The 71,305-nt window shown below is 47.5% G+C and overlaps 2 protein-coding genes across 3 annotated transcripts; both read left to right on the top strand.

Annotated features, from left to right (window-relative positions):
* Positions 1-19,402: 19,402 nt before the first annotated feature.
* nmba (neuromedin Ba) lies at positions 19,403-22,314 on the top strand. The gene is made up of 3 exons (XM_085972019.1): positions 19,403-19,681; positions 20,425-20,612; positions 21,958-22,314. The coding sequence occupies exons 1-3, from the start codon at positions 19,405-19,407 to the stop codon at positions 22,012-22,014; spliced, it is 522 nt and encodes a 173-aa protein (XP_085828145.1). The 5' UTR covers positions 19,403-19,404; the 3' UTR covers positions 22,015-22,314.
* Positions 22,315-35,024: 12,710 nt separating this feature from the next.
* On the top strand, positions 35,025-69,378 carry kti12 (KTI12 chromatin associated homolog). Of its 2 annotated transcripts, XM_085972187.1 has the most exons (10): positions 35,168-35,296; positions 43,704-43,769; positions 48,884-48,935; positions 53,630-53,682; positions 56,772-56,827; positions 61,951-62,030; positions 64,381-64,540; positions 65,956-66,018; positions 67,877-67,947; positions 69,172-69,378. In XM_085972187.1, the coding sequence occupies exons 2-10, from the start codon at positions 43,742-43,744 to the stop codon at positions 69,311-69,313; spliced, it is 705 nt and encodes a 234-aa protein (XP_085828313.1). In that variant the 5' UTR covers positions 35,168-35,296; positions 43,704-43,741; the 3' UTR covers positions 69,314-69,378. The 2 variants fall into 2 exon arrangements, with proteins under 2 accessions (XP_085828312.1, XP_085828313.1); XM_085972186.1 differs by lacking the exon at positions 43,704-43,769 and having other exon boundaries at positions 35,025-35,296.
* Positions 69,379-71,305: the final 1,927 nt, after the last annotated feature.

The raw sequence follows: 71,305 nt of genomic DNA, 5'->3' as shown, positions 1-71,305 counted from the left end.
TTACATTCTCATCCAAATCATTTATGTAGATCACAAACAACAAGGGACCCAGCACCGATCCCTGAGGTACCCCACTGGACACAGGCTTCCAGTCACAAAAGCAACCTTCGACCATCACCCTCTGCCTCCTGCCACTCAGCCAGTTTAGGATCCAACGCGCCAAGGCACCCTGGATCCCATGGGCTCTTACCTTCTTGACCAGTCTCCTATGCAGGACTTTGTCAAAAGCTTTACTGAAGTCCATGTAAACCACATCCACAGCATTTCCCTCATCCACCCCCCTAGTCACCCCCTCGAAAAATTCAATCAGATTTGTCAGACATGATTTACCCTTGACAAAGCCATGCTGACTATCCCCGATTAATCCTTGCCTCTCCAAGTGGAGACTAATTTTGTCCCTCAGAATTTTTTCCAATAATTTCCCTACCACAGATGTTAGGCTCACTGGCCTGTAATTCCCTGGTTTATCCCTGCTACCCTTCTTGAATAATGGTACTACGTTAGCTGTTCTCCAGTCCTCTGGTACATCCCCTGTGGCCAGAGAGGTTCTGAAAATTTGTGTCAGAGCCCCTGCAATCTCCTCCTTTGCCTCCCACAGCAGCCTGGGATACATCTCGTCTGGGCCTGGGGATTTATCCACTTTTTGGCCTGCTAAAACCGCTAGCACCTCCTCCCTCTCAATGCTAATATGTTCAAGTATGTCACAGCCCCCTTGCCCGATTTCTATGTCTGCATCGTCTTTCTCCATAGTGAACACAGATGCAAAAAATTCATTTAAAACCCCGCCTACATCATCTGGCTCTACACACAGATTGCCACTTTGGTCCCTAATGGGCCCTACCCTTTCCCTGGTTGAATGGCAGGACAAGCTCGAGTGGCTGAATGGCTTAGTCCTGTGTGCACAGCATGTTTTTTTTGCAGTGTTAAGCTTTCACTGAGCAAATTCTACATGATGCCTGTACCTAGGCTTTCTCCCACCATTGCATTTTAAGTGAAAAATCATAAAAACCAGAGCTGTTTCAATCATCAGTACGTTGATGCATACTGCTTTTAAAATGTGTGTGTGGTGTTTGAAGTAAGGTTCCTTTTTTTTAAACTGCTAAAATCCATCAGCCAGCCTTTTGGTCTGTCTGAGTCAGACTACTGCATTAATGGACAGGTTTGTTGTTGACTTGCTTGAGAATGGCAACCTGATTCAAGTCCCTGCAGTATCACACGGCCTTTCCCCCCCATTGTTCTGAACCAGGTGTCACCAGCAAAATGTGTAGTGTAATCCTGATGGATTATCATTTTAATGCAAAAATAAATCGGTTTGCATAACGAGATTAAATTGTATGCCCTCTCTCCATAGCACCTATATAAAGAATATTTTAGAAACCTAGAAGGTAGGAGCAGGAGTAGGCCATTCGGCCCCTCGAGCCTGCTCCGCCATTCAATGAGATCATGGCTGATCATCCAAATTCAGTACCCTGTCCCTGCCTTCTCCCCATATCCCTTGATCCCTTTAGCCCTAAGAAATATATCTAACTCCTTCTTGAATATATTTAACGAATTGGCCTCTACTGCCTTCTGTGGTAGAGAATTCCACAGGTTCACCACTCTCTGGGTGAAGAAATTCCTCCTCATTTCAGTCCCAAATGGCTTACCCCTTATCCTTAGACTGTGACCCCTGGTTCTGGACTCCCTGGCCATCGGGAACATCCTTCCTGCATCTAGTTTGTCTAGTCCTGTTAGAATTTTATAAGTTTCAATGAGATCCCCTCTCATTCTTCTAAACTCCAGCGAGTATAAGCCCAATCGACCCAATCTCTCCTCATACGTTATTCCTGCCATCCCAGGTATCAGCCTGGTGAATCTTCGCTGTACTCCCTCCATGGCAAGAACATCCTTCCTCAGATAAGGCGACCAAAACTGCACACAATACTCGAGGTGTGGTCTCACCAAGGCCCTGTTTTATGACATATTTCTATGGCATGCTGTAAAACATTGAACTATACATGGTTGGAAGTAGGCATGTAGTCCAAATTGAATAGGAAAACTGTCTTGGTGGGGCTGAAATATCTGTTGTCCCCCACTATCAAGAATATGACTGCTATCACAATGGGCGCACGCACCACTTATGAAGTGAATTGGTTTAGGTACTTAAATCTTAAAGATTTCATAGGAATGAATTCAAAGCTTCTATCTAACTTGGGAATTAGAATTTGTATCTGTCAAAGGTACAACAATAGTAATCCAATGGGCTGCGGTACTTGTGCTTCAGCTGAAAATAGACAATTGTGCTGTTAAAATGCACAATAAGAATATAGATTTTATTCTTAGTAAATTTAAACTACTTCAAATTTTAATTGATTTGTCAAAGCCTGGCTTTACAAGCAGGTTGGAGTATAAAAGCAGGGAAGTCCTGCTACAACTGTACAGGGTATTGGTGAGACCACACCTGGAGTACTGGGTACAGTTTTGGTCTCCTTATTTAAGGCAGGATAATAATTGCATTGGAGGCAGTTCAGAGACAATTCACACAGTTGATTCCTGAGATGAGGGGTTTGACTTATGAGGAAAGGTTGGGCCTATATTCATTGGAATTTAGAAGAATGAGAGGTGATCTTATTGAAACATATAAAATACTGAGGGGGGTGCTCGACAAGGTAGATGCAGAGAGGATTTTCCCCTCGTGGGGAAATCTAGAACTAGGAGGGGCATAGTTTCAGAATAAAGGGTCGTCCTTTTAGAACTGAGATGAGGAAGAATTTCTTCTCTGAGGGTCATAAATCTGTGGAATTCTCTGCCCCAGAGAACTGTGGAGGCTGGGTCATTAAATACATTTAAGGTGGAGATAGACAGATTTTTGCAAGATAAGGGAGTGAAGGGTTATGGGGAGCGGACAGGGAAGTGGCTTTGAGCCCAAGATCAGCCATGATCTTATTGAATGGCGGAGCAGGCTCGAGGAGCCAAGTGGCCTATTCCTGCTCCTATTATGTTGACTTCAGTTGCCAATAAATAATTCCTCCCTTGAGAATTCTGATAAACTGGAACTTTTCCGAATGCAGTGATGGTTTTCGATGGAGTACTTATGCAACTTGATCCTCCCGAGCACAGGTTGTACTCCTCCCAGACTAGCGCCCGGTGGGTTTAAGCAGAGGCTAATTAACCCACTCTTGAAAAATAATATGATGTCCTATCCTTGTATAGAAATCTAGTATTACCAGCACAGAAATAAAAAATGTTAAAATAGAAAATTTGAACATTATTCTATAAATGCATTCAATGAATCGAAAACCAGAGTCTACTTCCCTTTGTTGCTCCCTTTTTTTTTTAGATGATCTTTAAATACTGCAGTCTTGTCGAAGCTTCCTCTGTTACATTTTTGCCACCGTTTAAATCTAAATGGGCCGATGAGCATGTAATGCGAACCTTTTTGAAACCACCCCATTTCACAAAACTGAAGCAGAGGAGTAATGTGGCTCTCTAAAATGTCAATCCTATTGAAGTACTTTTAGTTCCAGGGTGGCCTTCTCGAGCTGTTCTCGGGTGTTAACAATTGTCAGTTGGAGTTGAAAGGCGTCCGTTTTGAAATGGAGCTAAAAAGTGCTCTGTTGGATTTTCTATTTTTAAATCCAGTGTAAAGGCTCAAAATGGTCTTAACTTTGGGTGTTGAAAATTTACCCTTTTGACAGCAAGCTTCTCTCGATTGGATATACAGGAAACTTTGGTTTATCCGGAGGTTGTATGTCTGGAAACCTCGATCTACCGGCAGAAATTAGGAGCCATTTTGTTAGGTTTTTTTTCTTCTCGTGGCTTTTTTTTCAACAGTCAGGCTCTGCAAAGTCTCTCTGAAGCTGTTGCTAAGCTACAGAGACGCTTCTAAGGTACGGCCGACTGTTTAGAAGCTGTTGCTAAGCAACAGTGTTTGTTGCCAGATACGGAGATGAAAACCTCCGTATGCTTCAACATTAAGGCTGGTTTGTCCGGCAGTTTTGATAGATTGGCAACAGCTCGGTCCCGTCGGTGCCGGATATCACAAAGTTTCCTGTAATTGAGTTAATAATAGACGCATTTATGGGGAAGCTAGATAAGTATACGAGGGAGAAATGAATTGAAGGATATGCAGATAGGGTTAAGAATGTAAGAAATAGGAGCAGGAGTCGGCCATTCGGCCCTTCGAGCCTGCCCCGCCATTCAATGAAGTAGGGTGGGAGGAAGCTCGTGTGGATCATAAACACCGGCATAGACCTGTTGGGCCGAATGGCCTGTTTCTGTGCTGTAAATACTATGTAATAAATCTTTCTGCCTTTGCCAATCAACATCCTTATGTCCTGTACAGTGTTTCATGTTGTCTAGCTTTCTTCTAAGTTAAATTCCATCTGGTATTTTTTCAGTTTATCCACTTAATACGTCCAAATCCCATTGAATGATGTTAACCTCCCTGCCAGTAATGACCTGGCTGCAAAATTTAGTGTCAGTGATAAAGTTGCTAACTTTACTGGAGGTTTTCTCCATAATATATAATTTGTAGGGTATGCATTTCCTGTCCACAAACCTTGCATCCTGTTGAGATTTTCAGTTATACATTGTAAATTGCTATGTCAACATTCCCCATTTAATTCAACTGTCACTATGTAGTTTGACAGCAAAATTAAATGGTAAATGTAGGCTGGGTGCCTGTGCAGTGAATTTCTGAAGTCTGTCATTCCCATATGGATGGATGGACTGACTATGGACAATGCCGTGGACAGTTTACTGATCAATTATGAATGGAACTTATAACAAGACCCCATGGAAGATCAGCGGTCACTCTGGTGGTCAGAGCCTTATTCCCTTCTGATCACCACCTGCTTTCTATACATTTTCTATTGGTCCTAACCCCATGATAGCCACCTCATGCGATCACATTTTTCTCAAGGGTTCACGTGTAAGACGCTGTCGACTGGATATTTGTCAGCTTATCCTATCCATTGCACCTGGGCACTACTCATTTGGATTTCATAGTCCTCCAAAGATGGCATTCTATTGTAGGTTGCAGACAGATCTCCAGCTATAACAGTTGACACTATTAGCTAGCTGCTGTCTCTATTCTAAACAGCTGCTAGTTGAGTTAGTGAGCTTCACATTATGTGATGTAGTGCTGTTCAATGTGCCCAAGCTACCCCATTATTTACAAACCGAGTATCGCTGTCTTGATGGCGATATGGCCTCTGATTGATGGGCCGCTCAATAGGGTTAAATGCACTTGCTCCAACACCTTCCTTATCCCTTGCTAGTCCCTCAGTATTTGTCTGTAGATCATCCTTTTTAATTTTGTAACTTTAATGTAAATCCAATCTCTCCTGTATGGCATTATGACCTCATTGGAAGGTAGTAAGCCTATTTTGGCACTTCCCTCCACTCTATCCACTGTAGTGGTTCCCTGTTAACTATTTGCTGGGAAGCCTCAGTCTGGTTTATTGGATTATCTGCCTCCTCTTCAGTTTTCCTGTTAACCGTGGACTTGGTTTAAATCTCGGCTTGGCGTAGTTGGTCATGCTGCTGGGATAGTTTCCAGAGAAGCAATCTCATGTTGTTTTAACTCCAGCTTGCTGGATTCACTTTAGACTTGGGCAAGGTACTACACGGTCATTTGCACAGTGATAAAGGCAATGTGCAGGATGTGGTGCAGTTGGGCATAAAAGACTCACTTGGTATATTTACGTTGTGCTCTTACAACTCAGTCATAACGGCACGGAAGGAGGCCATTCAGCCCATCGAGTCCATGCCAGCTCTCTGCAGAGCAATCCAGTCAGTCCCATTCCCCCACTCTATCCCCGTAGCCCTGCAAGTTTATTTCCCTCAAGTGCCTATCCAGTCTCCCCTTGAAAACATTGAGTGTCTCCGCTTCCACCACTTCCGTCGGCAGCGAGTTCCAGGTCCTCACCACTCGCTGCGTAAAAAAGTTTTTCCTCTCATTCCCCCTGTATCTCTTGCCCAAAACCTTAAATCTGTGTCCCCTAGTCTTTGTACCATCAACTAGTGGGAACAGCCTTTCTCTGTCTAGCCTATCCAAACCCGTCATAATCTTGTACACCTCTATCAAATCACCCTGCAACCTCCTTTGCTCTAATGAAAACAAATCCAGCTTCTCCAACCTGTCCTTGTAGCTAAGATTCCTCCATCCCCAGAACCATTCTGGTAAATCTCCTCTGCACCCTCTCAAGGGCCTTCACATCCTTCCTAAAGTGTGGTGACCAGAACTGGACGCAATACTCCAGTTGTGGCCTAATCAGCGCTTTATAAAGGTTCAGCATAACTTCTCTGCTTTTGTACTCAATACCTCTATTTATGAAGCCCAAGTTCCCATATGCTTTGCTAACCACTCTCTCAATATGTCCTGCCACCTTCAGGGACCTACGCACATTAACTCTCAGGTCCCTCTGTCCCTGCACACTCTTTAAAACTGTGCCATTAAGTGTATATTGCCTCTCCCTGTTCCTTCTGCCAAAATGCATCACCTCACACTTCTCCGTATTAAATTCTATCTGCCACTTGTCTGTCCATTCTGCTAGCCATTCTATGTTCAGTTGCAGTCGATTGTTATCATCTTCACTGTTTGCCACACCCCCAAGTTTGGTGTCATCAGCAAATTTAGAAATTCTACACTATTCCAATATCCAAGTCATTTTTTTATATATAGATATATCAAAAAAAGCAGTGGCCCCAGCACTGGCCCCTGGGGAACACCACTGTCTACCATCCTCCAGTCTGAAAAACAGCCATTTACCACAACTCGCTGTTTTCTGTCCTTAAGCCAATTCCTTATCCAAGCTGCCACTAACCCACCTATTCCATAAGCCTTAATTTTGTTAACCAGCCTTCTATGTGGTACTTTGTCAAATGCTTTCCTAAAATCCATGTAGACAACATCCATTGCATTCCCTTCATCAATCCTCCCTGTTACTTCATCAGAAAATTCAATTAGATTAGTCAAACACGATCTGCCTTTTATAAATCCATGTTGGCTCTCCTTAAGTAGCTTAAACCTCTCCAAGTACCTCTTAATTTTTTCCTTGATTATTGTTTCTAAAACGTTACCCACCACTGATGTCAAACTGGCTGGCCTGTAGTTACTAGGATTGTCCTTACACCCTTTCTTGAACAACGGTGTCACATTTGCCACTTTCCAATCCTCAGGCACCTCCCCCGCATCTAGGGAAGATTGGAAAATTATGGCAAGCCCTTCCACTATCTCCTTCCCCACTTCCCTTGGGCAAGATACTCTAGATGAATACATCCATTGTAGACTGCAGTAATTCCACACACAGAGAAGATTGTAAGGCAATCTGTGGGCTAGTCTCAGCCAGCTCGCGAACCACCTGAGGCCTCGGCTAATTGCAGTACAGGCAAACTTGGGATACCTTTTTGAAAAGGACGAGGACTTTGTGAGTGCGGTGCCTGTGGCAATGTTGAGCAACACATCTGGCACAGTTGCAGAAGCTGTGGGAAGAGGTATTAGCCACTCGTCTATCAGGCTCACTTCACAATCTCTGTTTGATTAGGGAAGTGCCTCTCGCCCTGTGGTACCACTGGAAACACAAGGAGCATAAACCGAAGCGACTGCAGAGAACAGAATAAGCTCATAAGACCGTAACAGTAAATGCACCAAAAAGGGAATAAAACACAGTGATTTGCAAATAATCAAAACTGCTCTATTGCGCTTTCATTACATATCTATTTCATACAATTTCTCAATTTTATTTAAGGAAACAGTTCGAACATGCCATCTTGCTTATGTAAACAAAACGAAAGATCTTGGGGCAGTTTGTCCAAAATCACCTTGGTTGCATTACATACTATACATCTGTGCTGCTTTGGGTGGTTAACATAATATATTTGCTGCTTGGGAATGTTGCTCATCAGGGACGGTAACTGCTACCTTGCTGCTTGTGTTGGCCTTGTTCTTGCATATGTTTGGTCAATTTTTTTTGCCTTCATGTTTTTAAGCAATATCCCCATAGATAATATCCACCCACTCCTCCCAAACGACTTCCGCGACCACCCCATCTCATACTTAAGTAGGCCGCTCGAGAGCTGCTTCCTCCCCAGAGAGTGCTCACACCTTCTAATGAGACACATTAAGATTGATACCTCTTGGGATTGCAGTGGTGTGTAACAGGCATCACACCACAAAGATCTTGCATATCTCTGTGGTCCAGACTGTAGAACACCTTGTCTCTCCACGCAATAGAATTTCTAATCATAGAAACATAGAAGATAGGAGCAGGAGTAGGCCATTCGGCCCCTCGAGCCTGCTCCGCCATTCAATGCGATCATGGCTGATCATCCAAATTCAGTACCCGGTCCCTGCTTTCTCCCCATATCCCTTGATCCCTTTAGCCTTAAGAAATATATCCACCTCCTTCTTGAATATATTTAATGTATTGGCCTCTACTGCCTTCTGTGGTAGAGAATTCCACAGGTTCACCAGTCTCTGGGTGAAGAAATTCCTCCTCATTTCTGTCCTAAATGGCTTACCCCTTATCCTTAGACTGTGACCCCTGGTTCTGGACTCCCCGACCATCGGGAACATCCTTCCTGCATCTAGTCTGCCCAGTCCTGTCAGAATTTTATAAGTTTCAATGAGATCACCTCTCATTCTTCTAAACTCCAGCGAGTACAAGCCCAATCGACCCAATCTCTCCTCATACGTCATTCCTGCCATCCCAGGTATCAGCCTGGTGAATCTTCGCTGAACTCCTTCCATGGCAAGAACATCCTTCCTCCGATAAGGCGACCAAAACTGCACACAATACTCAAGATGTGGTCTCACCAAGGCCCTGTACAATTGCAACAAGACATCCTTGCTCCTGTACTCAAACCCTCTCGCTACAAAGGCCAACATGCCATTTGCCTTCTTAAACACCTGGTGCATCTGCATGCTTACCTTCAGCGACTGGTGCACAAGGACGCCCAGGTCTCGTTGCACTTCCCCTTCTCCCAATCTATTGCCATTCAGTCTGTTGTGCCCCCCCCCCCCCCCGCCGCTCGTTATTTCTGTGATTGGTTTGCTAAACACTGGTCAGTAAAACAATATTTAAAAAATAGCATTTTCTAGATGCTATGTACCCATATATTTTTCAAGTATAAATGTAATGTGGGTACTTGCACTGGACTTGGGACCATTGATTGACCTGTTTGCCCTTGAAGCTTCTCTATTGTTTGGGTGCCCTCCACTCTGGGCACTCTCCCTTCCTCACCCTCGAATCCATATGAGAAACAAGTGAGACTGATCCAAGGATGAGAGCCTAAAATCTGGCTGAGCTGTGCAATAAGCATTTGTAAAAATGTGTCCACGATTCTCTGTCCATTGACATTGCATGTAGCCATGGATGTGTTGGCAGGTGGATAGTTAACGGGCAGGCTTGGTAACCGAGTTAACTGGTACACCCGGGGAATATTCTCCCTCTCTGTTGAAGGGCTGTGGTGTATCTCCAGAAGATCAGTCGGCCCCAAGGGCTATGCTTTGTCTCCACCAAGAGGCTATGCCTGCTGTTTGCAAGTGATGCCAGTGGTCTGGGCAATGGGGAAATAGATATGAGCTGTGGACTCATTGCCATGAAGAATTTTCAGTTCAGAGCAGCAAGCACTTGTTCTGAAGGGGATTGACAGGGTGGATGCTGGGAGGTTGTTTCCCCTGACTGGAGTGTCTAGAGCTAGGGGGCATAGTCTCAGGATAAGGGGTCGGCCATTTAAGACTGAGATGAGGAGAAATTTCTTCACTCAGAGGGTTGTGAATCTTTGGAATTCTCTGCCCCAGAGGGCTGTGGATGCTGAGTCTTTGAGTATATTCAAGGCTGAGATCGATAGATTTTTGGACTCTAGGGGAATCAAGGATATGGAGATCGGGCGGGAAAGTGGAGTTGAGGTCGATGATCAGCCATGATCTTATTGAATGGCAGAGCAGGCTCGAGGGGCCGTATGGCCTACTCCTGCTCCTAATTCTTATGTTCATGTTAGTACATATTTTCCCTTGTAGTGTACAGGAGTTTGGAACAGTTCCCATCACCACATGGGACTGAAGTGGTTATGTTCGATGTCTACCTTCTCTTTCACTTGAGTTCATTATATTTTGTAGATATATGATGTTTGCTGGAAGTAGTAAGAGATGACAAATCCCAGATAGACTTACGGTTTGTTGTACCTAGTTCTGTCTCCAATGGCTCTTATTGTTTGTTTTTGAAATCTAGCCTTGGCTCTTTTTGACACACCTGCATTGTACTGGTTTACATACTTGTGTTGCTGAAACTCAAAAGTGGAACTGTTCTGAAGATGCGTCAAAGGTATCCAACAGTGTTGTCTCATTTATTTCACAAAGTGGTCTCACCACCCTTCTATATGTTTCGAATAAAAAGCTGTCTCAAACTAGTTTTTAATTCATTCTTGGGATATGCGCATTGCTATCAAAGCTGGCATTTATAGCCCATCTCTAGATGCCGTTGAGAAGGTGGTGGTGGGCCGCCTTCTTCTTGAACCGCTGCAGCCGGTGTGGTGAAGGTCTTCTCCACAATGCTGTTAGGGAGGGAGTTCCAGAATTTTGACCCAGTGACCCAGTGACGATGAAGGAACGGCGATTATATGTCCAAGTCAGGCTATTGAGTGTCTTGGGCAACTTGGAGGTGATGGGGTTCCCAGGCACCTGCTGCCCTTGTCCTAGGTGGTGGAGCTGGTGGGTATTGGAGGTGCTGCCAAAGAAGTCTTGGTGAGGTGCGGTATCCTATAGATAGTGCACACTGTAGCTACGGTACGCCGGTGATGGAGGGGGTGCATGAGCTGCCAACCAAGAGGACTGCTTTATCCTGGATGGTGTCCAGCTTAAGTGTTGTTGCAGCTGCACCCACCAAGTGGAGAGTATTCCGTCATACTCCTGACCTGTGCCTTGTAGGTGGTGGAGAGGCTTAATTATTAAATCATTTTGGAAGATATAAGTACTGAATGTTTTTATTGAAGTTGAAATTAATCAGCATCTAGAACCGTGGAGTGTCAGGAATTATGGGGGTGATTTTGCCAATGGGGGCGCGTTGGGGGCGAGACTGCTGCTCGTCGGGTTTTAGTCCCGCCTCCATCGACGTCTGGCCAACCCACGCTATTTTCCCTTGATTGACCTTAGCGGGCTTATTAGGCCAATTAAGGAGAAGCCAGTGACAGAGAACGTCAGCGTATGACTTTTCATCTGTCAAAAACTTTTGACAGATGAATTGTCATCGTTTGACAGCTCTGTGAAGCCGTCAAACACTGACATTCTCTGTTGTTTGGTGAGTTCTTGTACTCAAAGCTCACCAAACCTCTTTCCTGAGCAGAGAGCAGATGACTGTTGCCTCGGACAATGCTGCAGCCATTCTGTCATCTCGGCCGTGGAGATGTCGGAGCCTCCGGATCCCCAACGATTGAAGCCTGCAGGAAGCAACAAAGGTAAGGAAACTTTTTCTAAAACTTTTCACTCACCTCACATACTCACCTCTCCACACTTGCACCCATCACTCACCTCCACAGTGCACTTTTCGACCCCTCTCACCCCCGCAAACCCAATGCTCGCCTCACTGACCCTGGCAGGGTTTCCCGATGTCGGGAAGCCCGCACCTCTGTTGGAAAAATGGGGATAATCCTCTTAACTGCCTGTTAGCCACCTGTTAGCAGGCAGTTAAGGGGCTGTAATCCCCTTCCCACCTCCAGGAGACGGGTCCCTGCGCGAGTCGGGTACCTGCCTCCTGGGAAGATGGCATGGATGCGGGTAGGGAGCGGGATGGGTACCCGTCCCCAGATTTTGCCATTGTCCCGGCAGACCCGCCTCCCCAGGGCTGGCAAAATCGCCCCCTATGTTTATATCCATCCTGTCCCCAGCAAGTGACTTCCTGCCCTTGTTTATTCCATTGGGAGGTGGGGGGAGAAAGAACTTACACTTATAAGCATGTTATAAATCTCATCATCAAAAAACTACCTATGAAATAATGCTGGATGGCCAGCTGGTGGCGCCGTCCAAGGAGTATAAATACTCGGGCGTGGGCCCAGCTTTACAGGGACATTTTGTAAGACAAGGAACTAGTGAAATACAACTAGACCTCCATGTTCTGAAACAAGTTGATTAAAGCCTTGCTTTATACTCAAACCAAGTGTGTAGTGAGTTTTATTACATCAGAGCACATTTCACATCTTGTTCCAAAGGGCTTCATGTTCAAAGATCTAGATTTTGAAGTGTAGCCATTATTTATATAGAGAGAAAAGGAGGGAAAGATAGTAGGGGTGCATTACAAAAAGGGTGGGGTGGGGGAGGACACCTCTATATCTGAGTGGGTAAAAGTGGCGGGAGGTGTGGCACTGAGCTATGTAACTCTGGAAAGTCAGGCGCTCGGTTCCTGGTCTGGGCCGAGTCAGCCAATCGCAGTGGAGGCCATAGTGGACCTCACCAGCCCCAGGCCAGAGAGTGAAAATAAACTCATCTTCTGTTTGGTAACAGAATCATCCTGGAATTCCTGCCGGCCGTGCACATAACTTAAAATGGGCTGAATGGCCCTCCTCACCCGCAGTGATTTGGTGACAACTCCAATGGTCCTGTGAGGCTGGTTCGCATATGAAGCATGGGTGAGGGAGCAGATGGTTCCACCATGAAACGCTGCCTCCACAAGAGGAGATGTCATTCGAGAAAGTTAAAGATGTATTTTAAGTGGGAGAAAGAGGAGCCATGTAAAATATCAGAGGCTGAAAATTAATTTGGGGCTTATACTTATTTGTCACCAAATAGAGTTTATCGCAAATGCACGAGCATTAGTTGCATTTGATAAACATCTGACAAATAACCTATTAAACATTTTTTTTTGCAAAATGCCAAGTACTGAATATACATTGGCTGCATTGAAATCTTGCAAGGATTATTTTTCAGAAAACAAAGTCGTTCAGAAGCACAGCTACCTGAGGGATCAGGCCTGGACTGGAAGGGAAGTGTTATCATCCTTTGCAATGTACAGCAATGGTGCAGATTGGGTAAAGAACCCTGTGCAGACTCTATCTTAAACAGGAAAGGGATGGACATCAGAGGCCACGCACTCAGCCAGTACATATTTACTATTATTTCTACATTTCATCTGTCATGTGCCTGTCCATTTCACCAGTCTCTCTATGTCCTCCTGAAGTCTGTTCCTATCCTCCTCATTGTTTACTACATTTCCAGGTCATTAATATACATCAAAAAGAGCACTGGTCCAAATACCGTCCCCTGGGGAACACCACTGTATACTTCCCTCCAGTCCCCGAAGCCTTTCCACCATCTACAAGGCACGAGTCAGGAGTGTGATGGAATATGCTCCACTTGCCTGGATGAGTGCAGCTCCAACAACACTCAAGAAGCTCGATACCATCCAGGACAAAGCAGCCCACTTGATTGGCACCCCATCCACCAGCTTAAACATTCGCTCCCTCCACCACCGGTGTACCGTGGCTGCAGTGTGTACCATCTACAAGATGCACTGCAGCAACTCGCCAAGGCTTCTTCAGCAGCACCTCCCAAACCCGCGACCTCTTCCACCTAGAAGGACAAGGGCAGCAGGCGCATGGGAACACCACCACCTCCAAGTTCCCCTCCAAGTCACACACCATCCTGACTTGGAAATATATCAACCGTTCTTTCATCGTCGCTGGGTCAAAATCCTGGAACTCCCTCCCTAACAGCACTGTGGGAGTACCTTCACCACACGGACTGCAGCGGTTCAAGAAGGCAGCTCACCGCCACCTTCTCAAGGGCAACTAGGGATGGGCAATAAATGCTGGCCTTGCCAGCGACGCCCAGATCCCATGAACGAATTTTTAAAAAGTCTGACAAACAACCATTCACCACTACTCTCTGCTTCCCATCTCTTAGCCAATTTCGTATCCACACCGCCACTGTCCCCTTCGTTAAAAAGTCACTCCCGCCTCCAAAGTTGACACGGGGGACACTAGCGACACAATACGGATGTTGGGTGCAGTGCTCAACCCTTTCATAAAGAAATACATAGCTATTGCAGGAAATATGTAAGACACAAATATAAAAGTAAGATTAAAAAGGAGGAAAGAGAATGAGGTGAAGGAGGCAGGGTGAGCATGTTTGATTTGTCATGATTAATTATCTGCCCTGTTCAGTTGCATAAAGTTGATATTACAACTCCCAATACCTGATAAGTTAGGAATAAACACAGAAAACGCTGGAAATACTCAGCAGGTCAGGCAGCATCTGTCAGACGAAAGGTCATCGAGCTGAAACGTTAACTCTGTTTCTCTCTCCACTGATGCTGCCTGACCTGCTGAGTATTTCCAGCGTTTTCTGTTTTTATTTCAGATTCCCAGCAGTATTTTGCTTTTGTCCTGTTAAGTTCGGGATTGATTCAGGATCAACGCGTGAGAGCTGAAAACGGTGGTAAAAACAGCTGGCCCAGGGAGCAGGGGGAATATCTCTGGACCTGTCGGCAGGCTAAGGGTTAACACCAGAGAGTCTTACGCGTTGCTTTAACTGATACTTAAGATGCAACGAAGACTGCACCGTTTACACAAATCCTACAAATCAGGAAGAACCCTTAACATCTTCAAATAAGCCTTGGTTCCGTAAAGCTACATCTAGTCCAGTTAAATCATCCAACAGGAAAAAATCTGCAATCGTTAAAATGACTTACGGCCGTTCATTTGATGAGTTTCCATCTCTCAGTCACCTCTGGTACTTTTTAATTTCCAATATATCTATCTGCCCACTTCCTAACATCGAATACTTACAAATAAAAAAGATTCCGCTTGTTCTTTAGCCGTAATCGGAGATGGTACCAAGTGTCTGATGGACCAGCACCTGATTGAAAGCCAAAGCTAGAATGAACAAATTTAGACAGGGGGAATGAATGATCCGCCTTTTTTTGTGTTCAGGCTGCAATCAGTTTCTCGGGTCAAGGTGTGGCGAGGAAGGAGCACCCATTCTCAAGAGGCTAAAACCCACCCTAATGGGGCATGTGTTATAGTCAACCATCCACCCCAAGTGTAAGAGAGGTCCCATCACTAAAAGCCCAGAGAGCAGATGGAAGACTGGGTTGAAAGGGCGCCTCTTGAAGGGGTCTCTCTGACAATGATTGACAACCAATGTATGTAACAGAACTCGAAAGCAAAGGGAGGTGAGGGGGGAATAGCTCCTCGAAAGAGTGAGAAAGAAAGGTGGATTGGGGCAAAGGCTGGAGATTGATTTTAAGAAGTCTTACTAGAAGGTGGCCACAATTACTGCACAAATCTTCATTTCTCAAGCCAGATGCCAAGCGCGAGAAGCCAGAACCAGCCAGCGCCTGGGCAGCAGACAACATCTGGCATAGTCTCTGAGAATGTGTACAACAGCCGTTCGCCCTTCACCGACCCTCGCAACTCGAAAAGAAACTGCTCTGCATCCAGTAGAATTCGGGGGAAATAATACATTATTCCTGTGACCGCCTCTAAAGTCAGGCTTCGCGCTTTATTGACAAGGATTGATTGGGTCCCACACGTGGAGCTGTGCCGAGTCTATCTGTAACTCGTTACTTTATTTATGCCTTTGTTTTCTGCACGGTGCAAACATATTCTGAATATGGGTCACGAATATTTTAACAGTTTGAAATAAGCCCTAGGCGCGGTGTCTGGGTAACATCTCCGCCAACAAACCCAATGTGCTTCAACGGATATTAAAGTATAATTGCATTGAACTCACAACTTCACACCAGCCCGTGCTGAGCGGAGGGACCTGGATTCGATCTTATATCCGTGACACAGAAAGTCTTACATTTTAAAAAGTCTAACGTGTCAGCCTTGACTCAGTGGGCAGCACCCTCCGAGTCAGAAGGTTGTGGGTCCAAGTCCCACTCCAGAGACTTGAGCACATAAATCTAGGCTGACACTCCCAGTGCAGTGCTGAGGGAGGGCTGCACTGTCGGAGGCGCCGTCTTTCAGATGACAGGTTAATAAAGGCCCCTTTCTACTCTCTCAGATGTAGCTAAAGGATCCCATGGCATTTTCCATTCGCAATTCCCCAGATAATGAAGCAGCCCGTGCCCGCATACAATGAGACCGGGACAACATTCAGGCTTGGGCTGATAAGTGGCAAGTAGCATTTGTGCTAAACAAGTGCCAGGCAATGACTATCTCCAACAAGCGACAGTCCAACCACCTCCTCTTGACATTCAATGGCATTACCATTGGTGAATCCCCCAACATCAACATCCTGTGGTTCACCATTGACCAGAAACTTAACTGGACCAGCCACATAAATACTGTGGCAACAAGAGCAGGACAGAGGCTGGGTATTCTGCGGCGAGTGTTTCACCTCCTGACTCCCCAAAGCCTTTCCACCATCTACAAGTAAGGAATGTGATGGAATACTCTCCACCTGCCTGGATGAGTGCAGCTCCAACAACACTCAAGAAGCTCGACACCATCCAGGCCAAAGCAGTCCGTTTGATTGGCACCCCATCCACCACCTTAAACATTCACTCCCTCCACCACCGGCGCACCGTGGCTGCAGTGTGTACCATCTACAAGATGCACTGCAGCAACTCGCCAAGGCTTCTTCGGCAGCACCTCCCAAACCCGCGACCTCTACCACCTAGAAGGACAAGGACAGCAGCCGCATGGGAACACCACCACCTCCAAGTTCTCTTCCAAATCACACACCACCCTGATTCTGATTTGGAAGTATATCACTGATCCTTCATCGTCGCTGGGTCAAAATCCTGGAACTCCCTCCCTAACAGCATTGTGGGAGTACCTTCACCACACGGACTGCAGCGGTTCAAGAAGGCGGCTCACCACCACCTTCTCAAGGGGCAATTAGGGATGGGCAATAAATGCCGGCCTTGCCAGCGACGCCCACATCCCGTGAATAAATTTTAAAAATTACAACAGCGACTACACTTCAAAAGTACTTCATTGGCTGTAAAACGGTCTGGGATGTCCTGAGATCTGAAAGGCGCTATATAAATGCAATTCTATCTTTCTTAAAAAGTCAAAGAGCTAATTTCAGAATGATAAGAATTACCAAAAAGGGAGAGAGTGAAGTGAGATTACAAAATGAAATCAGCAAATGTCTAAAAGCAGAAACTGTTACAGATTAAACTGTCCAATTAAAAGAGACATAAATTAATGGCGCTGTAGACTTTTAACATACTTTTACGTGTTACTTTTAACTTATATTTAACAATATTATTTATACCAGAAATGCGAGGCTATACATATCAGGAAAGGATGAACAGGCTGGGTCTCTTCTCTCTTGAGAAAGGAAGGCTGAGGGGTGACCTAATAGAGGCCTTTAAAATTATGAAAGGTTTTGATCGAGTGGATACAGAGAGAATGTTTCCACTTGTGGGGAAGAGCAAAACTAGAGGCCATCAATATAAGATAGTCACCAAGAAATCCAATAGGGAATTCAGAAGAAACTTCTTTACCCAGAGAGTGGTGAGAATGTGGAACTCGCTACCACAGGGAGTGGTTGAAGTGAATAGTATAGATGCATTAAGGGGAGGCTGGACAAGCAAATGAGGGAGAAGGGAATAGAGGGTTACACTGATAGAGTGAGACGAGGAAAGACGGGAGGAGGCTCGAGTGGAGCATAAACACTGGCATAGAATATTCTTATAGGGAGGTTATGATGGAGCTGTACAAAATGCTAGTTAGGCCACAGCTGGAATACTGTGTGCAGTTCTGGTCGCCACACTATAGGAAGGATGAGATTGCATTGGAGAGGGTGCAGAGGAGATTCACCAGGATGTTACCTGGGCTGGAGCGCTTCAGCTATGAAGAGAGACTGGACAGGTTGGGGTTGTTTTCCTTGGAGCAGAGAAGGCTGAGGGGGGGACCTGATTGAGGTGTACAAAATTATGAGGGGCATAGATAGGGTAGATAGAAAGGAACTTTTCCCCTTATTAGAGGGGTCAATAACCAGGGGGCATAGTTTCAGGGTAAGGGGCAGGAGGTTTAGAGGGGATTTGAGGAAAAACTTTTTCACCCAGAGGGTGGTTGGAATCTGGAACTCACTGCCTGAAAGGGTGGTAGAGGCAGGAACCCTCACAACATTCAAGAAGCATTTGGATGAGCACTTGAAACGCCATAGCACACAAGGCTACGACCAAATGCTGGAAAATGGGATTAGAATAGACAGGGCTTGATGGCCGGCGCGGACGCGATGGGCCGAAGGGCCTCTTTCTGTGCTGTATAACTCTATGACTCTATGGACTGGTTGGGCCGATTGGCCTATTCTGTGCCGTATATCCTATGTAATATTTAGATAGTAAATTGACTTACCTCAGATTCTCACGGTCAGTTTCCTATTACGGGAACGAATGGAAATGTAAGATTTTGACTTTCACTGGAATCATCAGGTTTCCTTTGTTGGAGTCGAGTTAATGTGAGTCTTTTCTCGCTCTCTGACCTCTGGGTTGAGTTGAATGGGACCTGGGCACTCTCACAAGAGATATCATACGGAGGGATTAGGAAGGTGGAAAACACGGCGGGATCTGCTGGCGGGAGACTTGATTTGGGGCAATTTGATGAGCAGACACTCGGCTCAAAGCTACAGACAAGATAAAAATGAAATACTGTGGGTCCTTTTAAAACAACACCGAGGGTTTCATTCATAGCTGCGTTTGAGGGGAAGCTAGATAAGCAAGTGGCTGTGGGATAGGATGAGATGAAGAGGGGCGAGAGGAGGCTGAAGTGGAGCAGAGGCAGCAGCATGGACCAGTGGGGCCGAATGGCCTGTTTCGGTGCTGCCCATTCTATGTAATCCATGCATTTTCTGATCCAATGTCACTCTGTATATAAATATTATTATTCAGAAAGAAAACAATCTCACGCGAGATGATTATGGAATATTGCTTTCGCTCCCCTTGGATGGTGGCGAGGTTGGAAGAGCTTCGCTGAGCTGGTTCTAGTGGTGGGCTGGAGGATCCCGGCTCTCCACCTGCTGGTCTATCCCCCAGACCCTGCCAGCACCAGACATGCACGCCCGCCGGATTAAGAGTCCAAAGTTTGGGATTTGGAGCTAAATTTAGTCGAACGGCGTGGAATTGTGTGGAAGAGCCCGGGGATGGGGTTTAACGAGAGGCTGCAATCCAGTGCTGCCTTTATTCAGGTTGAGGACCAACCCTCTGGGCCATTCATTACCATCCAGAGAGAAACATGCGCCTTCATTCTCACGCTACTCTTTCCATTTATTTTCTCTCTCTCTCTCTCTCTCTCACACACACACATTCACTTTCTCTTCCCCTCCCTCTCCAGTGCCCCCTGATGTGTCGAGACCCGGGCCACACCGTCTGATTCCATTATCCATCTAAGGTGGCTGAGCCGAGCATGGATCCAGCACCGCCCACAGGAGCCGTCAGCTGCCTGGATATATAAAGGGCGGTGGAATGAATGCGGCGAGACAGAGCTGGAGTAAACCGGGAGAGGCTTTGGCACCGACCTCGGTCACATAGACAAACAGAGAGAGAGAGAGAGAGAGATATTCAGGGCAGACCGCTCGGCACCGGAGCACATTCCGCCCAAAGGATGGGCCACCTCAGCCTGCTCGCCTACCTGGTTGTGTTTTCCTACCTGTCTGTCGCCGCCTCGGTCAGCCTGGATCTCACCGAACTGAGGAACAAAGTTTCCAAGATCAAAGTCAACCCGAGAGGCAAACTGTGGGCAACAGGTGAGAGGCCAGCAACTCCAGAGAAGGGAACTTTGGGGGTCTTGTGCTTGGGGGGGTCTCAGAGTCCTTTAGAAGGGAAGGTTCTCTCGGGCTCATGGTGGGGTGGGTCGTGGCTGTAAGTGGCGAGGTGATGTCCAGGACAGCTTCTGTCTAGGATTGAGACTCAGGGTATCAGACATTGAGATTGGGGGGGGAAATGCATGTAATTCAAGGTTGGGATTAGCAAAAATCCGCATTTGGGGGGGTTAGGATTGTCTGAACGATTTTGTAAATGTTTATTTCAATTAATGTTGGAACTAGTTTGAAAACAAATTCTCATTTTAATACAACTGGTGACTTTGCTTCTTCCCACGACCCATGGAGTGACTTACCTTACCGCCTCATTCCTCTCTCGGTTGTTGCTATCTCCTCTCTTTCATTTCCCCTTTCCTGTTACTGGTCTCATGAAAGTCTCCCCGTTCCATCTCCTGCCTATCTTTCTCTGGGTATAAGCAGACCGTGGATGAATGTTGGTGCTCAGTGTAGGCGGGCGGTAAGGGTGGTGAATGGGGAACGTACCCGGTGGAACCTCCAAAAACTAGAGTGGGGTTTGAAAGCCTACCACGACAGGACAATGCTAAGAAGGCACGGGATGGTCAGTTTGACAACACGCCAAATGCGCCTTGTGTGTTCCGGGGAAACTATTCACCTTGTGTCCAATCAGCAACACGATGGATTGTAGATGTTTGTGTTGTTGCTCTTAGGGCACTTTATGGGGAAGAAGAGCCTGCTTGATTATCCAGATGCATATGATGCTGTCTCGGCGAGACTTCCTCTGAACCCCCCTGAAGGTCCCAATGATATTCAGAATCTGTTAACCCGGAAAATGCTGGAAGTCGCCCTGGCTCAGGAAGCAGAGGGAAGGCGAGTGAGATACGACTCTGCCACACAGGTAAACCAGCAATTGCAAAGGTTTTTCAGACTAGAGAGGGGGTCCGGTAGGGAGGTATGATTGCCGCCCCTAATGTACCTCGCGTGTTATCTATCGTGTATTCAATATTGTTTCAGAGTAGAAATGTACATTTTTGTTCTTTCTGTACAAGAGTCTCACTGACTGTCCAGATGGCCAGACTCTGTTACTGGACACCACAATATCTTCAGACATCCTCAAGACATCCTTGGACTCTGATCCCCATCTCCACCTCCTGCACAATTCTGCACCCTTCAGTGACTGACCCAGCCCATCCCATCTTGACCATGAGTCTGATGTCTCCTCGTCCCAGGGCCCGGGTGTAAAAGAGTTTCCGTTCCACATTGAGGTTTAATAACTCTGCTCTCTCTGGATACATTTCATTCCAAAGGCTTAGCTTCACTACACCATAGATGTGCTTGATCATTAAAAACGGGAGAGCCCAGGTCTTAAAGGGTCACCACAAGTGGCAACCCAAGTCTGCACAGATAAATTTAAGACGTTCAGTAAACTAATCACACATAGCGTGTGGCACTGGTCTATTTAAGGTGCTTGGGATAATCGCAGAGTTTTAATAAATAAATGGAGAAAGCACATCTTAAATGTCAAATGTAATCTATTTTCAATGAGAGGGCCAGACGTAGATTGGGTATATTGCAAGTTAATGTGTATAATGAACATACTGTCCATTGTACATGATAAGTACACTGTATATAAGGAGAACCCATCACCCCTGTGCTCGCTGACCTACATTGGCTCCCGGTTAAGCAACATCTTGATTTTAAAATCCTCATCCTTGTTTTCAAATCCCTCCATGGCCTCGCCCCTCCCTATCTCTGTAACCTCCTCCAGCTCCACAACCCCCCGAGATATCTGCGCTCCTCTAATTCTGGCCTCCTGAGCATCCCTGATCTTAATCGCTCCACCATTGGCGGCCGTGCCTTGTGTTGCCCGGGCCCTAAGCTCTGGAATTCCCTCCCTAAACCTCTCCGCCTCGCTACCTCTCGCTCCTCCTTTAAGACGCTCCTTAAAATCTACCTCTTTGACCAAGCTTTTGGTCACCTGCCCTAATACCTCCTTATGTGGCTCGGTGTCAGATTTTGTTTTATAAGGCTCCTGTGAAGCCCCTTGGGTCGTTTTACTACGTTAAAGGCGCTATAGAAATACAATTGCAGTTGTTGTTGCTGAGCATACTGTCCATTGTATATACCATAGACTCTGTATATAATGAGCATATGACAAGTACACGGTGCGCTGTCCACACATTGTACATGAGAAGTGCGGGCAGACTGTACACTGTAAGAGACATGTTTTCCTTTATTTTCAGGGAACGGGGTTAATAATGAAGATTATTGAGAGATATGTTAAAAATACCGAGAAGTGACGAACAACGTGAACTCTTAAAAGAAAAAATTCACATTATCAAACATGAGAACGAGAGAGCCTACAAGCGTATAGACTGTAATTAGAATGAACGAATGGTGAATGTGGGCATTTTATTGTAACAATGGTGTATTCACGTCACCTATATTTTATGTATTGTTACTGTACAATTGTCTTATCGATATATTAAAGAGGGAGCAAGGACTATTCTATATTTTTCTGACGTTTTTGCATTGTTAAACCACTTTTAATGTAACTAGAAAGTTATTTGTGGCGAATAAAGAATATATTGTTTAAGCAACTAGTATTTTCCAGTTTAATCCCGTGAACACGTGCTGGGGAGCAGGGTGTACATTTACAGATTGGCGCTCCGTTTAACAAACGATGTTCTCCCTTCCTATAGGTCTTCCTGGGGGTTCATGGCTATCTGGGGCTCAGATCCCAACCAATGCCACTCTGTGAATGGAGGCCAGGAGGTGCAGGCAAGTAGCCTATGCCCTATGATTTTCTGTGCTGGCAGGTGTTTCACTGAGTTGAATCCATGTCCTCCCCCTGCAAACTGCCTCAACTTATGGCATTCTACCTTCCTCCAACAGCTGAAGATCCATCCCTGTGTGGGAGACGTAAAATCCCCGCTTCTCTATTTTTACTTTATGTGTCTCTATTGTAGATTGGGACTCTTTTCTCTAGAAAGAGAAGGCTGAGGGTGACCTAATAGAGGTCTTTAAAATTCTGAAGGGGTTCAATAGGGTAGATATAGAGAATTCTGCCAGCGCATTTCACACTTCGCACTGCATCCATTTAATAAACATCTAGAGCCGTCTTTTGTCTCCACTAGTCCCATCACCATCTCGTCTGGTTTTGAATACCTCTTAATGTCTCTTCACTTCTCTTTTGTTCTCTCATCCCCATTTCCCAGCCCCCAAACTGGCCTTTTAATCTGTTTCATTTCCTGTGTTTTCTCTCAGTCCTGACGAAGGGTTTCGACCTGAAACGTTAACTCTGTTTCTCTCTCCACGGATGTTGCCTGGCCTGCTGAGTTTTTCCAGCATTTTCTGTTGTTATTTTAGATATAGAGAAGATGTTTCCGCTTGTGGGGGAGATCAAACCTTGGGGTTATAAATATAAGATAGTCACTAATAAATCCAATAAGGAATTCAGGAGCAACCTCTTCGTCCAGAGAGTGGTTAGAATGTGGAAATAGAAGAATATGCAGATAGGGTTAGATGAAGTAGGGTGGGAGGAGGCTCGTGTGGAGCATAAACACCGGCACAGACCAGTTGGGCCGAATGGCCCGTTTCTGTGCTGTAAAATTCGATGTCATTCTATGTTGCTGTTCTCTCCCCCTCCACACACTCGCACCATCTTTGGCCGCGAGGGCAGCTAGCTCTCAGACCTTAGCAAGTGTTGCTCTGAAGGCCAGCACTGGGTGAGATGTGCGAGTTGCTCGGGTAACTTTTACTTTCTGCACTTAGAGCGTTGTGACTTTTCAGAATTCTGTGCCCCAGAGGGTTGTGGATGCTCAGTCATTGAGTATATTCAAGGATGAGAGTGCTAGAATTTTGGATTCTAAGGGAATCAAGGGATATGGCGATCGGGTGTGAAAGTGGGGATGAGGTAGAAGATCAGCCTTGATCTTACTGAATGGCGGAGCAGGCTCGAGGGGCCAAATGGCTGACTCCTGCTCCTATTTCTTATGTAACTACCTCTTACTTGTTTATGTTCATTTGCAACCTCAATGGTCGCCACCTAGCAGGTATCAAAACCCAGATCTGAAATTCTCTGTGTGGGTAAGTATGGGTGCGAACCCACCTCCAACCTTAAGGTGCCTTTGTCCCCATCACAGGGTTTTCATTAATATTGGGCAAAGGGTGATTCTTGGGAAGTTACTTGTATAGAAGGCAACATTACATTGCAGGTGTCCTTTCATTTAAACAGGTGTGGTACATGTAGTACGGATGGACAGATTCTGCAATAATACAATGTATGGGTACAATCACCACAATGTAACTTATACATGTAATAGTACATAGAGACACAACTGCAATAAATAGCTAGTGTCGACATGGCTCAGTGGCTCCACTCTCATCTCTGAGTCAGATGGTCATGGGTTCATAACCCCACACCAGGATTTGATCACCTAATGCAGGTTGACACTCCAGTGCAGTAGTGATGGAGTGCTGCACTGTCAGTGGTGCTGTCTCTCATATGGAATGTAAGCTCAAGGCCTCGTTCGCCACTTCAGGAGGACGTAAAAGATCCCACGGCACTTTTTCAAAGAGCGCAGAGTTCTCCCTGCTATCCTGGCCAATATTCATTCCTCAACCAACATCAATGGAAACTGATTAACGGGTCGTTTATCTCATTTGCTGTTTGTGGGATCTTGCTGTGTGCAGGTTGGCTGCTGTGACTGCACTACAAAAGTTGCAATGTACTTTGGGATGTGCTGAGGTTATGAAAGGCACAATATAAGGCTAGTTCTTTCTTCTTACGCACTGTCAAATGTACAAGCAGTATAATATATACGCTACAGTAAAAACATATACCAATAAAATTAACACGTTGCAATACTCCAGTTCAATGCTGAGGGAGTGCTGCACTGTCGGAGGTGCCGTCTTTCAGATGAGATGTTAAACCGAGGCCCCGTCTGCTCTCTCAGGTGGACGTAAAAGATCCCATGGCACTATTTTGAAGAAGAGCAGGGGAGTTCTCCCCGGTGTCCTGGCCAATATTTATCCCTCAATCAACATAGGTGAAACTAGAACTAGGGGGCATAGTCTTAGAATAAGGGGCTGCTCTTTCAAAACTGAGATGAGGAGGAACTACTTCACTCAGAGGGTGGTAGGTCCATGGAATATGCTGCCCCAAAAAGCTGTGGAAGCTACATCATTACATAAATTTAAAACAGAAATAGACAGTTTCCTAGAAGTAAAGGGAATTAAGGGTTACGGGGAGCGGGCAGGATATTTGGACATGAGTCTAGGTTCGGATCGGTCATGGCCCTGTGGGTAGCGGAGCGGGCCCAGGGGCCGTGTAGCCTGATCCTGCTCCTATTTTGTGTGTCTAATTCTGTTAGATTCAGGAGATGGTTCTGTGATAGTGGATTGGCGGTTAGGATCAGATCAGCCATGATCTTATTGAATGGCGGAGCAGGCTCGAGGGGCCGATTGGCCGACTCCGGCTCCTATTTCTTATGTTCTTATAACAAAAAACAGATTATCTGGTCATTATCACATTGCTGTTTGTGGGAGCTTGCTGTGCGTAAATTGGCTGCTGTGTTTCCCACATTACAATAGTGACTGCACTTCAAAAAGTACTTCATTGGCTGTAAAGCGCTTTGAGACGTCCAGTAGTCATGAAAGGCGCTATAGAAATGCAAGTCTTTCTTCTTTCTTCTATAAAAGAGACATATGATCAACCAAAGGCAGATATATGATGATAATATACATAGATTGGATAATATTCCTGTAGTTAGCTGGCAGAATTAACCTGGCAATACTTACATCACAAATCCAATATAATATCCTACTCCACAAAATCAATGCACCTTTCTGTCTGGTGCGGCAAGTGTGATATAGCATTCTTTCAGTGCCCACATCACATCGATCTCCCTTCAGCTCCTGCATCATGTGGCATCTTGAGACACCAATGGAAAAGCAGCGGCGGTATGACAAGGAAATAAAGGTAAAAAAATTCACTGCCTTATAGAAAGAAACACAAATAATTGCTCAGTAAATTTAAGGGCGCCATTCAATCTCAGGGTATGAGCTGCAGCCTTGAGGTTAATGAGATCATTGATTGGATTACTGATTGTAAATCACAGATATATATCTATTATCGTCCAGGTGCATTTTCTTGTTAATTTACACTGGTATTGGTCCTACTGATACGAGCTACAGATTTTTCAACTTTTGTCTCAATTAGGGTGTCGATCTGTGACATGAATCTTGCCATTCATGTGGAAATGACTTATGAACTAATACTGGGCGGCCTGCTGCTGGCGCTGTCCAGGGAGAGTATAAATACTCGGGCACGGGCCCAGCTTGCTCAGGACATTCTTTAACAGGAACTACTGAAGGACACAACTAGATCTCCATGTTGTAAAACAGTTGATTAAAGTCTTGTTTAATACACAGGCCAAGTGCCTAGTAGTTTTCTTACGTCAATCTGAAAATATAATTTATGTTACAAAACATTTTTTGAGTAGAATCTTTTTGTTCCTTTACATTTATAATTTTTGTTAATATTTCTGAAGAAAACTGCCCAAACCTCATTTCACTTTGGATCCTTACAGCTGTTAACCCTTTTAGCCTAGGCTCGTAACCCAGGTATATAAAGGTACTTTAATGGGTGTCAATCGTGGCTCACTGGGTCGCACTCTCGCCTCTGCTATCAGAAAGTTGTGGGTTCAAGTCCCACTCCAGAGACTTGTAGGACAACAATCTGAGCTGACACTCAGTGCTTGAGTTCAGAGATGTCATCTTTCCGATAAAACATTAAAAACTGTGGTCCCAAAAGATCCCATGGCACTATTTCGAAGAAGAGCAGGGGAGTTATCCCCAGTGTCCTGGCCAATATTTATCCCTCAATCAACATCAATAAAACAGATCATCTGGTTATTATTACATTGCTGTTTGTGGGAGCTTGCTGTGTACAAATTGACTGCCGCATTTCCGACATTTCAAAGGTATTTACAGGAAACGCTTTGGTATCCGGGACCGGCGTGTTGCCGGTTGATTAAAAATTCTGGATGACGGAGAAGGTTATCTACCGAGGCTATTTTTAACAAAGAAAAATTAAAAAATCAAGAAATGTGCAGTATACAGTAATTGGGTACTCACCTACAGAATGTTGTGTTAAGTGGATGGTGGAAGATGCTTGATTAAGTACAGTACTGCCAGTTAAGGGTAATGCAATGCAATGACTACCAGCAACATGGGAGACACACACTACCCCTGTAAAATGGCGGATCAGAAGAGACTACCGGCAGCGCGGGAGAGTCAGACTCCTGTTACAGGGGTATTGAGGTGTTCCGACTTCCGACAGCGCCAAGAAGCCGAGTAGTGGCAGTTTGGAGAACTACCCCCACTGACTAACTCAGCCACCGTGGGAGACTCAGACTCGGACACATTGCCGGTTATGGAGGTGTTGTTTTCGGAGCGAGAATTTTGCCGTTTAAACGAGAGTTTCCTGTAATTGGCTGTGAAGTATATTGGGATGTCCTGAGGTCATAAAGGTGCTATATAAATGCAAGTTCTTTCTTTTTCTATAGGTAGTTAATCTCCAAACGGTCCAGTAAATGATAGCAATACATGAAAAAAAAGAAAGACTTGCATTTCTACAGCGCCTTTCACGGCCACCGGACGTCTCAAAGTGCTTTATAGGCATAGAAGTGTAGTCACTGTTGTAATGTGGGAAACACGGCAGCCAATTTGCGCACAGCAAGCTCCCACAAACAGCAATGTGACAATGACCAGATAATCTGTTTTTGTTATGTTGATTGAGGGATAAATATTGGCCAGGACACCGGGGAGAACTCCCCTGCTCTTCTTCAAAATAGTGCCATGGGATCTTTTATGTCCACCTGAGAGAGCAGACAGGGCCTCGGTTTAACGTCTCATCCGAAAGACAGCACCTCCGACAGTGCAGCACACCCTCAGCACTGCACTGGGAGTGTCAGCCTACGTTGTGCTCAAGTCCCTGGAGTGGGACTCGAACCCACAACCTTCTGGCTCAGAAGCGAGAGTGCTGCCCACTGAGCCACAGCTGACAATTGAAAGGAGGTCCGTTCATTGGGTATATACACTGCTGCCTGTATCCTAACTCGCACCAAGTCCCGTTCACCCATCACCCCTGTGGCCACTGACCTACACTGCCCCCCCGGTCCGGAAACGCCTCCATTTAAAAATTCTCATCCTTAATTTCAAATCTCGCCATGGCATCGGCCCTCCCTATCTCTGTAACCTCCTACAGCCCTCCGAGATCTCTGCGCTGCTCCAATCCTCTTGCGCATCCCCGATTTCCATCGCTCTATCACTGGCAACCGTGCCTTCAGCTGCCCGGGCCCTAAGCTCTGGAATTCCCTCCCTAAACATCTCCATCTCTCTACCTCTCCCTCCTCCTTTAAGATGCTCCTTAAAACCTACCTCTTTGGTCACCTGTGGTTCGGTTTCAAATTTTATTTGATAATCGCTCCTGTGACACGTCCTGGGACGTTTTACTACATTAAAGGCTCCCCGCCCTATCGTTGTTGTTGTTGTAATGCAGCACACTTTCACACCTCTCAGAAATAATGAATTACTTTGGAGTTCAGTCACTGTTGTTATTTAGGACAATAAAGCAGTTGGTTTGCACACAAGGCCCAGCATACCAGCTGTGAGATGAATGATCAGTTAATTTGTTTTTTTAATTGCTGTTGGTTGTGGGATCAAAGTCTCTAACATCCACCTTAAACAAGCAGAACAGATCAGATAAGAATTCAAAGCACAGTGTCTCCAAAAATGCACAGCCAGCTACATGATATGCTCAAGACACGGAGTGGGGCTTGAACTCACAACCTTCTGATTCAGAGGAAACACTAAGCCAAGCTGCCTGTCACCAACATAAGGTCAGAAATTGGAATGTTCACCAATGACTGCACAGTGTTCAGCGCCATTCACAAATCCCCAGATAATGAAGCAGTCCATGCCCGCATGCAACAAGACCTGGACGACGTTCAGGTTTGGACTGATAAGTGGCAGGTAACATTCGCGCCACAGAGGTGCCAGGCAATAACTATCTCCAACAAGCGAGAGTCTAACCACCTCCCCTTGACATTCAACGGCATTACCATCGCCGAATCCCCCACCATCAATATCCTGGAGGTCACCATTAACCATAAACTTAACTGGACCAGCCACATAAATACTGTGGCAACAAGAGCAGGTCAGAGGCTGGGTATTCTACAGCGAGTGTCTCACCTCCTGACACCCCAAAGCCTTTCCACCATCTACAAGGAGTGTGATTGAATACTCTGCACTTGCCTGGATGAGTGCAGCTCCAACAACACTCAAGAAGCTCGACATCATCCAGAACAAAGCAGCCCGCTTGATTGGCACCCCATCCACCACCTTAAACATTAATTCCCTCCACCACCGGCGCATCGTGGCTGCAGTGTGTACCATCTACAAGATGCACTGCAGCAACTCGCCAAGGCTTCTTCGGCAGCCCCTCCCAAACCTGCAATCTCTTCCACCTAGAAGGACAAGGGCAGCAGGTGCATGGGAACACCACCACCTCCAAGTTCCCCTCCAAGTCACACAGCATCCTGACTTGGAAGTATATCAGCCGATCTTTCATCGTCGCTGGGTCAGAATCCTGGAACTCCCTCCCTAACAGCACTGTGGGAGCACCTTCACCACACGGACTGCAGCGGTTCAAGAAGGCAGCTCACCACCACCTTCTCGAGGGCAATTAGGATTGGGCAATCAATGCCGGCCTTGCCAGCGACGCCCACACCCCAGGACCGAATTAAAAAAAAACCTACATCTGTTCAGCAGTTTCATATTTTATGCATTGAGTCATAGTTGAAATCTCCAGGTCAGTTTAATAATAGTCTTTTTCCATTTTTTATACTGCAGGAATCTATTAATCGTGCATATAGGCATATGAATTCTTTAGCAACTTAAACAGACTCAGTAATAGTCTCTGGATGTCACTGCAGCCCAATATGTTGCAAAGCTCTTCCCCGCACTAACGTAACAACAGCTCTCCGTGTGCATGGAGCAGTATTTAGAAACATAGAAACATAGAAGATAGGAGCAGGAGTAGGCCATTCGGCCCCTCGAGCCTGCTCCACCATTTAATGAGATCATGGCTGATCATCCAAATTCAGTACCCTGTCCCTGCTTTCTCCCCATATCCCTTGATCCCTTTAGCCTTAAAAAATATATCCAACTCCTTCTTGAATATATTTAATGAATTGGCCTCAACTGCCTTCTGTGGTAGAGAATGCCACAGGTTCACCACTCTCTGGGTGAATAAATTCCTCCTCATCTCTGTCCTAAAAGGCTTACCCCTTATCTTTAGACTGTGACCCCAGGTTCTGGACTCCCCCGCCATTGGGAACATCCTTCCTGCATCTAGTCTGTCTAGTCCTGTTAGAATTTTATAAGTTTCAATGAGATCCCCTCTCATTCTTCTAAACTCCAGCGAATATAAGCCCAATCGTCCCAATCTCTCCTCATACGTCATTCCTGCCATCCCAGGTATCAGACTGGTGAATCTTCGCTGCACTCCCTCCATGGCAAAAACATCCTTCCTCAGATAAGGCGACCAAAACTGCACACCAAGGCCCTGTACAACTGCAGCAAGACATCCTTGCTCCTGTACTCGAATCCTCTCGCTACGAAGGCCAACATACCATTTGCCTTCTTAACCCCCTGCTGCACCTGCATGCTTACCTTCAGCGACTGGTGCACAAGGACACCCAGGTCTCGTTGCACTTCCCCTTCTCCCAATCTATTGCCGTTCAGATAATAATCTGCCTTCCTGTTTTTGCCACCATCTGCCCAATCACCCAACCTGTCCAAATCATACTGGAGTTTCTGGGCATCCTCCTCACAGCACACACGCCCACCCAGCTTTATGTCGTCCGCAAACTTGGAGATATTACATCTAGTTCCCTCGTCCAGATCATTAATATATATTGTGAATAGCTGGGGTCCAAGGACCGATCCCTGCGGTACCCCACTAGTCACTGCCTGCCACTCAGAAAAAGACCCGTTTATTCCAACTCTTTCCTTCCTGTCTGCCAACCAGTTCTCTATCCAAGTCAGTACCTTACCCCCAATCCCATGTGCTTTAACTTTACACGCTAATCTCTTATGTGGGACCTTATCGAAAGCCTTCTGAAAGTCCAAATACACCACATCCACTGGTTCTCCCTTATCTATTCTACCAGTTACATCCTCAAAAAATTCCAGTAGATTAGTCAAGCACAATTTACCTTTTGTAAATCCATGTTGACTTTGTCCGATCCTGTCACTGTTTTCCAAGTGCTCTGCTATTACATCTTTTATAATGGACTCTAGCATTTTCCCCACTACCGATGTCAGGCTTACCGGTCTATAATTCCCCATTTTCTCTCTACCACCTTTTTTAAATAGTGGGGTTACATAGAAAATCTGTGTGAACTCCACAAAAGGTTCTTCCTCCGTTTGCTGTACCACTTAAATTGTCGAAAATGAATTCATGAAAATGATCTTAAAACTCCTGAACCATGAATGGATAACATGTCAAGTACTGATTTGGTACAAAATTTCAACTTTGAACTGCGTTCAGTTCTGGGCACCGCACCTCAGGAAGGATACAGTGTCCTTGGAGGAGGTGCAGCGCAGATTCACCAGAATGATATTAGGGGTTAAATTGTGGGGACAGGTTACATAACCTTGCCTTGTACTCCCTTGAGTTTAGAAGATTGAGGGGCGATCCAATTAATTCAAATAATTAAAGTATTCGATAGGGTAGATACATAGAAACTATTTCCTCTTGTGGGAGAAATCAGAACATGGGGTTTTAATCTTTAGATTAGAGTCACGCCATTCAGGTGAAATCAGGAAGCACTTCTTCACACAAAGGGTGTTGGAAATCTGGAACTCGCTCCCCCAAAATAGGGTTCTGACGACGGGCCATCGACCTGAAACGTTAACTCTGTCTCTCTCTCCACGGATGCTGCCTGACCTGCTGAGTGTTTCCAGCATTTTCTGTTTTTATTTCGGAATGCACTGCTTGATAGGGGGGTGGAAACAGATTCAATAGCAGCCTTCAAAAGGGAACTGGATAAATATTTGAAGGAGAACAAATTGCAGGGATATGGGGAACGAGCGGGGGGAGTGGGACTAACTGGATTGCTCTTCGAAAAAGCCGGCACAGACTCGATGGGCCGAATGGCCTCCTTCTGTACTGTGCTATTCTATTCTATGCTATTGAATTCTATTCTATAAGGTTGTGGATGTTGGGTCAATTGAAACTTTCAAGATTGAGATAGACACATTTTTATTAGCTAAGGGCACCAAGGAATAGAGAGAAAAGGCGAGTAAATTGAGTTGAGCTACAGATCAGCCACGATCTAATTGAATGGCGGAACAGGCCCGAGGGGCTGAGTGGCCTCCTCCTGTTCCTATGACACTCCTGTGACTTCATGGTGTGTCTGCTCTGTAGGTGGGACTACTTTACAGTGAACAAGTTATAGAATCATTTTTACAAGGTTATCAAAATAAGCAATTGATATTAGTAATGGGCACCTAGGAGTGATTTGCAATCTAATCGGGGGTTCAGGTAACATATATAGGATGAGCTGGCAAGTTGTCTAAATAATAGCGAACCTCCCATGGAGGGTTGTCTTGTGAGGAAAGGTTGAGCAGGTTGGGCCTATACTCATTGGAGTTTAGAAGAATGAGAGGAGATCTTATTGAAACATATAAGATTCTGAGGGGGCTCGACAGGGTGGATGCAGGGAGGATGTTTCCCCTCGTCGGGGAATCTAGAGCGAGGGGGCATAGTTTCAGAATAAGGGGTCGCCCATTTAAGACAGGGATGAGGAGGAATTTCTTCTCTCAGAGGGTCGTGAATCTTTGGAATTCTCTACCCGAGAGAGTCGTGGAGGCGGAGTCATTGAATATATTCAAGGCTGAGATTGACAGATATTTGAACTACGGGGGAGTGAAGGGCCGATTTCTCCGAGGCTTTCCTCATGTTCCCTCAGCCCCCACCCTACATCCTTCTTCTTAGGTAGTCCCTTGGAACCGAGGATGACTTGCTTCCACACTAAAAATGAGTTCTCAGGTGACTGATGAGTCCAATGCGGGACCTACAGTCTCTGTCGCTGTTGGGGTTGCCCATGAGGGTCCTGACGTTCCAGGTCCCGAACTTCATTTTAAAGGGTGGAAGATGCCTGTGCGTGAATTCTTTTAAGGTGTGGTGGCCATTGCACACCACACGGGCTTGACAGAGCAAGGTCTTGGTCTTGCAGAATGGGCAGTTGATGTGCAGGTATCTGAATTCCAAGGGTGTGTTCCAGCCGCATGACCTGATGGCCTCATCAAAGCTAGACTTGGCATCCTCTCATTGCCAGGGTTTTCCAGGTCACTTTTGGTTCATCTGAAGAGTTGAGGTGGTTCAGAAGAAAGCCAATATTCCTGGAGGTATGACTCCTTCTATGGAGGGAGGAGGACAGTAGAAGTATGCTTGTGTGTGTGTGTGCTAGGCCGATGTAGCAGAGCCTGGTCTCCAATCATCTTGGATCCCTACATAAACTCCAACTGACACCAGAACTCATATCCTATGCCCCACAAAGTCTTGCTCACCCATCCCCTCTGTCCTTATTGAACCTCTATCGATTGGCTCCTTGTTCCCGAGCACATCAGCTTCAAAATCCTCATTCACAACTTTAAATCTTCCCGTGGCCCAGTTTCACTCAACCTCTGCAATCCTCTCCAACCTACATCGCAGCACAAACCCTCTGCTATTCTGTCTGTTCAGGTCTGTTCCCACTCAGCTCCCCCTATCCTGCTGCACCACTTTTGGTAACAGCTTCTACTGCCAGGCCCCTGCAATTTAAAACAAAAGAAAAATACTGCGGATGCTGGAAATCTGAAGTACTCAGCAGGTCAGGCAGCACCTGTGGAGAGAGAAACAGAGTTAACGTTTCAGGTTCTGACGAAAGGGCATCGACCTGAAACGTTGACTCTGTTTCTCCACAGAAACAAATCAGATTATCCGGTCATTATCACATCGCTGTTTGTGGGAGTTTGCTGAGTGCAAATTGGCTGCTGCGTTTCCTATATTACAACAGTGACTACACTTCGAAAAGTGCTTCATTGGCTGTAAAACGCTTTGGGATGTCCAGTGGTCATGAAAGGCACTATATAAATGCAAGTTCTTTCTTTCTTTCACCTTCCCAACTTCTCTTGTTCTTAAAATCGCAGAGGGAGGCCATTCGGCCCATTGCGCCTGTGCCTGTTCAGGGTCCGCTACTCATCCGCCAAAGCGCCTGGAGGTGCTTTATAATGCTTTATAATAGTTAAATAAGACAGAATATTGACTGAAGGCCCCACGCCTAAAATGGTAACTTGTCAGCTCTTCCCGCTGATTTTAAATGTTTGCAGCATTTTCTGTTTCAGGGTTTTCCCGCAGCTGACCAGTACTGCGAGCAGTTCTGGTCACCACATTACAGGAAGGATGTGATTGCACTAAGAGAGGGTGCAGAGGAGATTTACGAGGATGTTGCCTGGGCTGGGGAATTTTAGCTATGAGGAAAGATTGGATAGGCTGGGTCTGTTTTCTTTAGAACAGAGGAGGCTGAGGGGAGACTTAATTGAGGTGTATAAAATTATGAGGGGACTAGGTAGCGTGGATAGAAAGGACCTATTTCCCTTAGCAGAGAGGTCAATAACCAGGGGGTACAGATTTATAGTAATTGGTTGGAAATTTAGAGGGGAGTTGAGGAGAACTTTTTTCACCCAGAGGGTGGTGGGGGTCTGGAACTCACTACCTGAAAGGGTGGAAGAGGCAGAGACCCTCATCACATTTAAAAAGTACTTGGATATGCACTTGAAGTGCTGTAACCTACAGGGCTACGGACCAAGAGCTGGAAAGTGGGATTAGGCTGGATCGCTCTTTTTCGGCTGGCACGGACACGATGGGCCGAACAGCCTCTTTCTGTGCTGTAAATTTCTATGATTCTATTGGAGATCTCTTGGGCCAGGAGGGTGGAGCTGACACTTTGGAGCCAGTGTGACCTTTATTGGTTTCTTGACTGTGCCTCAGCTGATGCTAAAATTGTAAGTTAACAAAAATACAACAAATCAACCTTAACAAATTAAATTAAAATGTGGTTATTGGGGTTGATGAAGCACCCCAGTCCCTGCGGTGCCACCGGTGTGATTCTATTGGAGAGTCCCGGGAAACCTGGCATTTGCTGCCTGTGGCGGCAGCTCTCCGACAGGGGGCGCTGCCGCGCTCCTGCAGGCCGCACCTCCCCTTTAATGAGCCGACAGGAAATGTTCAGGCGGCGCTGCACCTTTAACGGGCGGTGGTTAGGCTGCGCCGGGCCGGAGTTTAGGCCCCGGGTCCCAGTGCGGGCGGACAGGCAATGCCGCTGGTTGTTGTGTGCGGGCTCCCCTGCAGCGGGAAGAGCCGCAGGGCCGCGCAGCTGAGCGAATATCTGCGGCGGACGGCGGGCAGGAAGGTGGTGGAGGCGGGAGACGAGAGCCTGGGGGTGGAGCGCAACTCGGTGTATGCGGGTGAGTGAGAGGAGGGGAATGGGCTGGGGTATTGGGGGTGGATGGGTTAGGGTGTTGGGGGGAATGGGTGGGGTGTTGGGGGTGGATGGGTTAGGGTGTTGGGGGGAAATGGGCTGGGGTGTTGGGGGGAATGGGTGGGGTATTGGGGGGAATGGGGTTGGGGGGAATGGGTTAGGGTCTTGGGGTATTGGGGTATTGGGGGGAATGGGTTAAGGTATTGGAATGGGTTAGGGTGTTGGGGTATTGGGGGGAATGGGTTAGGGTGTTGGGGTATTGGGGGGAATGGGTTAGGGTGTTGGGGTATGGGGGGAATGGGTTAGGGTGTTGGGGTATGGCGGGAATGGGTTAGGGTGTTGGGGTATTGGGGGGAATGGGTTAAGGTATTGGAATGGGTTAGGGTGTTGGGGTATGGGGGGAATGGGTTAGGGTGTTGGGGTATGGCGGGAATGGGTTAGGGTGTTGGGGTATTGGGGGGAATGGGTTAAGGTATTGGAATGGGTTAGGGTGTTGGGGTATTGGGGGGAATGGGTTAGGGTGTTGGGGTATGGGGGGAATGGGTTAGGGTGTTGGGGTATGGGGGGAATGGGTTAGGGTGTTGGGGTATGGGGGAATGGGTTAGGGTGTTGGGGTATGGGGGGAATGGGATAGGGTGTTGGGGTATGGGGGAATGGGTTAGGGTGTTGGGGTGTTGGGGGAATGGGTTAGGGTGTTGGGGTATGGGGGGAATGGGTTAGGGTGTTGGGGTATGGCGGGAATGGGTTAGGGTGTTGGGGTATTGGGGGGAATGGGTTAAGGTATTGGAATGGGTTAGGGTGTTGGGGTATTGGGGGGAATGGGTTAGGGTGTTGGGGTATGGGTTAGGGTGTTGGGGTATGGGGGGAATGGGTTAGGGTATGGGGGAATGGGTTAGGGTGTTGGGGTATGGGGGGAATGGGATAGGGTGTTGGGGTATGGGGGAATGGGTTAGGGTGTTGGGGTGTTGGGGGAATGGGTTAGGGTGTTGGGGTATGGGGGAATGGGTTAGGGTGTTGGGGTGTTGGGGGAATGGGTTAGGGTATGGGGGAATGGGTTAGGGTGTTGGGGTATGGGGGGAATGGGTTAGGGTGTTGGGGTATGGGGGGAATGGGTTAGGGTATGGGGGGAATGGGTTAGGATGTGGGGGAGTGGGTTAGGATGTTGGGGTATTGGGGGGAGTGGGTTAGGGTATTGGGGGGAGTGGGTTAGGGTGTTGGGGTATTGTGGGGAGTGGGTTAGGGTGTTGGGGTATTGGGGGGAATGGGTTAGGGTATTGGGGGAATGGGTTAGGGTGTTGGGGTATTGGGGGAATGGGTTAGGGTGTTGGGGTATTGGGAATGGGTTAGGGTATTGGGGGAATGGGTTAGGGTATTGGGGGAATGGGTTAGGGTATTGGGGGAATGGGTTAGGGTGTTGGGGTATTGGGGGGAATGGGTTAGGGTGTTGGGGGAATGGGTTAGGGTGTTGGGGGAATGGGTTAGGGTGTTGGGGTATTGGGGAAATGGGTTAGGGTGTTGGGGTATTGGGAATGGGTTAGGGTATTGGGGGAATGGGTTAGGGTGTTGGGGTATTGGGAATGGGTTAGGGTATTGGGGGAATGGGTTAGGGTGTTGGGGGTATTGGGGGAATGGGTTAGGGTATTGGGGGAATGGGTTAGGGTGTTCAGGTATTGGGGGGAATGGGTTAGGGTGTTGGGGTATTGGGAATGGGTTAGGGTATTGGGGGAATGGGTTAGGGTGTTGGGGTATTGGGGGTGTTGGGGTATGGGGGAATGGGTTAGGGTGTTGGGGTATTGGGGGAATGGGTTAGGGTGTTGGGGGAATGGGTTAGGGTGTTGGGGTATTGGGGGGAATGGGTTAAGGTATTGGAATGGGTTAGGGTGTTGGGGTATTGGGGGGAATGGGTTAGGGTGTTGGGGTATGGGGGGAATGGGTTAGGGTGTTGGGGTATGGGGGGAATGGGTTCGGGTGTTGGGGTATGGGGGGAATGGGTTAGGGTGTTGGGGTATGGGGGGAATGGGTTAGGGTGTTGGGGTATGGGGGGAATGGGTTCGGGTGTTGGGGTATGGGGGGAATGGGTTAGGGTGTTGGGGTATGGGGGGAATGGGTTAGGGTGTTGGGGTATGGGGGGAATGGGTTCGGGTGTTGGGGTATGGGGGGAATGGGTTAGGGTGTTGGGGTATGGGGGGAATGGGTTAGGGTGTTGGGGTATGGGGGGAATGGGTTCGGGTGTTGGGGTATGGGGGGAATGGGTTAGGGTGTTGGGGTATGGGGAATGGGCTAGGGTGTTGGGGTATGGGGGAATGAGATAGGGTGTTGGGGTATGGGGGAATGGGTTAGGGTGTTGGGGGAATGGGTTAGGGTGTTGGGGTATGGGGGGAATGGGTTAGGGTGTTGGGGTATGGGGGGAATGGGTTCGGGTGTTGGGGTATGGGGGGAATGGGTTCGGGTGTTGGGGTATGGGGGGAATGGGTTAGGGTGTTGGGGTATGGGGGGAATGGGTTAGGGTGTTGGGGTATGGGGGGAATGGGTTCGGGTGTTGGGGTATGGGGGGAATGGGTTAGGGTGTTGGGGTATGGGGGGAATGGGTTAGGGTGTTGGGGTATGGGGGGAATGGGTTCGGGTGTTGGGGTATGGGGGGAATGGGTTAGGGTGTTGGGGTATGGGGAATGGGCTAGGGTGTTGGGGTATGGGGGAATGAGATAGGGTGTTGGGGTATGGGGGAATGGGTTAGGGTGTTGGGGGAATGGGTTAGGGTGTTGGGGTATGGGGGGGAATGGGTTAGGGTGTTGGGGTATGGGGGGAATGGGTTCGGGTGTTGGGGTATGGGGGGAATGGGTTAGGGTGTTGGGGTATGGGGAATGGGCTAGGGTGTTGGGGTATGGGGGAATGAGATAGGGTGTTGGGGTATGGGGGAATGGGTTAGGGTGTTGGGGGAATGGGTTAGGGTGTTGGGGTATGGGGGGAATGGGTTAGGGTGTTGGGGTATGGGGGGAATGGGTTAGGGTGTGGGGGAATGGGATAGGGTGTTGGGGTATGGGGGGAATGGGGGGAGTGGGTTAGGGTATTGGGGGGAGTGGGTTAGGATGTTGGGGTATTGGGGGGAGTGGGTTAGGGTGTTGGGGTATTGGGGGGAGTGGGTTAGGGTGTTGGGGTATTGGGGGGAGTGGGTTAGGGTGTTGGGATATTGGGGGGAATGGGTGGGGTATTGGGGGGGAATGGGTGGGGTATTGGGGGGAATGGGTTAGGGTGTTGGGGTATTGGGAATGGGTTAGGGTGTTGGGGTATTGGGGGGAATGGGTTAGGGTGTTGGGGTATTGGGGGAATGGGTTAGGGTATTGGGGGAATGGGTTAGGGTGTTGGGGTATTGGGGGAATGGGTTAGGGTGTTGGGGGAATGGGTTAGGGTGTTGGGGTATTGGGAATGGGTTAGGGTATTGGGGGAATGGGTTAGGGTGTTGGGGTATTGGGGGAATGGGTTAGGGTGTTGGGGTATTGGGAATGGGTTAGGGTATTGGGGGAATGGGTTAGGGTGTTGGGGGTATTGGGGGAATGGGTTAGGGTATTGGGGGGAATGGGTTAGGGTGTTGGGGTATTGGGGGAATGGGTTAGGGTGTTGGGGTATTGGGGGAATGGGTTAGGGTGTTGGGGTATTGGGGGAATGGGTTAGGGTGTTGGGGAAATGGGTTAGGGTATTGGGGGAATGGGTTAGGGTATTGGGGGAATGGGTTAGGGTGTTGGGGTATTGGGAATGGGTTAGGGTATTGGGGGAATGGGTTAGGGCGTTGGGGGTATTGGGGGAATGGGTTAGGGTGTTGGGGTATTGGGGGGAATGGGTTAGGGTGTTGGGGTATTGGGGGAATGGGTTAGGGTGTGGGGGAATGGGTTAGGGTGTTCAGGTATTGGGGGAATGGGTTAGGGTGTTGGGGTATTGGGAATGGGTTAGGGTATTGGGGGAATGGGTTAGGGTGTTGTGGTATGGGGGAATGGGTTAGGGTATTGGGGGAATGGGTTAGGGTGTTGGGGGAATGGGTTAGGGTGTTGGGGTATTGGGGGGAATGGGTTAGGGTGTTGGGGTATTGGGGGAATGGGTTAGGGTATTGGAATGGGTTAGGGTGTGGGGGAATGGGTTAGGGTGTTCAGGTATTGGGGGAATGGGTTAGGGTGTTGGGGTATTGGGAATGGGTTAGGGTGTTGGGGTATTGGGGGAATGGGTTAGGGTATTGGGGGAATGGGTTAGGGTGTTGGGGGAATGGGTTAGGGTATTGGGGGGAATGGGTTAGGGTGTTGGGGTATTGGGGGAATGGGTTAGGGTATTGGGGGAATGGGTTAGGGTGTTCAGGTATTGGGGGAATGGGTTAGGGTGTTGGGGTATTGGGAATGGGTTAGGGTGTTGGGGTATTGGGGGAATGGGTTAGGGTGTTGTGGTATGGGGGAATGGGTTAGGGTGTTGGGGGAATGGGTTAGGGTATTGGGGGGAATGGGTTAGGGTGTGGGGGAATGGGTTAAGGTGTTTAGGTATTGGGGGGAATGGGTTAGGGTGTTGGGGTATTGAGAATGGGTTAGGGTGTTGGGGTATTGGGGGAATGGGTTAGGGTGTTGTGGTATGGGGGAATGGGTTAGGGTGTTGGGGTATTGGGGGAATGGGTTAGGGTGTTGGGGGAATGGGTTAGGGTGTTGGGGTATTGGGGGGAATGGGTTAGGGTGTTGGGGTATTGGGGGGAATGGGTTAGGGTGTTGGGGTATGGGGAATGGGTTAGGGTATGGGGGAATGGGTTAGGGTGTTGGGGTATTGGGGGGAATGGGTTGGGGTATTGGGGGGAATGGGTTAGGGTGTTGGGGTATTGGGGGAATGGGTTAGGGTATTGGGGGAATGGGTTAGGGTGTTGGGGTATTGGGGGAATGGGTTAGGGTGTTGGGGTATTGGGGGAATGGGTTAGGGTGTTGGGGTATTGGGGGAATGGGTTAGGGTGTTTGGGTATTGGGGGAATGGGTTAGGGTGTTTGGGTATTGGGGGGAATGGGTTAGGGTATTGGGGGAATGGGTGGGGTATTGGGGGGAATGGGTTAGGGTGTTGGGGTATTGGGAATGGGTTGGGGTATTGGGGGGAATGGGTTAGGGTGTTGGGGTATGGGGGAATGGGTTAGGGTGTTGGGAATGGGTTAGGGTGTTGGTTAGGGTGTTGGGGTATTGGGGGGAATGGGTTCGGGTGTTGGGGTATTGGGGGAATGGGTTAGGGTGTTGGGGTATTGGGGGGAATGGGTTAGGGTGTTGGGGTATTGGGGGAATGGGTTAGGGTGTTGGGGTATTGGGGGGAATGGGTTAGGGTATTGGGGGGAATGGGTTAGGGTGTTGGGGTATTGGGGGGAATGGGTTAGGGTGTTGGGGTATTGGGGGAATGGGTTGGGGTATTGGGGGAATGGGTTAGGGTGTTGGGGTATTGGGGGGAATGGGTTAGGGTATTGGAATGGGTGGGGTATTGGGGTATTGGGAATGGGTTAGCGTGTTGGGGTATTGGGGGGAATGGGTTAGGGTGTTGGGGTATGGGGGAATGGGTTAGGGTGTTGGGAATGGGTTAGGGTGTTGGGAATGGGTTAGGGTGTTGGGAATGGGTTAGGGTGTTGGGAATGGGTTAGGGTGTTGGGAATGGGTTAGGGTGTTGGGAATGGGTTAGGGTGTTGGGGGGAATGGGGTTGGGGGAATGGGTTGGGGTGTTGGGGGGGTAATGGGTTGGGGTATTGGGGGGGAAATGAGTTGGGGTATTGGGGAATGGGTTGGGGTATTGGGGGGGAAATGGGTTGGGGTATTGGGGGGAAATGGGTTGGGGTATTGGGGGGGAAATGCGTTGGGGTATGGGGGGGAAATGGGTTGGGGTATGGGGGGGGAAATGGATTGGGGTATGGGGGGGAAATGGATTGGGGTATGGGGGGGAAATGGATTGGGGTATGGGGGGGAAATGGATTGGGGTATGGGGGGAAATGGGTTGGGGTATTGGGGGGGGAATGGGTTGGGGTATTGGGGGGGAAATGGGTTGGGGTATTGGGGGGGAAATGGGTTGGGGTATTGGGGGGGAAATGGGTTGGGGGAGGGTGGGGGGAATGGGTTGGGGTATTGGGGGGGAATGGGTTCGGGTATTGGGGGGAATGGGTTGGGGAATTGGGGGGTGTTGGAGGTTAAAGGGAGTAGTGGGGTAGGGGATTGGGGTCCTACAGTTAGTTTCCACAAACAGCAATGAGCTGAATTACCAGACTCTCTATTTCTTTAAATGACCAGGGTGGTGGTGGCGGGGAGAAAGAGGGGTTGAGAGTTTGTGGTATTAATTGAGGGATAAATATTGGTAAGAACTCCCCTGTTGTTCTTATCGTTCCCACGGGATCTTTTACGTCCACCTGAGAGAGCAGACGGGGCCTCAGTTTAACGTCTCATCTGAAAGACGGCACCTCTGACAGTGCAGCACTCCCTCAGTGCTGTACTGGTGGAAGTATGACAGTAAGACTGAATCCCACACTCTTTGCAGCAGTTGGCAGGATTTGCACCTTCATTCTTGCCGTGCACAATATTGTGGGTTTTTTTCCAGCAGATTATCTGGAAGACTTTGACCGGTCACACAGCCCCACTGGCAACTGTGCAGTCTTGCACTCTTGCAATGCTTCCCTACGTCACAACAGTTACTACATTTCAACAAAAACGTGCATTTATATAGCGCCTTTAACATAGTGAAGCGGCCCAAGGTGCTTCTCGGGAGCGTTATCAAACAACATTTGACACATGAGGTATTCGGACAGGTGATCCAAAAACTTGGTCAAAGGGCTAGGTTTTAAGGAGCATCTTAAAGTGGGGGGGGGGGTGGAGGGGAGGGAGGGGAGGGAGAGAGAGAGATAAAGGTGAAGTTTTGGGAGGGAATTCCAGAGCTTGGGGAGCTGAAGGCACAGCTGCCAATGGTGGAGCGATAACAATCAGGGATGTGAACATTTTGGGACATCCTGAGGTCCAGGAAGACGCTATATAAATGCTAGTTCTTTCTTTAGTCCTGTCTGCCAGCCTGTTTCCTCTGCTACACTTTAAGGTGCATGTGATTCGGGCAAACAGGAATGTTGTGCTTTTTAAAGTACAAATTTGTTAAGCTTCTTAACTAAATAAATTCTGTGTCTGTTGATTGAAAGACAGGCTTGCATTTATATGGCACTTTTCACTGCCTCCGGACATCCCAAAGTGCTTTACAGCCAATGAAGTACTTTAACAGTGTGGTAATATAGGCAACGCGGCAGCCATTTTGTGCACAGCAAGCTTCCACAAACAGCAACGTGATAATGACCGGATTACCTGTTTGTGTTGTTGGGACTTACTGGATTGCTCTTCGAAAGAGCCGGCGCAGACTCGATGGGCCGAATGGCGGCCTCCTGTGCTGTACTATTCTATGATTCCACAGTATCTTTACCAGGAGCCCCCTCATTTGCCTCCTTTCAAGGTGAAGAATCATAGAAACATATAAAATAGGAGCAGGAGTCGGCCATTTGGCCCTTCGAGCCTGCTCCGCCATTCAATATGATCATGGCTGATCCTCTATCTCAATACCATATTCCCGCTCTCTCCCCATACCCCTTGATGCCTTTTGCATCTAGAAATCTATCTATCTCCTTAAATATATCCAGTGACTTGGCCTCCACTGCCTTCTGTGGTGGAGAATTCCACAGGTTCACCACCCTCTGAGTGAAGAAATTTCTCCTCATCTCAGTCCTAAATGTCAACCCCGTATCCTGAGACTGTGACCCCTCGTTCTAGATCCCCCCCAGCCAGGGGAAACAACCTCCCAGCATCCAGTCTCTAGCCCTGTCAGAATTTTATACGTTTCAATGAGATCCCCTCTCATTCTTCTAAACTCTAGTGAATACAGGACTAGTCGACCCAATCTCTCCTCGTACAACAGTCCTACCATCCCAGGAATCAAGTCAGGTGAACCTTCGCTGCACTCCCTCAATGGCAAGTATATCCTTCCTTGGGTAAGGAGATCAAAACTGCACACAGTACTCCAGGTGTGGTCTCACCAAGGCCCTGTATAACTGTAGTAAGACATCCTTGCTCCTGTACTCAAATCCTCTTGCAATGAAGGCCAACATACCATTTGCCTTCCTAACTGCTTTTCAGCCTATTCTCGTGCTCAGTCCTCCAACTTGGGGCTTTGACTCTTCTATACAGGGTCTGCATGGCTTGGATGCCACCCTTGTGTTTTGGTGAGGAGTACTGACCACAATACTAACATTAAGGTCATTTATGTTTGTCCATGTCTCCTCGACTGGGTTACAACTCTGTTTTATTGTCACTCTCAAAACTATTAGTTGAGCCCTGAGCAATATTTTCAGGGATAATGGTTCGTATTTCCCTTTTATTCTTTAGGTGAGGTAGATGGATGACTTGCTCTCGGGGGTCTGCCCATGGTGGTCCTGAGCCAGCTTCTAGGAGGTAACTTTTATTAAAAAAACCTTTTTCCCTCCTCACTCTTTCCTCTCCCTCCAACACAAGGACAGCAGGCACATGGGAACGCCATCACCTCCGAGTTCCCCTCCAAGTCACACACCATCCTGACTTGGACATATATTGCCGTCCCTTCATCACCGTTGGGTCAAAATCCTAAAACCCACTGTCTTTTACGTCCACCTGAGAGGGCAGATGGGGTCTCGGTTTAACATCTCATCCGAAAGACAGCCCCTCCGACAGTGCAGCTCAGTACTGCAGTGTGTTCAATTCTCTGGAGTGGGACTTGAGCCCACAACCTTCTGCTTTACAGGTGAGTGTGCTACTCGCTGAGCCATGGCCATACCTATAAAAAAATACCATTTACAAACCTGTAAGGGGCCTTTCATAACCTCGGGACATCCCAAAGCACTTTATAGCCAATGAAGTACTTTTTGAAGTGTAGTCACTGTTGTAATGTAGGAAACGCAGCAGCCAATCTGCACACAGCAAGCTCCCACAAACAGCAATGTGATAATGACCAGATAATCTGTTTTAGTGATATTGGTTGAGGGATAAATATTGGCCCAGGACACCGGGGAGAACTCCCCTGCTCTTCTTCGAAATAGTGCCGCGGGATCTTTTACATCCACCTGAGAGCAGATGGTGTCTCGTCCAAAAGACGGCACCTCCGACAGTGCAGCGCTCCCTCAGTGCTGCACTGGAGTGTCCGCCTGGATTTTGTGCTCAAGTCCTTGGAGTGGGACTTGAACCCTTGACCTGACTCAGAGGCGAGAGCGCTACCCACTGAGCCACGGAAAGACCCTATCGCTCAGCTCAAATGGCGGATCCAGACCGCAGCATGCAACCGGCGCTCCCGGCTTCTTCTATCCGAAACAGTTCAATTACAGACTGTTGGCTTAATTTTATTTTGTTATAATATTCAAGGTTTGGTCTGACCAAAGTGCGGTACAGTGTGAGCATGACCTCTTCCGTTTGGCTGTATATTTAAAACCCTTGGCTCAGTTTGTAGCTCTCTCGCCTCTGAGCCAGGAGGTTGCAGGTTCATGTCCCACTCCAGAGGCTTGAGCACAAAAATCTAGGCTGACGCTTTCAGATGAGGTGTTCAACCGAGGCCCCGTCTGCAATCTCGGGTGGATGTTAAAGATCCCAGGGCACTATTTGAATAAGAGCAGGAGCGTTCTCACGTATCCTGGCCAAAAATCAACACAAAACATGATCTGGTCATTTATTCATTGCTGTTTGTGGGAGCTTGCTGTGCGCAAATTGGCTGCCCCGTTTCCTACATTACAACAGTGACTGTACTTTAAAAATACTTCATTGGCTGTAAAGCGCTTTGGGACATCCTGTGGCTGTGAAAGGCACTATATAAATGCAAGTCTTTCTTTGTAAAATTATATTTGCCTTGAGAGGGTGCAGAGGAGATTTACCAGAATGGTTCCGGGGATGGGGGATCTTAGCTACAAGGACAGGTTGGAGAAGCTGGATTTGTTTTCATTAGAGCAAAGGAGGTTGAGGGGTGATTTGATAGAGGTGTACAAGATTATGACGGGTTTGGATAGGCTAGACGGGGAAAGGCTGTTCCCAGTAGTTGATGGTACAAGGACTAGGGGACACAGATTTAAGGTTTTGGACAAGAGATACAGGGGAGGTGAGGAAAAACTTTCTTACGCAGCGAGTGGGGAGGACCTGGAACTCGCTGCCGACGGAAGTGGAGGAAGCGGAGACACTCAATGTTTTCAAGGGGAGACTGGATAGGCACTTGAGGGAAATAAACTTGCAGGGCTACGGGGATAGAGCGGGGGAATGGGACTGACTGGATTGCTCTACAGAGAGCCGGTACGGACTCGATGGGCCGAATGGCGGCCTCCTGTGCCGTTATGACTCTATGCCTTTGATTGCTGCTCCAAGTGATTGGACAGAATCAGCATTGATTCTACTTCAACTTCATCCTCGAGCTTTTCTAACCTCACGCTTGCAGCACTTGTGTCACCCATTTGTTTCTCCCTATGTGCAATCTAGTTGAGTAACATCTTGTGAATTTGACCAGCTTGCACTGAGTTTCTGAATCCCAAGTCATTACTATTAATCAGAGCTAGCAGGTCCCAACACTGGTCCCTGAGGCACCCCATTCAGTACTTGCCCTGGTCTGTGTCAGCTTCGCCCCCTTTAGCCAATCTCTCATCCATTGCCAGGTTTGATGCTGAATCCCATCATTAACTCGGAACGGGGAATCTCCGGCCTGTTTTTAGCACTGTGTATGGGATCACTAACTCTCCTCCGTCTGTGCCCCTTCAAAAATGTGATCTAATTGTAAAGACAGCAGTGAGGGTGAGGCAGCATGTTTGAGCTACAGCCTGTTTCCCCACACCTCGGTAGGAAGTGGGGTTTATGTCATAGCTCCCTGAGTTACCATGCTACTGTACCAGGGAGGCGAAAGGGGCAAAAAATGTTTTCACTCCAGTCTTCTTCAAAGTAAATCGGAATTAATTTTATTTAATGAATATTGATTACATCAGGGCAACTGACTGGGAGAAGTTAGTGCTCCTGAGTGGGAGAGCTGAATAAAAAGGTAATGGAGAGGCGGTGTCGCTGAGCTTGCTGATGCAAGGAGTCTGTTTGCTGGACATTTAGGACTGAGATGAGGAGAAATTTCTTCACTCAGAGGGTGGTGAACCTGTGGGATTCTCTACCACAGAAGGCTGTGGAGGCCAAGTTATTGAGTATATTTAAGAAGGAGATAGATAGATTTCTAGACACAAAAGGTATCAAGGGGTATGGGGAGAGAGCGGGAATATGGTATTGAGGATCAGCCATGATCATATTGAATGGCGGAGCAGGCTCGAGGGGCCGAATGGCCGACTCCTGCTCCTATTTTTCTATGTTTCTATGAACGTTCTCAGGCGGTCTACTCCAGTCACTTCTCCAGCTCTGCAAAAAATGACGTGGACACAGTGTTGGAACAAAAATATCGAGCAGAACTGGGGGAGAAGAAAGGAGTGTTAAAGATGGTTGTACTTTTATTGATCTATTAGCCAATCTCCTGCAGCCTTGCACAGAGGGAGCCAGGACCAAGTGTCGTCTTCACGTGAAGTGGGGAATGGGGCATCATTGGACCAGGATCCACAGGTGGCATTCTGTCCCCGTTTTTAAAGTCCTACATTCTGTCCTTTTTTTATTTTTATATAATGCCTTGATTTAGTATTATTTCTAGTTAAACAGTAACACTTGGGGCGGTAGGTAGCGTGGGTTGGAGCAAAGGAGTTTCTCTGCAGCACAGGCTGAGAATTATAGCCGTATCTGCAGGTAACACTAAAATTCGGAGTGCCGCAGGGACAGAAGTTGCAGTTAACGATCTGCAGAAGGGTTTGGATCAGTTACGCCACTGAACAGATAAGTATGAAGTACCGCGCATTGGGCAAAACAAACTAGGTATACAATGAAAGGAGTCAAATTACCACAGAATTAGGAGGGGTTTTATCAAAAAGGGCATAGAATAAGAGATGGTGATCAATTTGTGCATGGCAATGGTTAGGCCACAGTTCGACTGCTGTGTGCAGTTTTGGGCACTACATTATAGCAAGGACATTAATAACTTAGTGTGCAGTGTAAACTCACCAGGATGATGCCAGTGTGCGTAAACTAGTTATGAGGAGAGATTTGCGATATTGGGATTACTTCTTAGGCAATCCCTCAGAACCGAGGATGATTTGCTTCCACACTAAAAATGAGTTCTCAGGTGACTGATTAGTCCAATGCGGGACCTACAGTCTCTGTCACCAGTGGGGCAGACGGTGGTTGAACGGGTGGGTGGGCGGGGTGCTTGGGTTGACGTGCGCTCCTTCCGCTGTCTGCGCTTGGCTTCCGCTTGCTCCCAGCGAAGAGACTCGAGGTGTTCGGCGCCTTCCCGGATGCTTCTCCTCCACTTTGTTCGGACTTGGGGCCAGGGATTCCCAGGTGTCGCTGGGGATGTTGCACTTTTTCACACTGGAGCAGAGAAGGCCAGGAAGAGCTATAATAGAGGTTTTTCAAATTCTATAGGGCTTTGTGAGGGTGAACAGGGAAAGACAATTTCCTCTCATTTGAGAGTCTGTGTACTCAGTTTTTTGTGAGTAAAAAGTAATTTGTTTTTGAGTTGTGTTCCATTTTCCATTCAATGCCATAAACCCCCCCTCGCACTTCCCATGGGCAGGTGAACTCATCCTCGGCTTCGACCAATACTGCTGTATTACTGAACAGTACAGAGTGCTCGAATGCTTTATTGCCACTGTAAGGAGTGAGAGATAAACATTTCAAGTGGCTCCATTGTCTTATTAACCCGCAAACAGTGTGTAATCGTGTGGCTTCATAGGAGGTGACACCAGATACCCAGGAGGACATGGCCACTGAACTCGCCACCAGCTCCCAGATCAATAAAGATTAATGCAATAATCCCACCAAGGTGCCAAAAGCATGTTATTGAAACTTCGAATATCTTTTCTTCCAAAGTAAATTAGAGGGAATTTGAACAGAGACTATCAAAGTTAAGGATGTAGCAATGAGAAAATTGCTCATCCAAGTCCCATTTCAGGATCCTATGGCCATCTTTTTCCTGGCCCAAACTCTCTGCACAATGGACCCTGACGTAATAAAACTCACTACACACTTGGTTTGAGTATAAAGCAAGGCTTTAATCAACTTGTTTCAGAACATGGAGGTCTAGTTGTACTTCACTAGTTCCTTGTTTTACAAAATGTCCCTGATCAAGCTGGGCCCACGCCCGAGTATTTATACTCCTTGGACGGCGCCACCAGCTGGCCATCCAGTGTTATTTCAGGAGTAGTTTCTTCATGATGATGAGATTTATAACAGATCTTTTATTTTTATGTTTGTTTTTCTGTGTGGAATAATGCATGCAATGGGGCGGGGGGGGAGAAAGCACTTTCTTTACTAGCCTTTTTGTTTGTATTCCAGTAACAGTTTTGTGTATGCAGATTAACCCATCACCCTTGGGTTCTGTTGAGGGAGCATAATTTGACTTTGCTTGACACTTGCCTGGAATTTAAGTAGTCAGGAGTGAGACCAAACACATCGTTAATTATCGATCACTTTTTGTATTCTAGATTCTCGGAAGGAGAAGGATCTGCGAGGAGCACTGAAAGCGGAAGTAGAAAGGTACCACGTTTAGCACGGGATTGCAACTGATTTCTTTTGCTTTGCTGTTGCGGTACAGATACGGTCTTAAGATCATTACTTAAAAAAAAAAAAAATCTTGCTCCTACTTATGTCGTGAAGCCATTTGCGCCGTTGGTACTCTGCCTGGCAACTGCATGCCTTGGTTGCACTCTCTCTTGGGCAGTCCCTCGGGAACCGAGGATGACTTGCTTCCACACTAGAAATGAGTTCTCAGGTGACTGATGAGTCCAATGCGGGACCTACAGTCTCTGTCACAGGTGGGGCAGACGGTGGTTGAAGGGGCGGGTGGGTGGGGTGCTTGGGTTGACGGGCGCTCCTTGCGCTTGGCTTACACTTGCTCCCGGCGAAGGGACTCGAGGTGTTCGGCGCCTTCCCGGATGCTTCTCCTCCACTTTGTGCGGTCTTGGGCCAGGGATTCCTAGGTGTCGGTGGAGATGTTGCACTTTTTCAAGGCGGCTTTGAGGGTGTCCTTGAAGCATTTGCTCTGCCCACCTGGGGCTCTCTTGCCGTGTCGGAGCTCCGAGTAGAGCGCTTGTTTTAGGAGTCTCGAATTGGACATGCGGACGATGTGACCCGACCATTGGCAGGCAAAACTGTAATCGAGCAGTGAGGTGGCTCGGGTACATTCCCACAAGGGGGAAAGGTAGGACAACTAAAGCCAGAGCTCCCTAGATGATGAAAGAGATAGAGAGTAAGATAAAGCAGAAAAAGAGCACCTATGACAGATGTCAGGTTGAGAATACAAGTGAGAATCAGGCTGAATATAGAAAGTTCAGAGGAAACGAGGGGCAAAGAGAGAGCATGAGAATACACTGGTAGCTATATTAAAAGGGAATCCAAGTCTTCTATAGGCATATAAATAGTAAACGGGTAGTAAGAGGAGGGGTGGGGCCGATTAGGGCCCAAAAAGGAGACCTACGCATGGAGGCAGAGGGCATGGCTACAAATGAGTACTTTGCATCTGTCTTCACCAAGGAAGAAGATGCTACCAAAGTCATAGTGAAAGAGGAGGTAGTGGAGATACTGGATGAGATAAGAATTGATAAAGACAAGGTACTAGAAAGGCCGTCTGAACTTAAAGTTGTTAAGCCACCAGGACCGGATGGGATGCATCCTAGGATGCTGAGGGAGGTTAAGAAGGAAATCGCAGATGTACTGGCCATAATCTTGCAATCCTCCTTAGATACGGGGGTGGTGCCAGAGGACTGGAGAATTGCAAATGTTACACCCTTGTTCAAAAAAAGATGTAAAGATAAACCCAGCAACTACAGGCCAGTCAGTTTAACCTCGGTATTGGGGAAGCTTTTGGAAACGATAATCAGGGACAACGTTAACAGTCACTTGGACAAGAGTGGATTAATTAAGGAAAGCCAGCAAGGATTTGTTAAAGGCAAATCGTGTTTAATTAACTTGATTGAGTTTTTTGATGAGGTAACAGAGAGAGTTGATGAGGACAATGCGGTTGATGTGATGTACATGGACTTCCAAAAGGCGTTTGATAAAGTGCCACATAATAGACTTGCCAGCAAAGTTGAAGCCTATGGAATAAAAGGGACAGTGGCAGCATGGATACGGAATTGGCTAAGTGACAGGAAACAGAGTAGTGGTGAACGGTTGTTTATCAGACTGGAGGAAGGTATACAGTGGTGTTCCCCAGGAGGCTACTAGGACCACTGCTTTTCTTGATATATATTAATGACTTGGACTTGGAATTATAGTGCACAATTTCAAAATTTGCAGATGAGACAAAACTTGGAAGTACAGTGAACAGTGAGGAGGATAGTGATAGACTTCAAGAGGACATAGACAGGCTGGTGGAATGGGTGGACACGTGGCAGGTGAAATTTAACACAGAAAAGTGCAAAGTGATACATTTTGGTAGGAAGAATGAGGAGAGGCAATATAAACTAAAGGGTACAATTCTAAAGGGGGTGCATGAACAGAGACCTGGGGGTACATGTGCACGAATCATTGAAGGTGGCAGGGCAGGTTGAGAAAGCGGTTAAAAAAGCACATGGGATCCTGGGTTTCATAAATTGCGGCCTAGAGTACAAAAGCAAGGAGGTTATGATGAACCTTTATAAAACACTGGTTTGGCCACAACTGGAGTCTTGTGTCCAATTCTGGGCACCGCACTTTGGGAAGAATGTGAAGGCCTTGGAGAGGGTGCAGGAAAGATTTACGAGAATGATTCCTGGGATGAGGGACTTCAGTTACGTGGATAGACTGGAGAAGCTGGGGGTTGTTCTCCTTTAGAGCAGAAAAGGTTGAGAGGAGATTTGATCGAGGTGTTCAAAATCATGAGGGTTCTGGACAGAGTAGATAGAGAGAAACTGTTCCCATTGGCGGAAGGGTCGAGAACCAGAGGACACAGATTTAAGGTGATTGGCAAAAGAGCCAAAGGCGACAAGAGGAAAAACTTTTTTACGCAGCGAGTGGTTAGGATCTGGAATGCACTGCCTGAAAGGGTGGTGGAGGCAGATTCAATCGTGGCTTTCAAAAGGGAATTGGATAAGTACCTGAAGGAAAAAAAATTTGCAGGGCCACGGGGAAAGGGCGGGGGAGTGGGACTAACTGAAGCGCTCTTGCAGAGAGCTGGCACGGGCTCGACGGGCCGAGTGGCCTCCTCCTGTGCTGTAACCATTCTATGATTATTGTCACTAACTTACTAAGCATATTGCTCCTATTCCAGTCTTAACTATTATGTGAAGTATGTACACAGTATTTATCTTTTGCTCTCCTGTACAGTAAATAATGGAGTTTGTGTGAAGAGGAAGGAAAACAGGATTAAATAGGATTATATTTGTGGTTTTTTTCCCCCCTTTTCTTCCTTCCCTCCTTCCCCATTCCTGGAAGTCTCTTCCTGGTTTGTCCTTTCCCAATCCAATTGGTTTCCAGGCCTGCGGCGGTGCTTCTGTAGGTCCAGCCACAAGCAAACGTGCCAGAGGACCTAGAGAGATTTCTTGCACTTCTCCCTCCAGGCCGATGCACTAATCGGTGCCTTCTAATGACAGCGCGGCTAAGATCAGCCGCGACCAATGGGGGAATTGTCGGCTAATCAACCGACTTGTTCTACCCCCGACCATAAATAAATGAATCGGCGATTGTCTATTCTCCCTCCTCTATCTGGGCCGGTTTCAAAGCTAGTTTGGCAGAAAGCCAGGACGATGCTGCAACCAACCGCACGTCCCAGGCTTAGTGTTTTATTTTAGTGTTCAAAAAAATCCATTACTCCTTAAGGTTAACCGCTTCTTTTTGGTGATTGATTCAGTCTGACTGACTAATGGAGACGAGCTTTTCTCGGTCGTTGTGCTTGGAACTGACTCCTTTAACCACCAAAGGACATTTGCTTCTGTCTGTGTCTGCTAGCAGCACTCTATCACTCTGACGTCCAGCGCTGAACTTGCCACCAGCACACATTTGAGTTGAGAATCATTTTGTGTGGTGGTGTGTTTTTTTTGTTTTGCACTGGCGAGCTTAGAGTCGTGTATCTGAGGCGCTTTTAAAGTTCTACTTGGGAGAGCCGGACTTTTCGTGGTTGAACGGCGCTACGCTGCTCTTAGATTTCGAACGCAAGCCGCTGTGCAGGATTGGTGCTGGCCAGCGTGGCGAGTACCCCACTATTGGTTAAAATAAGCTGAATTTCAACTAATGGCTGTCGATGGTGTGATGGGACGAGTATCAATTGGAATTGGATTTATCGTTCTCGTTCTCACGCTGTGTTACCAGTTTCAGCTGTGTAACATCGCTCGAATCCGCCCCGCCTCCGCTCACCTGCAGAAGCCCTTATCCATGCCTCTGTTACCTCTAGACATGACCATTCCAATGTTCCCCTGGCAGGCCTCCCGTCTTCCACTCTACATAAACTTGTGCTCATCCAAAACTCTGCCCGTATCTTAACTGGCTCCAAATCCTGTTCACCCATCACCCCTGTGCTCGCTGACCTACATTAGCTCTGGGTCCAACAATGCATACATTGTAAAATCCTCATCCTTGTTTTCAAATCCCTCCATGGCCTCTCCTCTCCCCATCTCTGTCGCCTCCTCCAGCCCTACAGAGGCTTTGCGATCTCTGCGCTCTTCCAATTCTGGCCTCTTGCGCACCCCTGATTTTAATCGCTTCACCATTGCTGGCTGTGCTTTCAGTTGCCTTGGCCCTAAGCTTTGGAATTTCCTTCTTGAACCTCTCCGCCTCTCTCTCCTCTTTTAAGATGCTCCTTAAAACCTATCTCCTTGATCAAGCTTTTGGTCATCTTTCCTGATGCCTCCTTCTTTGGCTCAGTGTCAATAATGTCTTTTATTGATATCGCTCGTTAAACGCCTTGGGATGTTTTGCTATGTTAGATGCGGTATATAAATGTAAGCTGTTGTAGGCAGAGTAGGCATGTTCCACCTCATAACCAGGCTCCATACCATCGGTCAGCAGTTGGGAGAAGGTTCTTCTTGCACCATGGACGGTGTGTGGTGCACATGACTTAATTGGGGAGTAAATAACTTGAGCACATTTTTTTTGCGGGGCGGGGAAAGAGTTAGAACAAAACTTATTTTGTCCTGGTTTTTAGGTTGGTACTGTTTTAAGTGGAATTCAAAATAATGTGCCCAGTAATAGTAAACCTCTTAAACTATGTGGTGTATGTTCAAGTAACGCTGTATACGGTTCTCTATCTTCCCCAGGAAAATCAATAAAGAAGATGTCATAATTATGGATTCTCTAAATTACATCAAAGGTATGACGGTAATAATTAATCTGATTCTTTGGTGTTCCCAATTTTTTAATTTTGAGGCCAATGGTATGCAGAATGGATCATTGGTGTGTAGAGTGCTGCAATAATTTTGTCCCATCTACACGCCACCACCCCCCCCCCCCCCCCCCCCAAACAATGTTTGTGGAGTCGATTGTGTCAATGGGATTGATGAGGGAGGCCAGGTGCTTATCCACCGTGAGACTGGAAGATAAATCTGAGACCATTTAGTCCCGGGACCAGTGTCTTGCTGCAGCTAGCGGTGGGTTCAAAGCTGCAGTGTTAGAGCTCTGGCATGTCTGTCACAGTCTATGTGTGGCATGGGGAGAATAATGGGGAGGTTTAGAATCAAATAGCAACTTGGTCGAGCTGCATAGGCTTGAATAGGATCCTCAACGTCTAGCTTTTATGTATTGTAGGATAATAGCGGCAATCAGATACTTGGCTGAAAAGCACTTTAGGATTGTTTTACAATATGCTCACTGTTTACAATACCATATCGTAAAACAATCTTGAATTTATATATGTTCCCTAACCTGCCTCTGTTGGACTTGAGGAGAGATTGGGCCGATTGGGCTTATACTCGCTGGAGTTTAGAAGAATGAGAGGGGATCTCATTGAAACTTATAAAATTCTAACAGGACTAGATGCAGGAAGGATGTTCCTGATGGTGGGGGAGTCCAGAACCAGGGGTCACAGTCCAAGGATAAGGGGTAAGCCATTTAGGACAGAGATGAGGAGGAATTTCTTCACCCAGAGAGTGGTGAACCTGTGGAATTCTCTACCACAGAAGGCAGTTGAGGCCAATTCATTAAATATATTCAAGAAGGAGTTGGATATATTTCTTCAGGCTAAAGGGATCAAGGGATATGGGGAGAAAGCAGGGACAGGGTACTGAGTTTGGATGATCAGCCATGATCTCATTGAATGGTGAAGCAGGCTCGAGGGGCTGAATGGCCTACTCCTGCTCCTATCTTCTATGTTTCTATATGTGAGACATTTTATTTAAAAGAGCCAACCATTTTCTGCTTTTATTTCTGACTTGGTGGAAGTGGCATGGATTTATAGGCAGTTGCCAACCTACAGTGCAACCATTGGTCTCTAATTGACCCGAGGGTGTGCTTCGCCTCTAACCTGACTTCAGAATATGCCTATTTACAGTAATTAGTCCTTGTGGTGATAAAGGGGCAGAGCAGTTACACGCAGCTCTACCTTAGCAGGAAGGCGTTAACCTAGGCAAATAATTCAGGCTTACACTCCAGTGCAGTACTTGAGGGAGTGCTGCCCTGTCGGAGGCGCCATCTCTCGGATGAGACGTTAAACCGAGGCCCTGCCTTCCCCCTCAGGTGGACGTAAAAGATCCCGCGGCGCTATTTCGAAGAAGAGCAGGGGACTCTGCAAGGTGCCTTTCAAATGTCAATGTGATAATGACCGGATAATCTGTTTGTGATGTTGGTTGTGGGGATAAATATTAGCCAGGAGAACTCCCCAGCTCTTCTTTCAAAATTGTCATGGGGACTTTTACATCCACCCGAGAGGGCAGACGGGGCTTCCATTTTAAAGTCTGACCCGAAGGCGGGACCACTCTCAGTACCGCGCTGGCGCGTCGGCCTCGATTAAAGTGCCCGAGCCTCTGCCATTGTGCTTGAACCTGCGGGGAGAGATTGATCGGAGTGTTTAGTCTGGAGGTGCCGATGCCCCAGTTTTGTCTTTTCAGCTGTCAGTGCGTTTTATCCACCGAGCATGCTCGGTGGGCAGCTGTGCAATCCCATTGTTGGGCAGTGAATGAGCCGGCTTGCCTTGCCCTGCCTATCTCCGATAGTGAAGCTGTAAGTAAAGGGTGTCGCTGAACTCCATTGCGTCCACTGTGTCTGTGACGAGCTGTTTGTATTCAGGGGGGCTAGTAATATCCACAGCTCTAAATATATAAATTAAACTTGAAGGAAAGGGAAATCTGGAGAGGGGCATACTTTTTTATTCACAGTTGTACATATTTTACATACTGAAGGATAATGTACCTGCAAAAATCCTGATATAGTAACTTGCTGAGCTGGAAGAAGTGTCTTGCTCCCTGCTGGATCATGGGAATGATGTGCTAAAATGGCTCTCTTTTGGGATCTTGACTATCTGTCACAGGTGGAAGCCTACCACCCCTTTTATAGTCTCCAAACACAGCTACTAAAATACACAGCTAGTAAAATCCTCCCAGGTCTCGGATAGCCTGATGCGGAATTGTGTGCGGTCACTCTTCTGTGACCCATGCCACTTAGCAGTGAGGGTAGATGGAGGTTGTAAGGCCCAGGCTTGGAGACCCTCACCAATTGTGAACAGGGTTAGTGTAACCAGTAGAAATCTGGGCAATCCGCCCGTGCACACAACTAGTGTGATTCCCGCTACTTGAACCAGCCGGGTCCAACTTGTAGGGTTACTTGGAGCTGAGGTGGGGGGGGGGTGGTGGTCCCAGGCCCCAGTGATGGGTCTAGCCCTCCAGATTCCATTAACGAGCCAGGCTGCCTGGCCAATTGTTAACAGTGGGCTGGAGCTGTGCAGAACCTGTCTGCTCCAAGCATACGATCGCCAAGTCTGTCGGGAGGATTGGTTCGGTTCTTTAAATAAAAGGGGGGAGAGAGAGGCCGTGCCTTAATTTAGTGCGGGTTGTTTATATTCTCCGTTCTGTTTGGCGCCCTTTTAGGCCGTGATATTTTTAACTCGCTGTCTCTGCCCCCTTCAGCGACCATCGATGCGAGCGGAAGGCTCTTTACCGATTGGATACGCGGGGGTAATGAGGGAGGTGTGGGGCTGCGATTGCTGGTACACGGGTGACATCCAAAGAACATGCTTGTAAGGTTTGTGGAGAAGCCGCCAATTTAGCTTGTCTGAACTGATGAGTCGAATGGATCGGACCCTGCAGTGAATTAGCAGCTGAGTTGATAATGGGGGCCCGTTAATGAAGAACCCACATCAAAGTGACTTCTGATCTAACATTTCTTCTGGAGATGTGAAAATATTGACTCACTGTGTCTAATTTTGTTACAACAATGCATCTCTGTGACTGTAGCTCTTTTTAAATATAGGTTACAGATATGAACTGTTCTGTCTGATAAAGCATGCACAGACCCCACACTGTTTGGTAAGTGGCCATTAACTGCTTTTTTTGGGAATTAATGTGAGAGATTGCAGGTTATAATCAATTTATGTTGTTATCCAGCTGCTAACTCGGGTCTGGTGTAACCCAAGCCTCTCATCAATTCTAGACTTTCTGCTGCCTTGTCCCAATCTAGGCTGACCACACCAGACTAGGAAAGTAAATTAGTTTCATCTACAAATGTGAATCGGAGATAATTGCACTCAAAGCTCCAATTTTAAAAAAATCTGAAGTATTTTCTCTATATTCAGTAACTAAATGGAATGACTAATACTTCTGGTAAAATCCTTTTAATTGTTGCTACTTTAAAAAATATATTTCTTTTTTCCCCTCTCCCCTGAAAAAAGGCACTTCTGTTCAGCTTCTTTGTGATGTCTAATCCCCATATTGAAAGAAAGAACACATTTGCATTTATTTAATGCCTTTCATGTCCTCGGGACGTGCCAAAGTGCTTCTCACGCAATGAGTTATTTTTCTTTATGAACTGTAGTCAATGCTGTTGTGCAGACCATATGTGGCAGCCGATTTGTGCACAGCAAGGTCCCACAAACAACAAAGGCCTGTTTTTGGTGGTGTTGATTGTGGGATGTTGGCCAAAACACTGAGAGCACGCCCCTTACTCCTCTTCGAATAGCACCGTGGGATTGATTACATCCACCTGAACTGGCAGACGGGGCCTCGATTTTATGTCTCATCCGAAAGACACCGCCTCCGACCGCGAAGTGTTCCCTCAGTACTGCGCTGAGGTGTCGGCCTAGATTATTTGCTCAAGCCCTTTGAGTTAGGATTCAACCCACAACCTTGCAATTCGGGCAAAAATGGACCAAACTGCACTGTGGCGCAAAGCTGTGCTGACACCGACAGTCCAGACTCTCATGGCCACTGGACGAGGTGCTGGAGACCTTTAGGCACCTGCGGAAATGTATCCCCCAGTCACCACCTTCAGCAGAAGAGAATTAGGGAGGAAACATTGCAAGTGACAAAACACTGGGCTGTAAAAGAAACCGCTTGCATTCATATAGCGCCTTTCACCACCTCAGCTTTACGGCCAATGGCGTACTTTTGAAGTGGAGTCACTGTTTTACTGTAGGAAATGTTGCAGCCAATTTGTGCACAGCAAGATCCCACGAACAGCAGTGCAATACTGACCAGCTAATCTCTTTTTTAAGTGAATATTGGTTGCAGGATAAATATTGGCCAGGGCACTGGGGCGAACTCCACAACTCCTTCGAATAATGACGTGGGATCTTTTACGTCCACCTGAGAGGGAAGACGTGGCCTCGGTTTAACGTCTCCTCCGAAGACAGCACCTCCGACAGTGCGGCACTCCCTCAGTGCTACACTGGGAGTGTCAGGCTGGATTCTGTGCGCAAGTCTCTGGAGTGGGACTTGAACCCTCGACCTTCTGACTCGGGTGCGACTGCTACCCACTGAGCCACAGCGGTCCTGAACCGGATCTGAGGAAGGCCACGCAACTTTAGTGCAACACTGCAGGATGTCAGCAGTGGAGGCGTGCGTCTGTCCTTTGCAGCAAAAAGCCCACTTGCGAGCTTACCTTGTATCTATTGCTTAATGTCTGTCAGATTGGATGCAGGGAGGATGTTTCCTCTGGCTGGGGGTTTTAGAACGAGGGGTCACAGTCTCAGGATATAGGGTCGGACATTTAGGACTGAGATGAGGAGAAATTTCTTCACTCAGAGGGTGGTGAACCTGTGGAATTCTCTACCACAGAAGGCTGTGGAGGCCAAGTCACTGAATATATTTAAGAAGGAGATAGATAGATTTCTAGACACAAAAGGCATCAAGGGGTATGGGGAGAGAGCGGGAATATGGTATTGAGATAGAGGATCAGCCATGATATTGAATGGTGGAGCAGGACCGAATGGCCTGTCCCTGCTTCTATTTTTCTATGTTTTTTCTATGTCACTGCTGGGGTGCGATGCTGAGAGGGTTGAATGCGATCGTTTTTAAATAGGCTGCCACTGGGCATAATCCAGCCAGCTCTTTGATGAATGGAATTTGACCATGACATTGTAGTTGCACGCTGACACTGGGGAAACTGTGCGGGAACCACTCCAACACAGACTTCACTCTTACACCATGTTGGGTGAGGGTTAGATGTGTGTCAGGATACCAGGGGGTGCTCTTGCTCTTTTTGAAATAGTGCCATGGGATCTTTTACGTCCAACTAAAAGGGCAGACGGGGCCTCGGTTTAACGTCTCATCCGAAAGACGGCATCTCCGACAGTGCATACAACTGAGAATTTTTTTAAATATTATGGTGTGGCGGAGACCACATAGGGACAGTAACACAATTCACTATGTATAGCCAATGTTGTTCTCGCTCCACATTATGTACGGAACTTGGGTTATCTGGGCAGGGCCCCTTTAAGAGTCGTCGATTGTGTGATGACGTCATAGCCCTGCGACGAGGCCGAGTCCCTCAGTCCAGGCGGAGAGTTAATAAAGCTAACACGCGTTTTTCTTTGTTGCTATGAAAGTCTCGCAGTCTGTTTATTTCCAGCGACTCCTACAATGGTCCAATTCTTCAGAATTCAGGAAACAAAAACGTTCTTGTGTAATTTTATTCCTGATAGATTTGCACCTTGTAATGTTTTTATATTTGAAATTGTCGTGTGTGAAGCCATCGCTTATACATAGTTAGCCGGACTTTATCATTTATTTACCCTTGAGTAAATCAATGTTGTTAAACTGGACCACTGATTGACAGCTGTTAAATTTTGAGCTCGGTACAATGCCGAGTTCTTCTGCCACCCTCGCCTCTTCGTCCACTTCTTTGGCCAGGAGTCTTTCTCTCATCTTCAGAATTCCCGTTCCACCTGGACCCCCTCCCTCTGACCTCTTGCTCTCCCTTAATGTTTTCATTGGGAACAGTCGGCGTGACATCAGCCGTCTCAATTTCTCTCCTCGCCTCTCCTCTCCTCATTCATTCATTCTAACCCACCGCTCTCTGAACATGCACTCCGTTCTCTCAGATCCAACCCTGACATTGTAATTAAACCTGCTGACCTGTTTGGCGAACCGACGTCTACCTCGCGGAGGGTGAACACCAACTCTCCGACACCACCTCCTATCTTCCCCCGGACCACGAGCCCGCCATCGTTTCCCAGACCGTCGCTGACCTCCTCGCCTCCAGAGATCTTTCCCCACGGCCGCCAACCTCATAGTCCCCCCACCCTCCACGGCCCGCTTCTATCTCCTTTCCAAAATCCACAGATAGGACTGCCCTGGTAGACCCATCATTTCAGCCTGTTCTTGTCCCACGGAACTTATGTCTTCCTATCTCGTGTCTCTATTTTCTCCCCCTGTCCAGTCTATTCCCACCTACATCCGCGACTCTCCCGATGCCCTCCGCCACTATCAGTTTTCCTTTTCCTGGCCCTAACCGTCTCCTTTTCACCATGGGCGTCCAATCCCTCTACACCTCCATCCCCCACCAGACAGCCTGAGGGCGCTCCGCTTCTTCCTTGAACAGAGGCCCAACCAGTCCCCATCCACCACCACCCTCCTCTGCCTGCCTGAACTAGTTCTTATATTGAACACCTCCTTTGACTCAACTCACTTCCTCCAAATAAAATGTGTTGCTATGGGAACCCGTATCGGTCCTAGCTATGCCTACATTGATGACTATCGGTGCCGTTTCCTGCTCTCGCCTTGAACTGGAAAATTTAATCAACTTTGCTTCCAATTCCCATCCCTCCCTTGCCTTCACATGGTCCATCTCCGACTCTTCCCTTCCTCGACTTCTCTATCTCCATTTCTGAGGATAGGCTGTCGACCAATGTCTACTATAAGCTCCTACAGCTACCTTGATTACACTTCCTCCCGCCCTGCTGCCTGTAAGGACTCTATTCCATTCTCCCAGTTTCTCTGTCGAATCTGTTCTGACGATGCCACCTTCCATACCAGTGTTTCCAATATGTCTTCCATTGTCCTCAATCGAGGATTCCCCTCCACCGTGATTGACTTGGCACTCGACCGTGTCGTCCCATTTCCCGTTCTTCTGCTCTCACCCCTCCCGGAACCACGATAGGGTTCCCCTTGTTCCCACCCGCCTCCACATTCGACGGATCATCTTCCGCCATTTCCGCCACCTCCAGCATGATCGCACCGCCAAACACATCTTCCCCTCCCCTTTCAGCATTCCGAAGGGACCACTCCCTCCGCGACACCCTGGTCCACTCTTCAATCATCCCCAACACCTGCTTCCCTCCCCACGGCATTTTCCCGTGCAAGTGCAGGAGATGCAACACCTGCCCTTTCACCTCCTCCCTTCCCACCATCCAGGGCCCCAAATACTCCCTTTAGATAAAAGTGATTTACTTGTACTTCTTTCAATTTAATATACTGTATTCGCTGCTCACGATGCGGTCTCCTCTACATAGGAGAGACCAAACGTAGATTGGGTGACCGCTTTGCGGAACACCTCCAATCTGTCCGCAAGCGAGACCTTGAGCTTCCGGTCACTTGCCATTTTAATTCTCCGTCCCACTCTGACCTCTCTGTCCTCCTACACTGTTCCAATGAAGCTCAACGTAAGCTCAAGCAACAGCACCTCATCTTTCGATTAGACACTTTACAGCCTTCGGATTCAACATTGAGTTCGACAATTTCAGATCATAACCACTGCTCCCATTTTTTCGGCCATGAGCTGCTGGTAACAATGCCGCTGTTGCCATTGACACCTCCTCTAGACCCATCTTTTTTTTCTTTACTTGTCCCGTTACCATCTCCTTTCACCTCGCACCATCATCCCTTTTGTCATTTAATCTCTCCTGCCTTTCACCCGATCGCAGACCGTCCCTTTTGTTCTTTCCTCCCCTCCCTCTGCACTTGCTTAAAACCTGTTACATCTCCAACTTTTTCCAGTTCTGCCGCAAGGTCATCGAGCTGAAACGTTAACTCGTGTTTCTCTCTCCACAGATGCTGCCCGACCTGCTGAGCATTGGTGTTTTCATTTCAGATTTCCAGCATCCGCAGTATTTTGCTTTTGTTGCTAAAGTGGAACCTACCTCTTCACACCTCCTGCTGCCGATGAGATTGGATTCTTCACTTTTCTAATGGTGCCTTTGGTGTTTTGTTTGTAGATTCACTGTGAGACTGCAGCCGATGTCTGCGCGGCGTGGAACCAGGACAGAGAGCCGGAGAAACGATACTCCCAGGAAATGTGAGCCCATTGCTGCCCCCGCAGACACATTGTCCAGCCTGGCGTCTTCCCAGTGAGAGAGACTCAGCCGGGAAACCACTGAACTTGACTCATTGAGACTCCTTCCCCTCTGTGCTAGATCGCCGTTGTTTTAATTGTCTTTAAGGCTAAAATTCCATTGGCCCTTTATAGTGATTGTCAGAATTGCGGAACAACTGTTGTGGGTGATGATTCTTGGCTGCTGGGTAACGGGACATTACTCCCAGTTGCTGCTGGGTAATGAGGCATTACTCCCAGTTGCTGCTGGGTAACGGAACATTACTCCCAGTTGCTGCTGGGTAACGGAACATTACTCCCAGTTGCTGCTGGGTAATGAGGCATTACTCCCAGTTGCTGCTGGGTAACGGGGCATTACTCCCAGTTGCTGCTGGGTAACGGAACATTACTCCCAGTTGCTGCTGGGTAACGGAACATTACTCCCAGTTGCTGCTGGGTAATGAGGCATTACTCCCAGTTGCTGCTGGGTAACGGGGCATTACTCCCAGTTGCTGCTGGGTAACGGAACATTACTCCCAGTTGCTACTGGGTAACGGGACATTACTCCCAGTTGCTGCTGGGTAACGGGGCATTACTCCCAGTTGCTGCTGGGTAACGGGGCATTACTCCCAGTTGCTGCTGGGTAACGGGGCATTACTCCCAGTTGCTGCTGGGTAACGGGGCATTACTCCCAGTTGCTGGGTAACGGGGCATTACTCCCAGTTGCTGCTGGGTAATAAGGCATTACTCCCAGTTGCTGCTGGGTAACGGGGCATTACTCCCAGTTGCTGCTGGGTAACGGGACATTACTCCCAGTTGCTGGGTAACTGAGGCGCGCGCACACGCGCTGGTCTGCTCCTCAGCCGCTAATCTCGATGTGGGCGGGTGGAAGGAGCGTGGACGGAATGTCCACTCGGTCCCATTCAAGGTCTGACACGTCCCCGGGTCTGATGAACCATCTGATCATTCTGTTGCAGCTGCTGCGAATTCGGTGATGGGAGACACCCCCCCCCCTGGCTTTAACAGAGTTGGTTGTGCCATCAGACCCATCATCCTCCAGGTTATGCTGCTACTTCCTGTGTCAGAGTGCCCCATTCCCCCCTCCCCAGAAAACCCCTTCACCACCTCAGTGCAACAAAGGCCATATAACTGCACCCCTAGAGTAGCATCCTTGGGTCCTGACCTTATTCAATTCCCCACTTTACTAAAAATCAGCGATTCATAACCATTTGCATTTTTTGCTATCTAGAGCCTGCCTGATCAGTGCAGTTTAATTTTAAAATCTATTACTTGTCTATTCTATCCATTTATTTTTAAATTTAAAAATCTTAAAAGTTAGTGAATAAAGGGATCGTAATCTGCTGGGAAATGTGGATAAACAATCCCTTTAATTCTGGCCCACCTAGATCCTTCCAAACTAAAGACAGTTTAGTCGATTTAATTTCCTCCATTGTATGTCTCCCAGCCATGGGGACAGAATTTACAGCCCCGAGAACAGGCCATTCGGCCCAACTGGTCCATGCCAGTGTTTGTGCACACGAGCCTCTGCCCAGCCCCCTCTATCTAACTTTATCAGCATAACCTTCTGTTCAGATCTCCCTAGGGTTGCAAAATTACGGGAATTTTTAAGAGGAAACTTTCCATGGGAATTTTTGGGAATTTTGAGTTTTTTTGCACACTGGTGGTTTTTGTCTCTGACCCTTATATTATCTTTGTCATCAAAATAGACATACTGTTCCATACAAATAAAAACAGGCTTTCAAAGCTTTATTTAGGTTATAATTTTGAACTTTATTGAACCCCCACAAAAAAGACCCATCTAAAATAAAATAAGCCAAGTAAGAAGATAAACATATATTGATTAAGAAATTCCTTAACGATTAAGATTCCATCTCTGTTAGTAATTTTAAGAGGGGACCTGTGGGGGGGGGGGGAAAAATGAAAAAAACAAAAAAAAATATTATGCTAGCATGTGCTTTTTTGGGCAAAATTCCCAAGCGAAAATTTCCGGAAATTTACTGGAAATTTTCCATCCCTTCACAACCCTCGTTCTCCCCCATGTGTTTATCCAGCTTCCCCTTGCTGGGACAGGTCGACAACTTATTTCCCAGCCACACTCAATACTGCAGTGGAACCAGGATTGACTTCTCTCCACTGCTCCTCCCACTCATTCCCACAGGCTTTGCGGTTTGCTTGACCCATCTGTGCCCCGTTGGAGTGTTGGGTCACTATGAGGCCCTCCCAGTCACCTTTCCAGTGTGCCTCGACGCGCCGGTTGAACTCCAGGCGTCTCGAGTTGTCTGTAACCGTTTGTCTGCTTGGCGACTCCCTTCAGCTTCGACGCACTGGTGATGCAGTTTGAGACGCCGGACTCCAGGAACCGATGGGACAGCCCGTTGTTCACCATTCAGAAGGACGACACCCTCCCGTTCGAGGCGATAAGCGATGCAATCTTCCACAGGAAAGCGCCGCCACCCAACCAGTCCACGCTAAACGTGAGTGAGGCTGGCGAGCAGAGGCGATGTGTACCTAGGGGTTGACAACCCTCCAGGATTGGCCTGGAGTCTCCAGGAATTGAAGATTAATCTCCGGGACAACTGCAGCCAGCAACACCCGGGAGAAAAATCATAGGCATTTAAAACAAAATTCTGCATTTTTTAAATTTTCTTTTTGAACACTTCTGCTGTTTATCAGTTATAAAAATATTGGAGATGGGAGAAAAAGGCTGTGCGACCGACGGTCACAAATCGTCCAACTGGATACAGGAAACTCTCTTTTTATCCGGTACCGGCGTGGTGCCGGTTTATCAAAAAGCCCGGATTACAGAGGTATAGTTAAAAGGTACGAGAGCTCCGTACACAGCAACAAATCCAGGCATCCCTGTTGCTTAGCAACAGGTGCAATAAGCCCGGCCACAGACCAAGTGTCCCTGTAGCAACAAGTGCAGGAACCCCAGTTACACGGCCACAGATCCAGGAACGGTCACTAATATGAAGTAAAACTTACCTGAACCTACTCCTGAATTTTGCCGGTTAACAGAGATTTCCGGTTATTTAGGTGCCGGTAAATCGAGAGTTCCCTGTAGTATTTTTTTCCGCTTTCCCATTGGCTGTGGGAAGGCAGTGCGCCGCGCGGGTGGACGTGTCGGGCAACCAATGGCGGGAGGCAGGCGGGTCATGTGACAACCTCCAGGAATGCGTCCAATCAGAGTTGGCGACCCTATCTGTATCCCGCGGTGGAGCAAGTTACGCTCAGCACCACCACTGGGACATCAGTCCAATCCCACAGTTCGTCATCGTATCTTCTGTTCATAAAGATTGTGGATTAGGTAAAGAGGTTTCAAAATTGTGGATTGTTCTCCTTGGAGCAGAGAAGGTTCAGAGGAGATTTGATAGAGGTGTTCAGAAATGTTGATAGAGTAAATGAGGAGAAACTGTTTCCACTGGCAGGAGGGTCGGTAACCAGAGGACACGGATTTAAGATAACTCGCAAAAAATCCAAGGGGGGGATTTTTTTTTTTTTTTTTTTTTTTTTTATTAATTATATATAAACGCAGCGAGTTGTTGTGATCTGGAACGCACTGCCTGAAAAGGTGGTGGAAGCAGATTCAATAGTAACTTTCAAAAAGGCAATTGGATAAAAACTTTAAAAAGGAGAAATTTGCAGGGGTATGGGGAAAGAGCAGGGGGAGCAGGAATAAATGGATCGCTCTTTCCAGGAGTCGACACAGGCACGACGGGCTGAATGGCCTCCCTTCTGTGCTGTATGATTCTGTGAACCGGGTGAAGATTTAAAAGTGCATAATCCTTTTGCAGATTAAGCCTTGGCTGGAGGCACTGGGTTAGGGCGTAAGAGAGTCTTTTGGTTCCAATAATTCGGCCAAGATTAACGTTTATCCGATCATTTTCAGCAACCACTTTCCTCGACAAACTTCATGTATGAGTTGGACAGAGTCACACAGGAGATGGTGATGGTAAGTTATTTGGGGGCGGGGGGAGCAGGGAGGGCCATTGTACTCATTCATGTTGGTCAGTGGAGATTTATTTCCCCTTCAGCCACCTGTATCCGCACCTACTGCTGTTCCTACATTACAACAGTGACCACACTTCAGAAAGTGCTGCATTGGCTGTAAAGTCCTGAGGCAGCGAAAGGCGCTATATAAATGCAAATCTTTCTTCTTAGTACACTCTGGTTAGACAAAGCAAGGGTGCTGTGCAAAGTCGGGCCTGCTCTAGTCTGCGTCTGTCCCATCCCTTAAACTTCACCCTTATTACCAATCTGATCCTTCCATTTCCCACACACCAGCCATCCTTGTGGCCTCCGTGAGGTTGCGGGTTTAGTGCCTCGTGCTTTTGTGTTGTGGGAGCTGGATTGGGACTCGTTTCGCCTAGTGACCGAGGGAGGTGTTTTCCTCCATCACTCCAACCTGGATTTACAACCGGGGGTCAGAGGTGAAAGTGCATTGTTTCCACCCACTGTTGACATCCTCAGAATTTGCCTTTAAATTTTTGTTTAAGGGAGAAGGGAAGGGAACGGAATACTTTCCATTTCGTGGTAAAATTAAGCTCCTGCTCAAGTCAGGTATAAGTAAAAGATGGATGCAGAGAACATAAATAGGAGCAGGAGTAGGCCATGTGGCCTGCTCTGCCATTCAATAAGATTCAATAACTTTCCTGCCTGATCCCCATTTCCTTTGATTCCCTTGAAGACCAAAAATCTATCGATCTCAGCCTTGCATTGGAGGCAGTTCAGAGACGATTAACTCGGTTGATTCCTGAGATGAGGGGGTTGACCTATGAAGAAAGGTTGAGCAGGCTGGGCCTAGACTCATTGGCATTTAGAAGAATGAGAGGTGATCTTATTGAAACATATAAGATACTGAGGGGGGGCGCGACGAGGTAGATGCAGAGAGGATGTTTCCCCTCGTGGGGAAATCTAGAACTCGGGGGCACAGTTTCAGAATAAAGGGTTGCCCTTTTAGAACTGAGATGAGGAATTTCTTCTCAGAGGGTCGTAAATCTGTGGAATTCTCTGCCCCAGAGAGCGGTGGAGGCTGGGTCATTAAATACATTTAAAGTGGAGATAGACAGATTTTTGCAAGATAAGGGAGTGAAGGGTTATGGGGAGCGGGCAGGGAAGTGGCTTTGAGCCCAAGATCAGCCACGATCTTATTGAATGGTGGAGCAGACTCGAGGGGCCAAGTGGCCTATTCCTGCTCCTGTTTCTTATGAATACACTCGACGACTGAGCAAACACAGCCCTCTGGGGTAGAGAATTCCAAAGATTTACAAGCCTCGGAGTGAAGAAATTTCTCCTCATCTCAGCCCTATGGCCGACCCCCTTATCCAGAGACTCTCCAGCCAGGGGGGAAACGGCCTCTCAACATCTACCCTGTCGAGCCCCCTCAGAATCTGAGCAAAGCTTCCTGCTCTCAGCCCGAGCCCCCAAACCTCAGGGTGCCCCCCCCCCCCCCCCACTGCACTAATGTGGTGTTTCCTTCCCCCCCCTCTCCCCCTCCCATTTCCCACACCTGCCATCCATAGACTTTCCTGAGCAGGATTGTCAATTAGTGATGGATTTGGGGCAGTTTCATGCAGAAAGCCCATGTCCACTAGCGAGACTGCCCAAACTAACTTTATAATGGACCCTTCTAGCCAGCGGACAGAGGAGAGTGGGACCTTGGCTTTAAATCCAACCCAGACTGATGGGATGATATTCTAACCCACCGCGCCACCTTTCCTCCCTTCCCCTGTAAGCAATCACTGCTTCGTTTTGGGCTGTGAATTTTCCTAAAATTAATTTTTTAAAATACCGTTTCATTTCATTCCCAGACAATATTAAACGCACAGAAGACAAGTGTACCGGGAGACCTGATTACAGTACCCGGAGCCAACGTGAAGATATCCTTTTAATGGCTGCACTCTCGCCTCTGAGTCAGACGGTCGTGTGTTCAAGGCCCACTTGAGCACAGAATGTCGTCTGACACTTGATTAAGTGAGGTGGGCAAAACTGGCAGATGGAGTTCAATGTGTGGCAGTGAGAGGCCATCCACTTTGGACATGAGAAAGATCGATCAGAGTGTTTGCTGAATGGCGAGAAGCTGGGAACTGTGGCGGAGCGGAGCGATTTAGAGGTTGAGGTACAGAAATCACTAAAAGCTAGTGAACAGGTACAAAAAATAATTTAAAAGGCTAATGGAATGATGGCCTTTATCTCGAGGGAGCGGAAGTTCTGCTACAGTGGCATAAAGTTCTGGTTAGACCCCGTCTGGACACTGCAATAAGTCCTGGGCACCTCAGGAAGGATACACTGGCCTTGGAGGGGGACAGCGCAGGTTCACCAGGATGATACCGGGGCTAAAAGGGTTAAATTACGAGGACAGGTTGCATAGACTGGGCTTGTATTCCCTCGAGTATAGAAGATTAAGGGGTGATCTAATTGGGGTGTTTAAGATGATTAAAGGATTTGATGGCGTAGATAGAGAGGAACTATTTCCTCTGATGGTGTTGGGAGTCCAGAACAAGGATTAAAATTAGAGCCAGGCCGTTCAGGGGTGATGTCAGGAAGCACTTCTTCACACAAAGGGTAGTGGAAATCTGGAACTCTCTCCCCCCAAAAAAAGCTGTAGAGGCCGAGGATCAATTGAAAATTTCAAAACTGAGATTGATCGATTTTTGTGAGGGAAGGGTATTAAAGGATAGAGAACCAAGGCGGCTAGATGGGGTTAAGATACAGATCAGCCACGATCTAATTGAATGGCGGAACAGGCTGGAGGAGCTGAATGGCCTCTTCCTGTTCCTCTGACACTCCAGTGCAGTACTGGGACATTAAACAGAGGGGTCTGTTCCCTCAGATGGATGTAAAAGATTCCCACGTCACTATTTGATGACGAGCCGGAGGGAAGCTACACTTCAGAAGTACTTCATTGGCGGTGAAGCGCTTTGGAACGCACTGTGGTTGCGAAAGGCGCTATATAAATGCAAATCTTTCTTACTTTTAAATGTGTTGTAGTTGCATTGATCGGAATTGTTACATTTATAATGTTACGCATTTGATTGCTGTGAATGCTGGGCGATAGAGCAGGTTATTGAAAACAGCCTTTGTTTCCTTGACCCCGGTGACACATCGAGCTGACGCGAAGCTTCCCCATGGCTGAGCTTCGCAAGCTGCGGAGGCAGTTCGTCAGCTACACCAAGATGCACCCGACGGAGAACATTGGGCAGATCGCGAACATGTTCGTACAGTACCTTAACCGAAGCCTACATTAACAAGCGTGGAAAAGCTGCAGGTTGTGACTTGGATTTCTTATTGAATAAAATGTTTTTAGACTGAAGTCTTTTTTTGTGTCTTGCATACCGCCTACCTAATTGAAAATACCAAGCCTTAAACCCTACTGCAAAAGCAAAATACTGTACTGCGGATGCTGGATATCTGACATAAAAACAGAAAATGCTGGAAATACTCAGCAGGTCAGGCAGCATCTGTGGAGAGAGAAACAGAGTAAACGTTTCAGGTCGATGACCCTCCGTCAGAACTGGAAAAAGCTGGAGATGGAACGGGTTTTTAAGCAAGTGTAGGGGCAGGGAGAGGGGGGAGTGGAGGGGAGGAAAACAAAAGGGGAAGGTCTGTGATAGGATGGAAGGCAGGAGAGATTAAGAGATGGTGCAAGGCAAAAGGAGATGGTAATGGGACAAGTTAAGAAACAGGCCTTAAACCCATTTTGTTTCGGGGAGGGAAAGTTTTAACGTTTGACTCTGACATGAGAAGTAACTCGAGGGATAGAGCGGAGTTACTCTGCTTTTTCCTTCCTCAATCATTGAAGCAAAACTGATGTTCGTGCGAAGAGTCTTTGGGGGAATTTGTTGCTCGGTTTTTCAGTCCCTAGTGTCTCAGTGCCGAGTGTATAACGGTGCTAAATGCGAGCTGGTGTCAATGTCGCAATCTTTCGATTATCACTATTTTTAACTTGCAAAACCTCAGCTTTCACACTGTGGAATAGACTCGAGTTCCTCGGAAACTCGGGCTTCCTGCAGAGCAGCTCGCCTGGGAGAATCTATTTCTGTGCTGTATTCCATCTTCTTTATAGGTGACAGAAATCCCAGACAGCCTGGCTCTTTACTGGGACTGCTCGACATGTCCTGGCACTTCATTTAATGTCCATCAGTGTCACAGATTCCCTGGGCACTGACCCAGGAATTGCCTGTGATAACGAGCCTTGCCGAGCCAACACAATTTATCTCTGAATCTATTTTTTCCCCCGCACACATCGGGAACTTTACGTGACTGTTTGAAGGTTTTAGAAGTAATTGTGCCGAAGTTCTGAGATAGATCTCGGCCACAAGTGACTATTTCAAAACCTCGTCCAGTGTGGGAGAAAAAGAAACCGCTAATTAAGATTTAACCTGTGCTTTTTCCCATTTATTATTCCTGCTTTAAAGAGGGGATGTTGCCATTTTTTCCATTCTGAAACCATTCTAAATTGCTGAATGTTTATTCAAGTCAGTGGCAGGGAGTTGAGCGAATGGCCTCCTTCTGTGCATCTTGCAGCACAGGAGGAGGCCATTCAGCCCATCGTGTTCTTAGAAAGAGCTCTCCAATTCGTTCTGCTCTTTCCCCACAGCCCTGCAAATGTTTCCTTTTCAAGTATTTATCCAATTCCCTTTGGAAAGTTACTACTGAATCCACCCTTTCCGGCAGTGCATTCCCACTTACACCCGTGGCCTTGTGGGAGCAGGTGCAGGCTGCGCTACACAAGGCCGACCCGCAAACATTGGCTCGTGCCTGGGAGCTGCTGATTCGCAGTTGGTTTTAGTCCCCTCACCGTCTGCGCTCGCCCATTGGGCACGGCCGTTTGAGGGAGGGATCAGAGAGCAGCTGGTATCCATAAACCTCGTGCCCCCAGCACGGGTCAGCATTCAGGAAAGAAAGCGAGGAAAGGTGACTTTATATCATGCTATAGACCCCCCCAAACCCAGATTCCCAAAGTGGGGGGAGGGGGGCTCATACAGCCAGTTGCTCATCAAAGAGGGACAGCTGGTGGCTCAGTGGGCAGCACACTCGCCTCTCTGAGTTAGAGGTTGCGAGTTCAAGTCCCACTCCAGGGACTTGAGCACAAAATCTAGGCTGACACTCCCAGTGCAGTACTGAGGGAGTGCTGCACTGTCGGAGGTGCCGTCTTTCGGATGAGACGTTAAACCGAGGCCCCGTCTGCTCCCTCAGGTGGACGTAAAAGATCCCGTGGTACTATTTTGAAAAAGAGC

Source organism: Somniosus microcephalus, chromosome 32, assembly GCF_052327205.1.
Source record: "Somniosus microcephalus isolate GS21.2 chromosome 32, FLI_Smic_1.0, whole genome shotgun sequence".
In the NCBI taxonomy this organism is placed as follows: Eukaryota; Metazoa; Chordata; class Chondrichthyes; order Squaliformes; family Somniosidae; genus Somniosus; species Somniosus microcephalus.
Note: the sequence above shows the minus strand (reverse complement) of the source record. Positions and strands in the feature narration are given on the sequence as shown.

Bases quoted from the DNA above. Each gene is read 5' to 3' on its own strand.
- nmba (XM_085972019.1), top strand. From the start codon at position 19,405: ATGCGGCGAGACAGAGCTGGAGTAAACCGGGAGAGGCTTTGGCACCGA. The intron at 19,682-20,424 runs GTGAGAGGCCAG...TGTTGCTCTTAG, and splicing joins AGGCAAACTGTGGGCAACAG to GGCACTTTATGGGGAAGAAG. The intron at 20,613-21,957 runs GTAAACCAGCAA...CTTTATTTTCAG, and splicing joins GATACGACTCTGCCACACAG to GGAACGGGGTTAATAATGAA.
- kti12 (XM_085972186.1), top strand. From the start codon at position 35,146: ATGCCGCTGGTTGTTGTGTGCGGGCTCCCCTGCAGCGGGAAGAGCCGC. The intron at 56,828-61,950 runs GTAAGTGGCCAT...TTTTGTTTGTAG, and splicing joins CACAGACCCCACACTGTTTG to ATTCACTGTGAGACTGCAGC. The intron at 66,019-67,876 runs GTAAGTTATTTG...TTTCATTCCCAG, and splicing joins TCACACAGGAGATGGTGATG to ACAATATTAAACGCACAGAA.